This window comes from Carcharhinus amblyrhynchos, chromosome 25 (assembly GCF_965287045.1).
Source record: "Carcharhinus amblyrhynchos chromosome 25, sCarAmb.v2.hapA, whole genome shotgun sequence".
Classification (NCBI taxonomy): domain Eukaryota; kingdom Metazoa; phylum Chordata; class Chondrichthyes; order Carcharhiniformes; family Carcharhinidae; genus Carcharhinus; species Carcharhinus amblyrhynchos.
In genome coordinates, this window is record NC_137348.1 from 2,951,537 (window position 1) to 3,023,204 (window position 71,668).

General features: G+C 49.6%; 1 protein-coding gene across 4 annotated transcripts; it reads right to left on the bottom strand.

Annotated features, from left to right (window-relative positions):
• Nucleotides 1-2,020: 2,020 nt before the first annotated feature.
• asb6 (ankyrin repeat and SOCS box containing 6) lies at nt 2,021-21,903 on the bottom strand. 4 transcript variants are annotated; one of them, XM_080212235.1, is made up of 7 exons: nt 21,800-21,903; nt 16,694-16,861; nt 15,899-16,074; nt 14,266-14,372; nt 12,185-12,293; nt 11,998-12,084; nt 2,021-4,120 (listed from the first exon to the last, which is right to left on the bottom strand). In XM_080212235.1, exons 2-7 carry the CDS (start codon nt 16,813-16,815, stop codon nt 3,441-3,443), a joined length of 1,281 nt encoding a protein of 426 aa, XP_080068361.1. In that variant the 5' UTR covers nt 16,816-16,861; nt 21,800-21,903; the 3' UTR covers nt 2,021-3,440. The 4 variants fall into 4 exon arrangements, with proteins under 4 accessions (XP_080068361.1, XP_080068360.1, XP_080068363.1 ...); XM_080212234.1 differs by lacking the exon at nt 21,800-21,903 and adding an exon at nt 20,175-20,215; XM_080212237.1 differs by lacking the exon at nt 21,800-21,903 and adding an exon at nt 18,428-18,448.
• Nucleotides 21,904-71,668: the final 49,765 nt, after the last annotated feature.

Here is a 71,668-nt window from a genome sequence, read left to right on the forward strand (position 1 = left end):
CCCTGGGTCTCTGGATTACTAGTGTAGTGACAATACCACTACCCCAATGCCTGTCCTTTAGACAAAGATAATCAAATGAAATGGGAGGAATATAGAGTTGAGATTGATCATTTTATTTATTAGTGTCACAAGTAGGTTTACATTAACACTGTAATGAAGTTACTGTGAAAATCCGCTAGTCGTCACACTTCAGTGTCTGTTCGGGTACACTGAGGGAGAATTTAGCCTGGCCAGTGCACTTAGAGCAAGGCTTTCAGACTATGGGAGGAAACTGGAGCTTCTGGAGAAAACCCACACAGGGAGAACGTGCAGACTCCACACAGACAGTGACCAAAACAAGAATCAAATCCGGGTCCCTGGCGCAGTGAGGCAGCAGTGCTAACCATTGTGCTACAATCGGTTGAACGGTGGAACTGGATGAGGTGCCATCATACTATGTATGTCTAATCTCACATGACTGAGGTTTTTGGATTATTTTTGTTCACGTGTCTCTCCTCCCCAATCCTACCTGGGATGTCCCTGCTTCAACATAATCCTCAGCAGCATTCTCAGATCCACAATCTGAGGTTTCACCCATCACCCCAACCCTTGTTCAGGATGTGAATCTCCTCACCAATGCCTAGATGACTGAGTACTACAGCAGAAATGGAACGATTCAGCTTGCCATGGATGAGATGTTCCACAGCCTGAAGGTATTCCATTCAGCCTTCTCTCTGACACTATGAAGGATGGCAGGCTGACAGGAAGGGGATCTTTTCCCCAATATAGCTGTGGGATTTCTGGCAAGGCAGCTTGATGGCAGGTTCCTCAGCACCTGTCTCAGTCCCACAGCTGCTGAAACAGTCAGACTATTCCGAGAAGGGACTGTCTCTGTGACAGAGAGCAGTGAAGAGAATGGCATGCAGCTTAGGGGAACTGGGCGTGAGCTAAAAGAAACCTGAAAAACAACACAGAGACAGCACAACTAAATCAGACTTCATCCTGAAATGACCCAGAACTTTCTTTCCCCCAAGAGGATGAGAATCTGACTCCCAAGAGGACACTGCGCACAGAGACAGCATCTGACTGTAATGATTGGGAGAGGAGGGAATCAGAGGCATGATCAGTGTGTGCTAGTTGGATATTACTGCTGTGGCCAGCTCCCTCTCTGGGGTATGGTGTCTGAGGTTCTGCAGCCAGTGTCACTACTGAATAATTGGCTGTGGGGAAAGTTTCGCCACGATATCTGCTCCTTCCATGAATTAACATTTTAAAGCAAGATGGATCCAGAGTGGTGGAAACCGTGCAGCAGCTGCTGTGAGCTGGTCTCAGGAGCAGTGGGGTGGCTGGGGAGGGTTTCCGTTTCAGCACTTACTCTTTTCCCCTTCTCACAGAATCCCTACATTGCATAAGGAGGCCATTTGGCCCATCAACTCTGCACCGACCACAATTCTATCCAAGCCCTATTCCCAATATTTTACATTCCCCTAAAACCAGGGTTAATTTAGCATGGCCAATCCACCTAACCTGCACATCTTTGTACCGTGGCAGAAAACTGGAGCACCCGGAAGAAACCAACGCAGACACGAGGAGAATGTGCAAACTCCACAAAGACAGGCACCCAAGACCAGAATTAACTGGTCCTTGGAACTGTGAGGCATCAGTGCTCACCAGTGTGCTTGACCTATCATTAATGTGCTTTAACACTGGGTTTACAACCACTGGAAACTGTCCCCTTGGGAAAACCTACTTCTCTTCTCCCTCTTCTCACTCAGTGTGGGCGAGGTGGCCAAGCGGCAAACTCTCGTAAACCAAAAATCATGGGTTCAACTCCCGTCCATGCCTCTATGACTACAATAATCCTGAGTTTATGATCCTGGTTAACACTTCAGTCACTGGAAATGTTTTCTTTAATTTCCCCACCTTTTAGCTCCAGCCCCCAGTGAATGTACATTCCCCGTCCCCCCCCGCCTCTCTGCTGTCCCATCCAGAGCAGGCTGGTTCATCATGATCACCAACTGGGAAAGAATCAGGGCAGCACAAGGGCACAATAACGCTTTTATTTTTGAAAGGTAATTTCTCTCAGTTCCCTCCATCTTCCAGTAACCCAGGGGGAAAGTTGTGGGCTGTCAGAGCATTCTCACAGCAGCACCTTGCAAAGTACGACATTCATGCAGCACAATTTATAATCGCAAATACTTCATAGTTGTAAAAGTCAACTTTTACCCAAATGATTTCTGCTTTTCAGGTTTGAAACAAGTTATTATTTGGTTTCTATCCCTGAGGAGGTGAAGTTAATAATTATTCATCATTTGAGCTTCACCAATACTCCACAACTGGCTTTTCAGCTCTGGGAACCATCACAGGTTTGGCTCATCTAAATAATCAAGGCCCCCCTCCCCCCATTCTCTGCAGACAGATTACCAGCACGGGAACCACAGCACATTTTCCTCTTTTCAAATCCAGGGTGTAAAGGCCAATTGCCCCTCAGGCTGGATGGGGATTTAACACTGTATCCTGGGCCTGTAGGATCTGCAGCATCCAGTAAAACACTGAAAAACCTGTGTTGTTGACACTAAGCGGTGCTGACAAACATCTCCCGTCCTCTTGAACCCGGCAGAGTAAGGAAGATAGTCAATGGAAAGTCTCTGCATATGTGGGGGAGTGTAACAGCTTCTTGAAAATATAGTTAGAGTGGAGTAAAGCCTCTCTGTTGTCACACTGCATTATCTGAGGAGCCCTATCCCCATTCCCACTCAAATCACTGGCCTCATACCCAGGCATTCCTTCATCTGGCCTTGATGGTGGTTGGGTGCCTTAGTTTAATGTCGCAAACAAAAGATGCCCCCTGCAAGGAGGCGGTGCCCTCACACAAGGGAAGACAGAGCTCCCTGTGAGGGGACAGGGCACCTGCATGGTGTGGATGGGGCTGCCTCAGTGCTAAAGCCACTGTGAGGATGTGTGATCAGCCTTCTCGATGCTGCTCTGTTTACAATCACTAGAACTGGACACGAGAGAGACAATGGAATGGACAAACTGATAGGAATCATTCTTCATGGAATCTTCACAAAGAAGAACTTGCAGCCCTGGAATTGCAGCCTCTGGAGACCAGCACTGTATTTAGCCCATGTTCAGCAGGCCGCTGAGGTTCCAATAGTCATTCAAGGAAGACGACAGCGCCCAAACTGAGACCCCGGCTGAACAGCAACCTCCCAGTGATCATCCACTTCTAAACATTACTGGTAGATTCATAGATAAGACCAAAGTCAGTGAGGAACAAGCAGCAACTCTCATGCCACTTTGATCCATGAGGGCTGCTGATGGTCTGTGTTATCCCAATGCAGGGTTCAGTCAAATAGCATTGTGTATTTTGAAGATTATCCATTGCAGCCTCAATGCAAAAGGCAAACGAAAGAGTGCCCCTGACCTCAGGCACGGTCTCAAATTGGTGCCACCGGTGATTACTGCTGCATCTCTTCCTCGTCTTTGCTGTTTTCCATCAGCAGAAACCACTTTAACCGGTCTGGCAGTGGCAAAGACTTCACCTTGGCATCCAATGGAACAGGCCTGAGGAGTCGTCGAATGTCCACCCGGCAGAGGTGCTTCAATGAAGCCGGAGAAAGTTCCAGAAGCTTCAGGGGCCTGGAGAGCGCCAGCACTTGGTCCGTGTAGGTGGGGTAGGCTGTAGGTTTAAGTTCCCAGCCTGGAGAGAGCTGGGGACGAGACACACTGCCCATCATCAGTTCCAGGACCACTTCAGCACGCTGCAGGACCTCTCGGTGTGAAAGCACAGACTCTGGGCCATTCAACAACACACGCAGTCTCTCAAAGAGGAGGGTGAATCCCGACCAGCAGGTAGGGCCGTGCTCGGGACAGTGATCAGAAGCCCCAGAGTCCAGGAGAACCCTGATGATGGGAAGGTGAACTTCAAACTGGTTGATGCAGGTGTAGATGAGGGAGTCCTCGGGCTGACAGGAGTCAGGTTTAGCGGAGTGGGCTAGCAGTAGCTGAGTGGTCTGCAGACAAAAGCGCCTGAGAGTCTCGGCCTCTTCCTGATCTCTACCTTCCGTCTCGCCCAGGAGGAAGATAATAAACGTGAAGACATTATCACCGTCCATCATGCTTGCTTTCACATCAGCACCTAAAATACAAGTGAACTCTAGGTTAGAATTTCAGTTAGAAACAGGTTAAAAGGACTTGCATTTTTGTATCCTCTTTCAAACCCACTGTTTTACAGACAGGTACTTCCGTCACTGTTGTAATTTGGAAATGTGGCAACTATTTTATACACAGGAAGATCCCACAAACAGCAACATGATAATGGCCTGATAATCCAGTTTTGGGATGTTGATTTAGAGTGTGACTAATAGCTAGTTCATAGTTTGTGTTAATATTTTAGAGGTAATGTTCCGTTCTGGAAAGATTATTGTGAAGGCACTGTTAAAATGCAGGACTTTCCAGATTGCCCAAACACCTAATAAAATAACTTTTCAGAATGTTCCCAATGTTTGTTTAAGAGACATAACATAGATTAGATAGAACCAAACAGCAGGTGAGCTTGCTTAGCTGGAAAACTGGAGACATGATGTCAACACTGCTTGGAGAGAAGGGCAATTCAGAGAAGTTTCTCCTGTTCTAATTTATCTCAATTTTCTGCAGCAGGGGAAATGGTCAATATTGAAAAGGTGTTGCTGTTGGCAGGCTTCAGGTAATTAGGACTCAAAGAAGCCCTGGGAGTAATTTGGCACAGCTGAGGGTTGCAGTTTGGACCTTGTGTGGTTTGCAGCTCAAATGCCCTGAGAGCTGTTAATAGGGAGGGAGAAAGAAACATTATGGGACTGGTGGTTTCAGGCACTGAAAATTAGCCGAATTTTGAGAATGTAGGAGAGCTAATGATAATGGGAGAATTTTGATACAACATCTCAATAGCTATCAGGTCACACTTGGAAGGCAACAAAGGTTTTAATGCAAAGGAAGCTACAGTGCTGGCAGATGGGTATGATATATCCCTGACAGCTAGGGAGCAGCAAATCTCCACTTGTAAATCCACAGGGAAACTGGAGGGATAGAAAAGGGTTTGGGGAGGGACAGAAGTTGTTCCAGTCAAAAACAAATAATAAAAGTGATGTAAAGAAACCAGTGTGCTTTTAAAAGCAAATTGCTGGAAGTGGAATGGTAAACTGGTGGCAGTATTGGGATGCTTAAGGAGTCTTTAGGGAAGGTTATTGTTTAAGAAGGGTGCCAGGCAAAAGGCGGGGAATTATAGGCCGGTTAGTTTAACGTCTGTGGTAGGTAAAATGTTAGAATCCGTCATTAAGGAGGAAATTGCGAGGCATCTTGAAGGGAATTGCTTGATAGGGCGGACGCAACACGGTTTCATTAAAGGGAAGTCGTGTCTGACAAATTTACTGGAGTTCTATGAGGATGTGTCTAGGGCAGTGGATAGAGGAGAGCCGGTGGATGTGGTCTTTCTGGATTTTCAGAAGGCGTTTGACAAGGTACCTCACAAGAGGTTATTGCAGAAGGTCAGGGGACATGGAGTTGGGAGTAGGGTGTTAGCGTGGATAGAGGATTGGTTGTCAAATAGGAGGCAGAGAGTGGGGGTCAATGGGTGCTATTCGGATTGGCGGTTGGTGACTAGTGGGGTGCCCCAGGGGTCGGTGCTGGGGCCTCAGCTATTTACCATTTATATAGATGATCTGGAGGAGGGAACCGAGTGCAGGGTGTCGAAATTTGCTGATGACACCAAGATTGGGGGAAAGGCAAATTGTGCGGAGGGTGTGGAGAGTCTGCAGAAGGATCTAGATAGGCTGGGCGAATGGGCCAGGAAATGGCAAATGGAATTTAATGTTGGCAAGTGTGAGGTGGTCCACTTTGGTAGGAAGAATGGTAGGAAGGACTATTACTTACGTGGCGAAAAACTGCAGCAGGCGACGGTGCAGAGGGACCTCGGGGTCCTTGTGCATGAGTCGCAAAAACCCAGCTTGCAGGTGCAGCAGGTGGTCAGGAAGGCGAATGGGATGCTGGCCTTCATAGCGAGGGGGATTGAATATAAAAGTAGGGAGGTCTTGCTGCAGCTGTATAGGGCATTGGTGAGGCCGCAGCTGGAGTACTGTGTGCAGTTTTGGGCACCGCACCTGCGCAAGGATATTTTGGCCCTGGAGGGAGTGCAGAGGAGGTTTACTAGGCTGATACCGGAGTTGAGGGGATTGAGCTATGAGGAGAGGCTGAATAAACTAGGCTTGTACTCGTTAGAGTTTAGAAGAATGAGGGGAGATCTCATTGAGACGTATAAGATGATGAATGGGATGGATAGGATAGAGGTGGAGAGACTCTTCCCGCTCAAAAAAGACAGTAGGACTAGGGGGCACAGCCTCAAGATAAAGGGGAGGCGGTTTAGAACGGAGTTGAGGAGGAACTTCTTCACTCAAAGGGTGGTGAATCTCTGGAATTCTCTGCCCGTTGAAGTGGTGGAGGCTGCCTCGCTAAATATTTTTAAGAAGCGGGTTGATGGGTTCTTGATAAGAGAGGGGATTAAGGGTTATGGGGAGAGGGCGGGAAAGTGGAACTGAGCCACAACAGATCAGCCATGATCTTATTGAATGGCGGGGCAGGCTCGAAGGGCTAGATGGCCTACTCCTGCTCCTATTTCTTATGTTCTTATGTTCTTATGCCAGAAAAGGCAATGGATGTTAAATTAGTGGCACCAGTGCAAGCGACAGGAATCTCTGCAGACAAAGTTGCACAGGGAATAAGGACTGTGAGAACCCACAGAGTCTAATCTTTTCACCTTGACAACAGGTAGGGATGCAAAGGATTATATAGAGTTTACATTTAAAGGGGAAAGTCACTCAATTTTTGTCCAAAAAAGAGCCTAGAAAGATTGTTATCCTGAGAGATACTGGCTGAGTATTATTATTGTCAACAAAGGATATAGTCGCTGCTTTATTCAGAAAGTTCATGGAATCAGAATGTATTAACATGGGGTACTGATGAGAGCTGTACACCTTTCCCAACACACAAAGTTCAATGGTGCTGTGAAAAAGGGACTGTGTATGGCTAGAATTGCTCCTAATGGATTAAAAATGTAGATTATATATTGGGAAATGACACAGTGGACAGAATTTTTCCATAATCTGGGACTGTATGGAATAATTCAGGAATAGTTCCTGTGAGTAAAAATTCCTCATGTATTTGAGATCCTGTAAAAAATAGCAAACTGATGCGAGAAAAGATACTGATGGAGTAATCTGCTAAAGGACAGTGTAGAGACAGTAAAAGTGTCTAAAGACTATCCAAATCAAAACTCTTCACAGAAATCTGAGACCTGAGTGACTCTAATTCAAGCATGCCCCTGTCTACATCAACGAGGACGAAGTAGAAAGGGTCGATAACTTCAAGCTTCTAGGTGTCCAAATCACAACAACCTGTCCTGTACCCCTCCCACAATGCTGACACTATATTAAGAAAGCCCACCAATGCCTCTAGATTCTCAGAAAACTAAGGAAATTTGGCATGTCAGCTACGGCTCTCACCAACCTTTACAGATGCACAATAGAAAGCATTCTTTCTGGTTGTATCACAGCTCGGTCTGGGCTCCTGCTCTGCCCAAGACTGCAAGGAACTACAAAAGGTCATGAATGTAGCCCAATCTATCACTCAAACCAGCCTCCCATCCATTGACTCTGTCTACACTTCCCGCTGCCTCGGAAAAGCAGCCAGCATAATTAAGGACCCCACGCACCCCGGACATTCTCTCTTCCACCTTCTGTCAGGAAAAAGATACAAAAGTCTGAGGTCACGTACTAGCTGACTCAAGAACAGCTTCTTCCCTGCTGCTGTCAGACTTTTGAATGGACTTACCTCGCATTAAGTTGATCTTTCTCTACACCCTCGCTATGACTGTAACACTACATTCTGCACTCCCTCCTTTCCTTCTCTATGAACGGTATGCTTTGTCTGTATAGCGTGCAAGAAACAATACTTTTCACTGTATGTTAATACATGTGACAATAATAAATTAGATCAAATCAAGGGTTAATCAGAGTTAACACTGAATTAAACAGTCCTGTCAGTGCTGAGTCAGCACAAGAATCAGTGCTTGTCCATGATGAATATAGAATACAACCAGAAAAATTCAGGCAACCGGACTAAGTTCAAAAGACTGGTTACAACTTCAAGAGGATTGGAATAAAGTGATTTGTGAATTACGTGGAAGACCCAAAGTTTTAGAAAGAAAATGAAGAGCTGCTTATATTGCTACGAATGAATTTGGAAAGATCTGAATGGGTTTAGAATAAACTGAGAATGAGTCCCTCAGAGATCCTGGGAACAGACGGTGAAGCAATTTATTCTCTATGAACATAAGAAACAGGAGCATTCAGTGAGATCAGCCATGATCATACTAAATCATAGAGCAGGCTTGAGGGCAGAATGGCCTCCTTCTACACTGTAGGGGTTCTGTGATTCTATGATTTGAGGAAGAATTTTTTCACCCAGAGGGTGTTGGGAATCTGGAACTTGCTGCCTGAATGGGTGGTGGAGGCAGGAACTCTCACTATGATTAAAACACACGAGCAGCCAAAACACTATAGCGTACAGAGCTGCGGACCAAACACTGGGAAATGGGGTTAAAATGGGATAGGTGATTGATGGCTGGTGCAGACATGATGGGCTGAAGGGCCTTTTTGTGCTGTTAAACTCAATGACTCACTTTCCTCCCTATCCTTTATGGTCTTCAACTCAATTGTTAGTGAAAAATCTACCTCTGCCTCAGAAATAGTCAACAATCTTCCCTCCTCCACTGTGTGGGGAAGAGAATTTCAGACCAACTGGAAAACAAATTCTCATCTTTTTAAACTGGAGATTCCTTATATTTAAACTGCGTTGTGTACAAGAGGAAATATCCTCTCAGCATTAACACTGTCAAGTCTTCTTAGAATTTTATGTTTCAATAAAGGTCATCTCTCATTCTTCTAAACTCCAATGAATACAAGCCCAATCTTTCTGTAAGACCATAAGACATAGGAGCAGAATTAGGCCACTCAGCTTATCAATCATGGCTGTTTCTTTTCTCATCCCCATTCTCCTGCCTTTTCCCCATAATCCCTGATTCCCTTATTAACCAAGAACCTATCCATCTGTCTTAAAAACACTCAATGACCCAGCCTCCGCAGCCTTCTGCGGCAAAGAGTTCCACAGATTCACCACTCTCTGGTTGAAGAAATTCCTCCTCATCTCTGTTTTAAAGGATTGTCCCTTTGGCCTGAGGTTGTGCCCTCGGGTTTAGTTTTTCCTATTAGTGGAAACATCCTCTCCATGTCCACCCTATCCAGGCCTCATAGTACCTTGTAAGTTTCAATAAGAAACTTTCCGCAAAAGAAAACCCTCCTCATCCCAGGAATCAGTCGAGTGAATCTTCTTTGCAGCTGCTTTTAATACGGTTTTATTCTTCCTTAAATAAGCGGACAAAAAACTGTACACATTCGTGTAGGTGAGGTCTCACCAGTGCCTTATACAACTGCAGCAAAATTTCCCAACTTTTATGTTCCATTCCCCTTGTAATCCTTGATTTTGATTTGATTTGTCACATGTATTATGCAGTGAAAAATATTATTTTTGCATGCTATATAGACAAAGCATAATGTTCATAGAGAAGGAAAGGAGAGTGCAGAATGTAGTGTTACAGTTATAGCTAGGGTGTAGAGAAAGATCAACTTAATATGAGGTAGAGCCATTCAAAACTCTGATGGCAGCAGGGGAGAAGCTGTTCTTGAGTCAGTTGGTACGTGACCTCAAGCTTTTGTATCCTTTTTCCTGTTGGAAGGTGGTGGAAGAGAGAATGTCTGGGGTGTGTGGGGTCCTTAATTATGCTTAATTAATTAATTATATTGTAAGTAGTTGAGGTATTGGGACTAATCGCTGGATATATATTGCCAGCTGAAAATGATCCATTTATATAGATGATCTGGAGGAGGGGGCTGAGTGTAGGGTAACAAAATTTGCTGATGACACAAAGATGAGTGGAAAAGCAAATTGTGCGGAGGGTGTGGAAAGTCTGCAGAGGGATCTGGACAGGTTGAGCGAGTGGGCGAGGACCTAGCAGATGGAGTACATGTTAGCAAGTGTGAGGTTATCCACTTTGGCAGGAATAATAGTAGGAGGGATTACTATTTAAAGGGCGAAAAGCTGCAGCATGCTACAGTGCAGAGGGACCTGGGGGTCCTTGTGCATGAGTTGCAAAAACCCAGTCTGCAGGCGATCAAGAAGGTGAATGGAATGCTGGCCTTTATAGTGAGGGGGATAGAATATAAAAGCAGGGAGGTCTTGCTGCAATTGTGCAGGGTACTGGTGAGGCTGCAGCTGGAGTACTGTGTGCAGTTTTGGTCGCCGCACTTGTGCAAGGATATGTTCGTCTTGGAGGGAGTGCAGAGGAGGTTCACTAGGCTGATACCGGAGATGAGGGGGTTGGACTATGAAGAGAGACTAAATAGACTGGGTCTGTACTTGTTGGAGTTTAGAAGGATGAGGGGGGATCTTATAGAGACATATAAGATAATGAAAGGGATGGATAGGGTAGAGGTAGAGAGATTCTACCTCGCTGAATATATTTAAGTCACAGGTAGATAGGTTTCTGATAGACAAGGGAATTAAGGGTTATGGGGAGAAAGCGGGAAAGTGGAACTGATCCACTTCAGATCAGCCATGATCTTATTGAATGGCAGGGCAGGCTCGAAGGGCTAGATGGCCTACTCCTGCTCCTATTTCTTATGTTCATTTATTCCTACTCTGTGTTTCCTGTTAGTTAACCAATCCGCTTTCCATGCTAATACATTACTGCCACACCAAAAGCTTTTATTTTGTGTAGTGATCTTTGATGTGGCACTTTAATCAAATGCCTTTTGGAAATTCAAGCACATCACATCTAGGATTATTCTAGCTCCTACACCGTCCTCTGACATTCCCCTGTTTCTTTGAGGAAATGCCTCCTTTACTAGCTGTGCAGTGAATTGGCACCCCAGCACTTCGGTGTTTGTGGGTCACTGGAAGATCTTCACTTGGATTACGAGCCTCGGCTCTGTGTAAAACTGTGAGAAATTACCCTGTGCTGTTCTCTCATTGGCTCCACTGCCAAATAAAGCAAGAACTTGCATTTCAGTAGAGTTGGTACATTGACAGTCAATGAAATGTGAAGGAAATTGTCATCGGCTTCAGGAAGCGTAAAGGAGAACATGCCCCTGTCTACATCAACTGGGACGAAGTAGAAAGGATAGTGAACTTCAAGTTTTTAGGTATCCAGATCACCAATAACCTGTCCTGGTCTCCTAATGCTGATACTATAGTTAAGAAAGCCCATCAATGCCTCTATTTTCTCAGAAGGAAATTCAGCACATCAACTAAGACTCTCACCAACTTTTACAGATGCGCCATAGAAAGCATTCTTTCTAGTTGTATCTACAAATGGTCATGAATGTAGCCCAGTCCATCACGCAAATCGGCCTCCCATTCATTGACTCCGTCTACACTTCCCACTGCCTCGGCTAAACAGCCAGCATAATTAAGGACCCCACGCACTCCGGACATTCTTGCTTCCACCTTCTTCCGTCGGGAAAAACATACAAAATCTGAGGTCAGGTATTGACTCAAGAACAGCTTCTTCCCTGCTGCTGTCAGATTTTTCAATGGACTTACCTTCAACTAAGTTGATCTTTCTCTACACCCTAGCTATGACTGTAACACTACATCCTGCACATTCTCGCTTCCTTCTCTATGAATGGTATGCTTTGTCTGTATAGCACGCAAGAAACAATACTTTTCACTGTATGTTAATACATGGGACAATAATAAATCCAATAATAATAATAAAATGCTTCTGAAGTGTTCTCATTATTGGTGATAGCCTACAATGTTAGGCAGCATAAGCCTGTCTGCTGGACAGTGACCCAGAGGGAAGGTCAATGTGTTCAGGGGGTGGGCAGTTGGGGGAATGAAGGTTAAGACAATGTTCCATTAACGTACCCCTTTCAAGAAGCAGCTTGATGTTGTCGGTATTGTGCACCTGCACGCCATCACTGCTGGCCAGTGAGTGCAGCAAGGCTGATTTTCCTGAGAGAGAGAGAGAGAGAGAGAGAGAGAGGGGTTTAACTTGAAGGTGCCGACACAGACGAGATTTCAGAAATAAAGGAATAATGAAAAGGCAACAGACCGGTCTTGTCGATCCCGTTTACATCAGCGCCAAGATCAAGGAGTCGCCGCAGGCATGGCAACCGTTCCACCTCCTCACTCGCCAAATCTAGTGGACTGCTGCTGTGAACCTACACCGGAGGAAAACCAGGTATTGTTAGATCAAGGACTCGCATTTATATAGCGCCTTCCACACACCCAGACCACCCCAACTGTTTCACAGCCAAGAAATGTAGTGTCTGTTGTAATGTAGGAAATGGGACTGTGAATGGTGCACAGCTCAATCCCACAAGCAGCAGTGTGATAATGCCCAGATAATCTGCGTGTACACAAACACATATATTTGGAGCAGGATTAGGCCATTCAGCCCCTCAAGATTGCTCTGCCTTTTAGAAAGTCATGGCTGATCTTAATAAGATTTTGGTCTCAATTCCACATTTCTGTCAAGCCTGAATACCGTTTGGCTCCCTAATCAGTCAGGAATTTATCCAACTCAGCCTCAGAACTATTCACTAACCCATCCTCTACAGCTCTCTGAGGAAGAGAATTCCACAGGCTCACCACCCTCAGAGAAAAAACCTGTTCCTCATTTTAAACTGTGTTAAATTCGATGATCAGCCATGATCAAAACGAATGACGCAGCAGGCACGAAGGGCCAAACAGCCTACTTCTGCTTCTACTTTCTATGTGTGCCCTGGTTCCAGTCTCTCTCACAAGGGAAAACATTCTCTCAGCATCCACCTTGTCAAGTCCCTTCAAAATCTGGCACATTTCAATAAGGTCACCTCTTAAAATAACCCCATCACCCCAGAAATCAGGAAGTGAATCTTCTCAGAATTGCTTCTCATGCAATTTTGTCCTTTCTTTGATAAGGAGACCAAAACATTATCTAGACGAGGGCTCACCAAAATTTGTCTTCCTAAAATCACTTGCTGTAGCTGCATACTATATTTTGTGATTTAATCTTCTCGCCTGCCACTAATCTTCATGGAACTGTACTTTATTTGTTTCAATTTACTATTATCTTTAACTTCCTTAGTTAGCATCAGATGGTGCACCTTACCCTGAGAGTCTTTCTCACTGGAATGTAAATATCACTTTAAATGTCTGCCACCACATACCGTAATCACTTTAGCCAACACTGACTTTATGCCCTCATAAGTTTAAAACACTAGTCTTAGATCCACTCCTCTCTCCTTCAAATAGTCTGCAAAATTCAAGTATGTTATGATCACTGCTACCTAAGAACACCTTTGCTATGAGATCATTAATAGAACTTAGAACATTACAGCGCACTACAGGCCCTTTGCGCCGACTTGTGAAACCAATCTAAAGCCCATCTAACCTACACTATTCCAATATCATCCATGTTTATCCAATGACCATTTAAATGCCCTTAAAGTTGGCGAGTCCACTACTGCTGCAGGCAGGGCATTCCACGCCCTTACTACTCTCTCAGTAAAGAACCTAACTGACATCTGTCCTATATCTATCACCCCTCAATTTAAAGCTATGTCCCCTCCTGCTATCCATCGCCAGCCTAGGAAAAAAGCATGAATTAATGTTGTCGCATTGTGCATTACCAAATCTTTTCCCAGCTTCCTCATTGAATGATCTTAAGGCAAGGATAGATAAGTTTTTGAACAGTAAAGGAATTAAGGGTTATGGTGAGCAAGTGGGTAAGAGGAGCTGAGTCCATGAAAAGATCAGCCACGATCTTATTGAATGGCAGAGCAGGCTCGAGGGGCCGGATGGCCTCCTCCTGCTCCTAGTTCTTGTGTTCCTGTCCTTCCCCAACGTCAAGGTTGAGGTCCCAGCCTTTTTAGACATTGATTGAAGGATAAATATTGAACACCGGGGAGAACTCCCTCACTCTTCTTCAAACAGTGACCGTGAGATCTTTAACTTTCATCCCAGACAACAGTCAGAGACAAAGTTTAGCGTCTCAGCTGAAAGATGGCATTTGTACTCCCTCGGTACAGCACTGGGAGTGCCAGCTGGCTTCTGGGCTCAAGTCTGAAGTGGGAAAGTGAGCCCAGGCAGTGATGTGCTTGGATATTTTCAAAATGAATTCAGGTCAGTTCCAACCCGGACATTTCTTACCCGGTCCCTCTTGTTGATGTCCGCTCCATGCCGGACCAGCAGCTCCACCACATCGGGCTGGTTGCGTAAGACCGCCACATGCAAGGCTGTGTAATATGTGACAGGGTCTACAGAAAAGACAAGAGTCAGTCACGCCATTGCTGCAGGAGATTCATCGCACAAACCATTCTCCCATCCAATGATTCTGTCTATACTTGCTGCTGCCTTGGAAAAGCAGCATAATCAAGGACCCCATGCAACCCAGACATTCTCTCTTCCAGCTTCTTCTGTCTGAAAATACATACAAAAGGTCACGTACCAACTAACTCAAAAACAGTTTCTTTCCTGCTGCCATCAGTCTTTTGGATGGACCTACCTCATTAAGTTGATCTGTCTTTACACCCTAGCTAAGTTAAAGTTTTTTCTTCATGCCACATAGTTAATGTGAGCCTACACGATGCAATGAAGTTACTGTGAAATGGCCTCGTCGCCACACTCTGGTGCCTGTTTGGATACACTGAAGGAGAACGTAGCATGGTCAATGCATTTAACTCATGCAGACATGGGGAGAATATGCAAACTCCACACAGACAATGGCCCAAGCTGGGTATGAAACCCGGGTCCCTGGTGCTGTGAGGCCGCAGCGCTAACCATGGTGCCACCTAGGAGTGCAACTACATTCTGCACTCTCTCCTCTCCTTCTCTATGAATAGTTTTTATCTGTTTAATGCACAAGAAAAAGATATTTTTCACTGTATACTACGTGTGACAATAATAAATCAAATCAAAAAATGTCAGACAGAACTGATCAGCAGCACACAGTTCACCCAATGTGCCAGACAACCAGCACAAAGTTCAGGATGGGGTTAAGCTCCTCAGCCTTTCTGGGTGAGGGTGATGAGTGTTTTGGGAGGTGAAAGGAAAGAGGATAAGAAAGAGCTGAGAGCATCCCAGGAAAAACTGAATAGATTGGATCGCTTCTCTATCGAAAAGGCTGAGGGGTAACCTGATAAAACTCCTTTGTTATTTTAAAGATTTCGATTGGTATGCAAAGAGAAAATGTTTCCCCTTGTGGGCGAGACTGGAACTCAGGGCAATCAGTACACGATAATCACTAATAAATCCAATAGCAAATTCAAGAAAAACAACTTCACCCAGGGCGGGGAGAACGCGGGACCCGCCGCCGCACGGAGTGTTCGAGATGAACAGCGTAGATACGTTTTAGGGGAAGCCGGATAAACAGGAGAGAAGCAAACTGAAGGATATGTTATAGAAACTTCTAGAAAAACCCAGCAGATTTGGCAGCATTTGCAGAGAGAGAAACAGAGTTAATGTTTCAGGCTGATAATCTTCCATTAGAACTGTTCTGATGAAAGGTTGTTGAACCTGAAACGTTAACTCCGTTTCTCTCTCCACAGATGCTGTCAGATGTGTTGAGTATTTGCAACATTTTTTGTTTGTATTTCAGTTTTCCAGCAGTATTTTGCTTTTATACAGAAGGATATATGGACAGGGTGAATTGAAGGAGGAGGGGCAGGAGACTCATAGCAGCAGAAATACCAGCAGGGAGCAGTTGGGCTGAATGGCCTGTGTGCTCTACATTCTGTGTCGTTCGCCGTAGGGAGCTGCAGCATCCCTCGTGGGTGATACTGACCTTCGAAGTTGAGGTCAGCTCCATGTAGCAGCAGCTTCTCAGCAGCACTGACCCGCCCAGCTTCTGACACTTTCAACAACGCGTAACTGACAGCTTCCTCGTAGAAGGCCGATTGTGATTCCCGCTCCAGCAGTTCCAGCAGAGCTGTCGAGTCCGGTACGTTCACAGGGCCCTCACTGCAACCCAACCAGACAAACATTAACAGCAGCTGCCAGCCAGAGTAAATCTCAAACAACAAAACACCCAGGTACCTGGACAGGGACTGCACATCTCTGATATCGAATACTGTAGTTCACTCTCATGGAATTACGGGGATAGGGTATGGGTGGGATTGTGGTCCTTGATGGGCCAAATGGCATCCTGCACTGCAGGATTCTATAAATTCTATGAACTCCCTCATTGCTGGCCTGGGAACAGGAGGCGGCCACTCACGCATGTCCCAGCGTTCAATACAATCATAAATGATCCACATTTCAACTCCATAACCCTCTATATCCTCCCTCAGTACTGACCCCCCAACACTGCTGGCTTCTCAAAAACAACTGGCAGAATTTTTTTTGAAGGGATTGGAGTTGTGAAAGTTTTAATTACATTATTGACAGGTTGTTGCAAAGAGACCAGGGAGTTATGGGATTGTTTATTTTTTTAAACAATTCATGAATGGGATGTGAGAGGTCCCGGCCCATCAGCTGCCTCACTGTACTAGAATCTAGGTGCTCATAAAGCTCCTCGTCCGCTCCACCCCACCCCAAAGCACAATCGGCACAAAGTTACCGGTCAGTTCATCTACCTCACCTGCCTGGGTTTCCATCGCTGGCCTCTCTGCTTGCTTCCTCTACCCCCGCGACCCGCAGAATTTCATCGACCAACGGCTGATACTCGAAGATGATGCGTCGGAATCCATGCAGGTAAGGCATGATTTTCCCTTCTTCACTGAGTCGCAGCTAATATAAAGCACATTGTCTGTGGAACAGAAACAGGCAGCAACATGAGGAACTGAGCAGAAAAGATACATATTCACGGTGCTGTTTACATGCCCAGTAAGACTCCCCAGTGCATCTATACACAGACTGGGTGCCTCTTGTTTTACAATATCCGCTCTCCAACCCACCAGGGAAACCGTGTCACCCCCTGGGCAGGGCAGAAAAACAGATATGCAATACAAAGACAGCAGTATTATTAAATTAGCAGTAATAATCCCCCCAGCAGTTAAAATGAGTTGAAGAGAAGGGTCAACTTCTGAGGAACATTTTACAGGTAGGGTAATCTGCTGTCTCTGCCTCAGACAGTAACTATTTGAGACCAAAAGAGAAAATGCTGGAAAATCTCAGCAGGTCTGGCAGCATCTGTAAGGACAGAAAAGAGCTGATGTTTCGAGTCCAGATGACCCTTTGTCAAAGTTTTGTCAGAGCTTTGACAAAGGATCATCTGGACTCAAAACCTGCTGAGATTTTCCAGCATTTTCTCTTTTGGTTTCAGATTCCAGCATCCACAGTAATTTGCTTTTATCCAGTTGGTAACTGCTTCGGTTTTCACTAGAAAGAGTTCAGTGAATTTGTGTTCACTGTACACACTGGCAGCCGGTTCCTCAAAGTCACTATTTTCTGGGAAAAGAACTACCTCCTGAGATCTTTGATTTAGCAGTTCTGTAACCCAAGATTCTGTACCCTGGTCCTCCCTACTTGAGTAGTTACATCTTGGTTTTAAGGGGTTTTCCAAGCCACTGACATACTTTACAGAGCAGTGGGTGGACAGTCACCAGAAATAACTCGTCAAATTACTAGCTAGTCAAAATAGGTGAGTTCTGTCAACATTCCTCCCCAATTTCCACAGGTTCAAAGCAGTGAATGAGCGGAGGAAGAACTGCAGAGGAGTAAACAAAATAGCAAGAGTGAAACTTCCAGCTTCATAAAGTCATAGAAGTTTACAGAATGGAAACAGGTCCTTTAGCCAACTTGTCCATGCCACCTTTTTTTCAAGCCCCTAAGCTAGTCCAAATTTCCTGCATTTGGCCCACATTCCTCTATAACCATCTTACCCAAGTAACCGTCTAAATGCTTTTTAAAAGACAAAATTGTATCCGCCTCTGGCAGCTTGTTCCAGACACTCACCACTCTCTGTGTGAAAAATTGTCCCTCTGGACCCCTTTTTATCTTGCTGGGATAATTAACTAATGAGTAAGAATTGTGAGAGACCCCATAACATTTTGTTATCAACATCTATGCACAGCCCAAGAATCTAGACCACAATTTTGGTGCAGCGTGAGTGGAGGTTGGCTCTGTAGCAGCAACTGTGTGAATCCTGGGGGGGGAAAAAAGCAGAAAGAAGTCTCACAACACCAGCTTAAAGTCCAACAGGTTTATTTGTAGCGAACACCACAAACTTTCGGAACATACTGTCCCTTCGTCAGATGGGTGGGAGTTCTGATCACAACTCCCACCCATTTGGTATCAATGGGTGCTATTCTGATTGGTGGTTGGTGACTAGTGGAGTGCCGCAGGGATCGGTGCTGGGGCCTCAACTATTTACCATTTATATAGATGATCTGGAGGAGGGGGCTGAGTGTAGAGTGTCGAAATTTGCTGATGACACGAAGATAAGTGGAAAAGCAAATTGTGCGGAGGGTGTGGAAAGTCTGCAGAGGGATCTAGATAGGCTGAGCAAGTGGGCGAGCACCTGGCAGATGGAGTACAATGTTAGCAAGTGTGAGGTTATCCACTTTGGCAGGAATAATAGCAGGAGGGATTACTATTTAAAGGGCGAAAAGCTGCAGCATGCTACGGTGCAGAGGGACCTGAGGGTCCTTGTGCATGAGTCGCAAAAACCCAGTCTGCAGGTGCAGCAAGTGATCAAGAAGGCGAATGGGATGCTGGCCTTTATAGCGAGGGGGATAGAATATAAAAGCAGGGAGGTTTTGCTGCAACTGTACAGGGCACTGGTGAGGCCGCAGCTGGAGTAGTGTGTGCAGTTTTGGTCGCTGCACTTGTGCAAGGATATTTTGGCCTTGGAGGGAGTGCACAGGAGGTTCACTAGGCTGATACCGGAGATGAGGGGGTTGGACTATGAAAAGAGGCTGAATAGACTGGGTCTGTACTCGTTGGAGTTTAGAAGGATGAGGGGGGATCTTATAGAGATGTATAAGATAATGAAGGGGATGGATAGGATAGAGATAGAGAGATTCTTCCTGCTCAGAAAGGACAGCAGGACTAGAGGGCACAGCCTCAAGATAAGGGGGGAGCAGTTTAGAACGGAGTTGAGGAGGAATTTGTTCACTCAAAGGGTGGTGAATCTCTGGAATTCTCTGCCCGTTAAAGTGGTGGAGGCTGCCTCGCTAAATATTTTTAAGACGCGGGTTGATAGGTTTTTGATAAGCGAGGGGATTAAGGGTTATGGGGAGAGGGCGGGAATGTGGAACTGAGCCACGACAGATCAGCCATGATCTTATTGAATGGCGGGGCAGGCTCGAGGGGCTAGATGGCCTACTCCTGCTCCTATTTTTTATGTTCTTCACTCAAAGGGTGGTGAATCTCTGGAATTCTCTGCCCGTTGAAGTGGTGGAGGCTACCTCGCTAAATATATTTAAGTCATAGATAGATAGGTTTTTGGTAGGCAAGGGAATTAAGGGTTATGGGGAGAAAGTGGGAAAGTGGAACTGAGCCACTTCAGATCAGCCATGATCTTATTGAATGGCGGGGCAGGCTTGAAGGCCTACTCCTGCTCCTATTTCTTATGTTCTTACAAGCAGGGCACAAAGACACAAACTCAATTTACATGAATAATGATTGGAATGTGAGTCTTTACAGCTAACCAAGTCTTAAAGGTGCAGACAATGTGAGTGGAGAGAGCAGTAAGCACGGGTTAAAGAGATGTGTATTGTCTCCAGGCGAGACAGTTAGTGAGATTTTGCAAACCCAGGTAAGTTGTGGGGGTTACAGATAGTGTGACATGAACCAAGATCCGGGGGGGGGGGGGGGGGGGGTGAAGCAGGGTCTCTCCAGTCCAATTTAACACACCCCCCCCCCCCCGTTGCCCCTCTCCCTCCTGCTGCCCTCTGTGCAGTTGGTGCTGGGGGGAGGGGGAGCTGCTGCACACACAGGGCGAGAGCTCAGAGACACACAGCTTCCCGGGGTAAGGGGGGCGGCGCCCGGCCACCCAGCACCCTGAGGGTAGGGGGCGGGGGGGGGGTTACATTTCCCGCTGCCCGGGAGGGGGGGGGTTCGGGGTGTTTACATTCCGCTGGGGGGGAGGGCGCCATTCCCGCTGCTCTTTGACTCACCTCCACCACCGGAAACCAGCGCCTAATCCCGCCGGGTGGAGGCACTTCCGCCAACGCCGGGAGAAAGGTTCCGGCCAAGATCCTGGTGCAGCAACCTGACCCCCAGACTGAGAGCAAGGGTCAATGTGACCCCCCAGGCTGAGAGCAAGGGGTCAAGGGTCAATGTGACCCCCAGACTGAGAGCAAGGGGTCAAGGGTCAATGTGACCCCCCCAGGCTGAGAGCAAGGGCCAATGTGACCCCCCAGGCTGAGAGCAAGGGTCAATGTGACCCCCCAGGCTGAGAGCAAGGGGTCAAGGGTCAATGTGACCCCCAGACTGAGAGCAAGGGGTCAAGGGTCAATGTGACCCCCCCAGGCTGAGAGCAAGGGCCAATGTGACCCCCCAGGCTGAGAGCAAGGGTCAATGTGACCCCCCCAGGCTGAGAGCAAGGGGTCAAGGGTCAATGTGACCCCCAGACTGAGAGCAAGGGTCAATGTGACCCCCCCCCAGACTGAGAGCAAGGGTCAATGTGACCCCCCCCCCCAGACTGAGAGCAAGGGTCAATGTGACCCCCCCCCCCAGACTGAGAGCAAGGGTCAATGTGACCCCCCCAGACTGAGAGCAAGGGTCAATGTGACCCCCCCAGACTGAGAGCAAGGGTCAATGTGACCCCCCCAGACTGAGAGCAAGGGTCAATGTGACCCCCCCAGACTGAGAGCAAGGGTCAATGTGACCCCCCCAGACTGAGAGCAAGGGTCAATGTGACCCCCCCAGACTGAGAGCAAGGGTCAATGTGACCCCCCCAGACTGAGAGCAAGGGTCAATGTGACCCCCCCAGACTGAGAGCAAGGGTCAATGTGACCCCCCCAGACTGAGAGCAAGGGTCAATGTGACCCCCCCAGACTGAGAGCAAGGGTCAATGTGACCCCCCCAGACTGAGAGCAAGGGTCAATGTGACCCCCCCAGACTGAGAGCAAGGGTCAATGTGACCCCCCCAGACTGAGAGCAAGGGTCAATGTGACCCCCCCAGACTGAGAGCAAGGGTCAATGTGACTTCCTGCAGACTGAAAGCAAGGGGTCAAGGGTCAATGTGACCCCCAGACTGAGAACAAGGGGGTCAAAGAATGTGAACCCCCCAGACTGAGAGCAAGGGGTCAAGGGTCAATGTGACCCCAAATTCTGAGCCTCCAAAACTCTGAACCCAGTCTCTGAAATTCCAAACTTTGAGCCTTCTACAGTCTAACCCAGCCAAACTCTGACCCCCAAATTCTGACCCCCAAACTGTGACCCTGACTCCCCCTAAACTCTGAACCCCAGCCCCTGAACACCCAAACTCTGAGCCCCTGAACTCTAAACTTTGAACCCCAGCCCTTGAATCCCGCAAACTCTGAATTAAATTTCTGAATCCCCAAACTCTGACCACTCAAACCCCAATCTTTGAACCCCCAAACTCTGAATTCTCAAAATCTGAATCCCACATTGCAGAATCCTAGATCCCTGAATCTCCGACCTTGGTCCCAGACTGCAATGCCACCCTACCACACCCCCACACACCCAATCCCAAAGCCAGGCTTCTCAATCTCCTTGCATTTGAGCAATTTCACTGTATAAATACAAATCATTCTCCATCCTTCACTGGCCTTACCTCTCTCTATCACCGTTATGTCCCTGAACAGTTCCCCAGTCCTCTGGTTTATCCCCGTGTGCACCATACCATTGATCCTGGTTTATTTATCGGATCCCAGAATTCCCTCCTGTCCCTTCTCCGGGATCCTCATCAGAATATAAACAAAACACAGAGAAAGAGGCAGTGTGAAAGTCTTCATACAACAGTGACCACATTTCAAATGTACATTCTTAACAATACGAACTTTGTGGCTCTATAAATGCAGCTCATTGGGGTGAACTCTGTGAACCAAATTCAGATGTCACGGTCCGAGGATGCAACTCAGACCCCGGCATGGTCCTAACAAAGAAAATTGGGTGAATTTTGTAACACGTGATTTCTCAAAAGGAGACCCTGAGGTCGTGAATGTAGCCCCAATCCATCACTCCAACCAGCCTCCCATCCATTGGCTCTGTCTACACTTCCTGCTGCCTTGGCAAAGCAGCCAGAATAATTAAGGACCCCACACACCCCGGACATTCTCTCTTCCACCTTCTTCCATCGGGAAAAAGATACAAAAGTTTGAGACCATGTACTGACTGACTCAAGAACAGCTTCTTCCCTGCTGCTGTCAGACTTTTGAATGGACCTACCCCACATTAAGTTGATCTTTCTCTGCACCCTAGCTATGACTGTAACACGACATTCTGCACTCTCTCCTTTCCTTCTCTATGAATGGTATGTTTTGTCTGTATAGCGCACAAGAAACAATACTTTCTGCTGTTTGTTAATGCATGTAACAATAATAATTCAAATCAAATCAAATCAAAAACTTACTGAGGGGTTACCATTGGCCAGAAACGGAACTGGACTAGCCATATAAACACTGTCGCTACAAGAGCAGGTCAGAGGCTGGGAATCCTGCAGCAAGTAACTCATCTCCTGACTCCCCAAAGCTTGTCTACCATCTACAAGGACACAATTCAGGAGTGTGATGGAATATTCTCCCCTTGCCTGGATGAGTGCATTTCCAACAACATTCAAGAAGCTCGACACCTTTTCTTTTGGAGAGTCAGTGCAGACTCAATGGGCTGAATGGCCTCTTTCTACACCGTAGGGATTCTATGGTTCAGCCTTGTGATTGTGCCAAAGGCCATCACTTTCAGATCTGAAAAGTGCCTGGGTCAAGGTCAAATTACCCCGGAATGGGAAATTTTCTCTCAAATCTGAAGCAACAGGTTAAGCAAATCATTTCACACTAAAACACATGTTCAATGTTGCGGTAATTTGTTCAGTTACACACTTGGTCACGTGATTAGTTGTAGCATTCCTCAATGGAGAGATTCCTCACATGAGCCAAGTTTCAGTAGAGTATCTCTGGCCTCTAATGATGCAGTCTCTGAATCTATTCCTGGAACAAACACATTTGGAATATTGTGATAATGCTGTCTGAATCCATCAGGACAATTTTGTATTCAAGTGTGAGGGGGATAATGTTCACTGTTTTATATTCAGGTCTTGGGGGGGGGAGATAATGTTCATTGTTTTATATTTGGGTCTGGGGGATAATGCTCACTGTTTTATATTTGGGGCTGGGGGAGAATGTTCACTGTTTTATATTTGTGTCTGGGGGATAATGTTTACTGTCTCGGGTTTGTTATCTTGAGTTGATTCTGCCTATGGTACATTCTCAATTGTTAGAGCTCTCATTAAAAGCCCTAATTTCCAGTCAGTGACTGAGTTGTCTCTGATGGGATGGAGAATCAGAGTGGGGGTAAAGTGTTTCATGGACAGCGATGGGTGGGAATGAGTATAAAATAAACCCGGTAATTGTGAGAACATTAAAACAAACAAAAAAAAAATTCCTCCACCATTGATGAACAGCGGCAGCCGTGTGTATATCTACAAGGTGAACTGCAGAAACTCAGCAATGTTCCTTAGATAGCACCGTCCAAGCCACGAGCAACACCGTCTAGAAGACAAGAGCAGCAGATACCCGGGAACAGCACCACCCACACAGACATGGGGAGAATGTGCAAACTCCACACAGACAGTGACCCAAGCTGGGAATTGAACCCAGGTCCCTGGAGCTGTGAAGCAGTAATGCTAACCCACTGTGCCACCGTGTCACCTTTCTATCAGGGTCAGACAGGGTAGATGCAGGGAGGATGTTCCCGATGGTGGGGGGAGTCCAGAACCAGGGGTCACAGTCTGAGGATTCAGGGTAGACCATTTAGGACGGAGATGAGGAGACATTTCTTCACCCGGTGAGCCTGTGGAATTCATTCCCACAGGAAGTAGTTGATGCCAAAACATTGAATGTATTCAAGAGGTGGCTGGATATCGCACTTGGGGCGAATGGGATCAAAGGTTATGGGGAGAAAGCAGGATTAGGCTATTGAGTTGGACGATCAGCCATGATGGTGATGAATGGCGGAGCAGGCTCGAGGGGCCAAATGGCCTCCTGCTGCTTCTATCCTCTATGTTTCTTCACCCAGAGGGTGGGCAATGTGTGGAATTCACTCCAAAGAAAATAGTTGAGGCCAAAAACATTGCTGATTTGAAGAATAAATTCGATACAGCTCTTGGGGCTAAAGGGAGGAAGGGATATGGGAGGGAGGGGGAAACCAGGATATTGAATTTGATAATCAGCCATTATCAAAATGAGTAGCGGAGCAGGTTTGAAGGGCCGAATGGCCTACTCCTTCTTCTAGTCTCTGTGTGTCTCTGAGTCTGCATTAAATCTCCAAAAGAGAGCCCCTCCCAGGGCCCCCCTCCACCCTACTCACAAAATCTCCGTATGGAGTTTGCATGTTGTCCCTGTGTCTGCGTGGGTTTTCTCCAAGTGCTCAGGTTTCCTCCCACAACCTGAAAGACGTGCGGGTTAGGCTGACTGGCCGTGCTAAATCGATCCTTGGCGTCAGAGGGACCGGCGAGGGTAAATACGTGGCAGGATTACGATGATGAGGCCTGGGTGGGATTGTTGTCGGTGCAGGCTTGATGGGCCGAGTGGCCTCCTTCCACACAGTAGTGATTATATGATTCTACCGATCCTCTGACAGTGCGGCACTCCCTCAGCACTGACCCTCTGACAGTGCGGCGCTCCCTCAGCACTGACCCTCTGACAGTGCGGCGCTCCCTCAGCACTGACCCTCTGACAGTGCGGCGCTCCCTCAGCACTGACCCTCTGACAGTGCGGCACTCCCTCAGCACTGACCCTCTGACAGTGCGGCACTCCCTCAGCACTGACCCTCTGACAGTGCGGCACTCCCCCAGCACTGACCCTCTGACAGTGCGGCACTCCCTCAGCACTGACCCTCTGACGGTGCGGCACTCCCTCGGCACTGACCCTCTGACGGTGCGGCACTCCCCCGGCACTGACCCTCTGACAGTGCGGCACTCCCTCGGCACTGACCCTCTGACAGTGCGGCGCTCCCTCGGCACTGACCCTCTGACAGTGCGGCGCTCCCTCGGCACCGACCCTCTGACAGTGCGGCGCTCCCTCGGCACCGACCCTCTGACAGTGCGGCACTCCCTCGGCACTGACCCTCTGACAGTGCGGCGCTCCCTCAGCACTGACCCTCTGACAGTGCGGCGCTCCCTCGGCACTGACCCTCTGACAGTGCAGCACTCCCTCAGCACTGACCCTCTGACAGTGCGGCGCTCCCTCAGCACTGACCCTCTGACAGTGCGGCGCTCCCTCAGCACTGACCCTCTGACAGTGCGGCGCTCCCTCAGCACTGACCCTCTGACAGTGCGGCGCTCCCTCAGCACTGACCCTCTGACAGTGCGGCGCTCCCTCGGCACTGACCTTCTGACAGTGCGGCGCTCCCTCAGCACTGACCCTCTGACAGTGCGGCACTCCCTCAGCACTGACCCTCTGACAGTGCGGCACTCCCTCAGCACTGACCCTCTGACAGTGCGGCGCTCCCTCAGCACTGACCCTCTGACAGTGCGGCGCTCCCTCAGCACTGACCCTCTGACAGTGCGGCGCTCCCTCAGCACTGACCCTCTGACAGTGCGGCGCTCCCTCGGCACTGACCTTCTGACAGTGCGGCGCTCCCTCAGCACTGACCCTCTGACAGTGCGGCACTCCCTCAGCACTGACCCTCTGACAGTGCGGCACTCCCTCGGCACTGACCCTCTGACAGTGCGGCGCTCCCTCAGCACTGACCCTCTGTTTGGATTGGGAGGTGTGGACTCTGCTAGCAGTGTTGTGTCTGACCCTGCCACTCTGGGTGTGTGTCAGAGTATCCTGTCTCCCAGTGCAGCGATGTTCCGTTTCTGTTGCAGTCTCTATTTCTCTCACTGTCAGTTTCCTACAGTTGGTGTCACTGTTGTTCCACTCTTGCAGTGTTTTTGTTGGAAAGTCAGAATTACTTTTTGCAAACTTTTCAGTTTGGATGTGGTGAGTGTGATGTGATGATGTGGGAGTGAAGCTGGTAGGTTTCGATTGGATTCCTCCTGTGTGTGGAGTGTATGATCTCTCTCACAGAACCCTCTCTCCAAGGATCAGACAGGCAGAGTGCAGGGAATGACACTGACTGGGCATGTTAACTTTTTAAAAATACAAAGAATTATAAAAGTAATAGAAAGGTGAAGTACTGGCTGTTCTCCAGTGTGAGGCTGATATCTGTTCTTGCTGCACTTCTTCCTCTTTCCTCATGGACTTTTATATTTGATTTTCAAGTTTGCTGACGTCATCACCGTAGTGGGTCGGCTCTCAAACAATGATGAGACAGAGAACAGGAATGAGGTCGAGAATCTGGTGAACTGGTGCAGCAATAATAATCTCTCCCTCAATGTCAACAAAACAAATGAGATTGTCATCGACTTCAGCAAGCCCCTGTCTACATCAACGGGGACGAAATAGAAAGGATCGAGAGCTTCAAGTTTTTAGGTGTCCAGATCACCAACAACCTGTCCCGGTTCCCCCCCCCTCCATACCAACACTATCATTCAGAAAGCCCATCAATGCCTCTTTTCTCGGAAGACCAAGGAAATTTGGCATGTCAGCTGTGACTCACAGCAACTTTTACAGATGCCCCATAGAAAGCATTCTTTCTGCTTGTATCACAGCTCGGTCTGGGCTCCTGCTCTGCCCAAGACTGCAAGGAACTACAAAAGGTTGTGAATGTAGCCCAATCCATCACTCAAACCAGCCTCCCATCCATTGACTCTGTTTACATTTCCTGCTCCCCTGGAAAAGCAGCCAGCATAATCAAGCACACACCCCGAACATTCTCTCCTCCACCTTCTTCCTTCGGGAAAAAGATATAAAAGTCTGAGGTCCCGTACTGAACGACTCAAGAACAGCTTCTTCCCTGCTGCTGTCAGACTTTTGAATGGACCTACCTCGCATTAAGTTGATCTTTCTCTACACCCTCGCTATGACTGTAACACTACAATCTCACCCTCTTGTTTCCTTCTCTATGAATGGTATGCTTTGTCTGTGTAGCGCGCAAGAAGCAATACTTTTCACTGTATGTTAATACATGTGACAATAATAAATCAAATCAAAATTTTTTCATGTGTTTTCCTCACCTCATTGTTCCCTCTTTTCTTTCTCTTTAACCTTTCTGTCTGTTATTTTTCAGTTTCTCTCATTCTGTTTGCCTCTCTGTCTATTTCCCAATCTTTCCGTCTGCCTTCCTTTCTCCGTGTATTTCTCTTTCCCTTCATAACTTTGTCTTTTTCCCCCCAAGCGCTCTCCTTTTGTCTGTGTTTCTCACTCTCTCAGTGCCCCCAGTCTCTCGATTTAATTCAGCACTCTACGCTTCGTATTTCTATCTCTGGGTGAAAAAACTCGGTAAAGTCTGCTCGTTTGTGGGGTCACGATTAATCCACATCTGCCCCTCGTGATGCCAGCACCAAGCAGAGCAGTGCTGTAAGCTGACTGGAATGATGGTGCTGTACAGGCCAGTCTGAAATGCATTGCTGAGTGGTTGCAGAGACTCCAAGGTCACACAAGGCTAATGCACTGAAAGTACCTTTCATCAGGGAGGTGCCTCCTGTCTGACACAGGTACTGGAACTGTTTACGGATGAGTGCATGAATCATAGAGCCACACAGTGCCGAGAAGGTCTCTCGGCCTATCCAGTTTGCACCACTAAAGTTACGCTAATCCCATTTTTCTGCACTGGTCCCGTAAACTTGAATGTTCTGATGTTTCAAGTGCTCCTCTAAATATTTTTTTTAACAGTTGTAAGGCTTCCAGCCTCCACTACCTTCCCGGACAGCGCATTCCAGATTCCCACTACCCTCTGAGTGAAAAACATTTTACACAAATCCCCTCTGAATCTCCTGTCCCTCACTGTAAAGCTCTGCCCCCTCCTGACTGACCCCAGGGGAACAGCTGCTCCCTGCTCACCCTGTCCATACCCCTCATAATCTTATATACCTCAATCCTGTCCCCCCCTCAGCCTTCTCTGCTCCGGAGAAAACAATCCAAGCCTACCCAGTCTCTCCTTATCGCTCAAACGCTCCGTCCTGGTGAGTCTCCTCTGTACCCCCTCGAGAACAACCACCTCCTTCCTATAGTGAGGTGACCAGAACTGCACACAGTACCTCCCGGCCTCACCAACTCTCTGTACAGATCCAGCATTACCTCCTTGCTCTTATACTCTATACCGTGACTGGTGAGAGCAAGTCTCCCAGATGCCTTCCTAACTATCCTGAACATAGAACATAGAACATTCCAGCGCAGTACAGGCCCCTTCGGCCCTCGATGTTGTGCTGACCTGTGAAACCAATCTAAAGCCCATCCAACCTACACTATTCCAATATCATCCATATGTTTATCCAACCACCATTTCAAAGCCCTTAATGTTGGCAAATCCACTACTGCTGCAGGCAGGGCATTCCACACCCTTACTACTCTCTGAGTAAAGAACCTACCTCTGACATCTGTCCTATATCTATCACCCCGCAATTTAAAGCTATGTCCCCTCGTGCTAGCCATCTCCATCTGAGGAAAAAGGATCTCACTCTCCACCCTATCTAACCCTCTGATCATAAGAACATAAGAAATAGGAGCAGGAGTAGGCCATCTAGCCCTTCGAGCCTGCCCCGCCATTCAATAAGATCATGGCTGATCTGTCGTGTCTCAGTTCCACATTCCCGCCCTCTCCCCATAACCCTTAATCCCCTCTCTTATCAAAAACCCATCAACCCGCTTCTTAAAAATATTTAGCGAGGTAGCCTCCACCACTTCAACGGGCAGAGAATTCCAGAGATTCACCACCCTTTAAGTGAAGAACTTCCTCCTCAACTCCGTTCTAAACCGCGCCCCCCCCTTTATCTTGAGGCTGTGCCCCCTAGTCCTACTGTCCTTTCTGAGTGGGAAGAGTCTCTCCACCTCTATCCTATCCATCCCATTCATCATCTTATACGTCTCAATGAGATCTCCCCTCATTCTTCTAAACTCTAACGAGTACAAGCCTAGTTTATTCAGCCTCTCCTCATAGCTCAACCCCCTCAACTCCGGCATCAGCCTAGTAAACCTCCTCTGCACTCCCTCCAAGGCCAAAATATCCTTGCGTAAGTACGGCGCCCAAAACTGCACACAGTACTCCAGCTGCGGCCTCACCAATGCCCTATACAGCTGCAGCAAGACCTCCCTACTTTTATATTCAATCCCCCTCGCTATGAAGGCCAGCATCCCATTCGCCTTCCTGACCACCTGCTGTACCTGCAAGCTGGGTTTTTGCGACTCATGCACAAGGACCCCGAGGTCCCTCTGCACCGTCGCCTGCTGCAGTTTTTCGCCACGTAAGTAATAATCCTTCCTACCATTCTTCCTACCAAAGTGGACCACCTCGCACTTGCCAACATTAAATTCCATTTGCCATCTCCTGGCCCATTCGCCTAGCCTATCTAGATCATCTTATATGTCTCCATTAAATCACCTCTTAACCTTCTTCTCTCTAACAACAACAGCCTCAAGTCCCTCAGCCTTTCCTCATAAGACCTTTCCATCATACCAGCAACATCCTGGTAAATCTCCTCTGCACCCTTTCCAATGCTTCCACATCCTTCCTATAATGCGGCGACCAGAACTGTACGCAATACTCCAAGTGTGACCACACCAGAGTTTTGTACAGTTGCAACATGACCTCACGGCTCCGAAATTCAATCCCTCTACCAACAAAAACTAACACACCGTACACCTTCTTAACAACCTTATCAACCTGGGTGCCAGCTTTCAGGGAGCTATGCACCTGTACACCGAGATCTCTCTGCTCATCAACACTATTAAGAGTCCTTCCATTAGCCCTATATTCCGTACTCCTGTTACTCCTTCCAAAGTGAATCACCTCACACTTTTCCGCATTAAACTCCATTTGCCACCCCTTGGCCCAGCTCTGCAGCTTATCTATGTCCCTCTGCAAACTGTAACATCCATCCTCACTGTCTACAACTCCTCTGACTTTGGTGTCGTCTGCAAATTTACTAACCCATCCTTCTACACCCTCATCCATTTATAAAAATGACAAACAGCAGGGGGCCCAAAACAGATCCCTGAGGTACACCACTAGTAACTGAACTCCAGGATGATTATTTCCCATCAGCCAGCACCCTCTGTCTTCTATCAGCGAGTCAATTTCTGATCCAAACTGCTAAATCACCCTCAATCCCATGTCTCCGTATTTTCTGCAATAGCTTACCATGGGGAACCTTATCAAATGCTTTATTGAAATCCATATACACCACATCAACTGCTTTGCCCTCATCCATCTCTTTGATCACCTTCTCAAAGAACTCAATAAGGTTTGTGAGACATGACCTACCCTTCACAAAACCATGTTGACTATCCCTAATCAAATTATTCCTTTCTAGATGACTATAAATCCTATCTCTTATAATCCTTTCCAAAACTTTGCCCACAATAGAAGTAAGGCTCTGGATCAGAGCCTCGGGACGTTCCTGGAAATCAACTGTTACATGTGTTGATGTTTTTCTCTTTTACTCCACAGGTGAGTCGGTCCACCTTGTTTAATGAGGGGCATACACAGGGTGGGTCGTGCGAGGGCTGCCCTTGGATGTTTCGAGAGTGGCCTAGTACTTCGCGTCGTTTGTGTACACTTAAACTTGACCAGCAGATGGGCACCACGACAGCTCAGTGACTATCACTGTTTGCTGTGCAAATACATGGATTTGGGCTTGTGTCTGTGGGAGTTTGCGCATTCTCCCTGTGGTTGTGTGGGTTTTCTCCGGGTGCTCCAGTTTCCTCTTGCACCCCAAAGATGTGCTCCTTGGCTGATTGGTGTAACAAATTGTCCCTAAATTATTCTCCCCTTAATCTGGTTTCCAATGGGGGAACCATAAGCATAGACATGGGTCAGGGGTAGAGGAGGAAAAGCACATTGTTAAAATAGCAGCGTGGGCTCGTTGGGCCGAAGGGCCTGTTTCCTGTGCTGTGTTGTTCTTTGTTCTTTGTCTATAATTCCTAGGGTTGTCTCTACTCCCTTTCTTGACCAAGGGGGACAACATTTGCCATCCTCCAGTCTTCTGGCACTATTCCTGTAGACAATGATGACCTAAAGATCAAAGCTAAAGGCTCTGCAATCTCTTCCCTGGCCTCCCAGAGAATCCTAGGATAAATCCCATCCGACCCAGGGGACTTATCTATTTTCACACTTTCCAGAATTGTCAACACCTCCTCCTTATGAACCTCAATCACATCTAGTCTAATAGTCTGTATCTCAGTATTGTCCTCGACTACATTGTCATTTGCCTGTGTGAATACTGACGAAAAATATTCATTTAGCGCCTCTCCTATCCCTTTGGACTCCATGCACCACTCCCCACGAATGTCCTGGACTGGCCCTAATCTTACCCTAGTCATTCTTTCATTCCTAACACACCTATAGAAAGCTTTAGGGTTTTCCTTGATCCTACCTGCCAAAGACTTCTCATGTCCCCTCCTGGTTCTTCTTAGCTCTCTCTTTAGGTCTTTCCTGGCTAACTTGTAAACATAGCGTACAGAACAGAACCCCTGGTTCCAGCTTCTCTAACACGGCACTGGACACCTGGACTGGAGAGGATGTCTTCCCTCAAGGGGCCAGAGAACCCCCCTGCTCCTGACAGACACCGAGGAGGCAGTAGGAGCAATCTCCAGCCCTGAGGAGCTGGGACGCAGCACAGGAAGAAATTTAATGACCTCACAAGAGTGGTGAAAGTCAGTGACTGTGCTGTACATTTTATGCGGCTCACAGCAATGCAGCGATGACACCCTGGTTTCCGAGTGTGTTACGGGTTTCACGCACACTGCTCTAAAATGTCTGTTTCCTCAGCCTATCAACTTCCTTTAATGAGTTCACCCCAATCAAACACAGTGAGCGGTGATAGTAAACAGACTCACACAATCAAACACACAACAAGTGAACCCCACGTACTGCATCTTAACTTTGCCTTATCTTTATAGATAAAGCACTAGCCTCACACACACTGTTTCATTCACAGCCGGTTCACTGAGCAAGCACACCTTGTAACAAACATTCAAAGCTTCACCTCAGCCTCACGTACCTGGCACTGCGACAAGTGTCATAGAATCTACCGTGCAGAAGGAGGCCACTCGGCCCATCGACTCTGCACCGACCACAATCCCACCCATAACCCCACACACTTACCCTGCTAATCCCCCTGACATTAAGGGGCAATCAGGTGGCACAGTGGCACAGTGGTCAGCACTGCTGCCTCACAGCGCCAGGGACTCGGTGCTCGATTCCCGGCTCGGGTCACTGCCTGTGTGGACTCTGCACATTCTCCCCATGTCTGTGCGGGTTTCCTCCGGGTGCTCCAGATTCCTCCCACACATGCTGGTTAGGGTGCATTGGCCGTGCTAAATTCTCCCGCAGTGTAACCCGAACAGGCGCCAGAGTGTGGCAACTAGGGGATTTTCACAGTAACTTCATTGCAGTGTTAATGTAAGCCTTACTTGTGACTAATAAATAAACTTTATCTAACCTGCACATCTTTTGGGCTGTGGGAGGAAACCGGAGCAGCAGTTATGGGGAAAAGGCAGGAGAATGGGGGATAAGAAAAATATCAGCCATGATTGAATGGCAGAGCAGAGTTAATGGGCCGAATGGTCTAATTCTGCCCCTATGTCTTATGGTCGCCTGGAGGAAACCCATGCAGACATGGGGAAAATGTGCAAACTTGCACAGACAGTGACCCAAGGCCGGAATTGAACCTGGGTCCCTGGTGCTGTGAGGCAGCAGTGCTAAACATTGTGCCACCATGCCACCCCCGTGTCACACCCATATCTCACAGCTTGTATACACTGTCAGCTATTCAACAATGGCAGGCACATCACCCAAGCACAGTGTACCACACTCAGTGCCACACATCCTTCTCTCTCTTTTCCAGGACAGGGATCCACAGGACTGGAAACAGCAGGGTCTGGCTCTGCACAGACAGATCCAGCCTCGTGTCTGAGAGAGGAGACGGTGCTGGTGGTGACGGTGCCAGCGAGGGAGCTGAAACTCAGGGCTGTGGCTGGGTTCCTGCCAACCCCACCTTCCCACCTCCCTCCAAACCCTCTACAGGTTGGAGATACTGGCAGCGAGCAGCCCTCTCACGCCCGCCTCCCTCACCACGGCACTTACCCTGGTACCTTCCTCCTTTCAGGTTCCCCCAGTGTTTCCTGCAGCTAGGGCAGTGCGCGGGGTAAGGGGACTGACTGTTCGATGGTGAACAGAGTCTAATCACTCAGCCCCCTACTATACTCCTTATACACCCATAACCGTGCGGTCAAATTCCCCTCCAACTCGATTCTCCAGTTTGCTGACGACATCACTGTAGTGGGTCGGATCTCAAACAATGACAGAGAACAGGAATGAGATCGAGAATCTGGTGAACTGGTGCGGCGACAATAATCTCTCCCTCAATGTCAACAAAATGAGAGACAGTCATCAACTTCAGGAAGTGTAAAGGAGAACATGCCCCTGTCTACATCAACGGGGATGAAGTAGAAAGGGTCGAGAGCTTGAAGATTTTAGGTGTCCAGATCACCAACACCCTGTCCTGGTCCCCCCCCATGCCGACATATAGTTCAGAAAGTCCCACCAACACCTCTACTTTCTCAGAAGACTAAGGAAATTTGGCATGTCCGCTACAACTCTCACCAACTTTTACAGATGCCCCATAGAAAGCATTCTTTCTGGTTGTATCACAGCTCGGTCTGGGCTCCTGCTCTAACCAAGACCGCAAGGAACTACAAAAGGTCATGAATGTAGCCCCAATCCATCACACAAACCAGCCTCCCATCCTTAATTATACTGGTTGCTTTGCTGAGGCAGCGGGAGCTGATGCTGTCTACAGCTCCAGCTGCCTTGGAAAAGCAGCCAGTATAATTAAGGGCCCCACACACCCCGGACATTCTCTCTTCCACCTTCTTCCATCGGGAAAAAGATACAAAAGTCTGAGGTCACGTCTCAACTGACTCAAGAACAGCTTCTTCCCTGCTGCTGTCAGACTTCTGAATGGACCTACCTCGCATTAAGTTGATCTTTCTCTACACCCTCGCTGTGACTGTAACACTACATTCTGCACTCTCTCCTTTCCTTCTCTATGAACGGTATGCTTTGTCTGTATAACACACAAGAAACAATACTTTTCACTGTATGTTAATACATGTGACAATAATAAATCAAATCAAATCAAAATCTCACACACACAGTCACTACTCACACTCTGACAGTGGGTGTACCTTACCGGGTGGCAGTGAGGGTTGATCGAGGATCTGAAAGCAGATGGCCATACGTGCCAGAGTGTTCAGGCTGACCAGGGTGGGGTGGTGGGATGGTGGGGTGGTGGGTGGTGGGTGGTGGGGGGTGGTGGGATGGTGGGGTGGTGGGGGGTGGTGGGATGGTGGGATGGTGGGGGGTGGGGGGTGGGGGGTTGGCGGCTGTCACTGTTTTCCATACCAAGCTCAAACCGGGCTTGTAACCTGGCACGGCTGCCGATCCCAGGCTCTCCGGGCGGCTCCAGCCCAGCACCGCGATGGCTGAGTCACCGGGAATAACGGATCCATGTCACCCTCCCTGAGAATGACAACCTCCCGCTGCCACTCTGCCAGCGCCCTCGCTGCTGTCCCTCAGCCAGCTCAGACTGCTGCTGCTGTGTGAATCTGAGCTTCGGGTCGAGGAGGTCCTATATGTTCATCTACAGTCTCTCCCACTGAGGGTCAGCAGCCATGTTTGGGGTAGTAACGTGTAGGAGCATTCGGCCTTTTGGCTAAGATTAAGATCCATCCCAGGATGGGGCAGAATGCGTCATCCAGCCAGCTTGGATCGTGTTTGTCTCTCTCGTGGGGACCATGAATTGGATTCAATTGAAATTTGGTTTTTCATAGAATCCCTACAGTACAGAAGGAGGCCATTCGGCCCATCAAGTCTGCACTGACACAATCCCACCCAGGCCCTATCCCCATAACCCCACATATTCCCTCTGCTAATCCCTGACACTGGGGTTAATTTAGCATGGCCAATCAACCTAACCCGCACACTCTTGGACTGTGGGAGGAAACTGGAGCACCCGGAGGAAACCCACGCAGACACAGGGAGAATGTGCAGACTCCACACAGACAGTGACCCAAGCTGGGAATCGAACCCCGCTCCCTGGAGCTGTGAGGCAGCAGTGCTAACCACTGTACTACTTGTAGGAGCACAAGGCAAGGTTCATTGGTTGTTTTTTGATTGGATTATTGAATGGGTTTGATGATCTAACTGGTTTGAAATGGCCGTTTTGATCTGGCTTTTAATTCAGCATTGGCCAACAGGACACTGTCCGGTGAGGCAACATTGTACACACACTGGCCCTGTGTGATTGGACAGTGCAGCAGAACTATTTATTCTTCATTGGGGTGTGGGCATCGCTGATTGGTCAGCATTCATTGCCCATCCCTAATTACCCTTGCGAGGTGATGGTGAGCTGCCTTTGGGGAGTCAGGAGGTGAGTTACTCACTGCAGGATTCCCAGTCTCTGACCCGCTCTGGGAGTCGCTGTGTGTATACAGCTGGGCCCTGTTGAGTTTCTGGTCAATGGTAACCCCCAGGATGTTCATGGGGGGGTGGTTTCAGTGACAGTGATGCCAATGAATGTCAAGAGGAGAAGCTTCACTAAACTGGTCCCCAGGATGGTGCGGGGGGAGGGGATGGGGTGGTTGTTCTATGATGAGAGGCTGAGTAAATTGAGTCTATAATCTCTGGAGTTTGGAATGAGGGGTGATCTCATTGAAACTACAGGATTCTGATGGGGTTTGAGAGATTATTTCCGCTAGTTGTAGAATCTAAATCATCGGGGCACAATCTCCGGATGAGGGGTCGATTATTTAGGACTAAAGATGAGGAAAAATTTCTTCACTCAAAGGGTTGTGAATCTTTGAAATTCTCTCCCCGAGAGGGTTGTGATGTTCCCTTGTTGAATATATTTACAATGTGGAGATGCTGGTGTTGGACTTGGGGTAAACACAGTGAGAAGTCTCACAACACCGGGTTAAAGTCCAACAGGTTTATTTGGTAGCAAAAGCCACAAGCTTTCGGCGCGCTGTCCCTTCATCAGGTGAGTGGGATTTCTGTTCACAGACAGGGTATATAAAGACACAGTCTCAATTTACAAGATAATGGTTGGAATGTGAGTCTTAACAAGTAATCAATCTTTACAGGTACAGACAATGTGAGTGGAGAGAGGGTTAAGCACAGGTTACAGAGATGTGTATTGTCTCCAGACAGGACAGTCAGTGAGATTTTGCAAACCCAGGCAAGTCATGGGGGTTACAGATAGTGTGACATGAACCCAAGATCCCGGTTGAGGCTGTTCTCGTGTGCGGAACTTGGCTATCAGTCCCTGCTCAGCTCATACAGGAGAGATTGGTTGCAAGCCACAGGAGGCCGAGGGTTTCCCAGGGAGCCATGAAGGGAGGTGTGATCACCATTAGGGGAGCTTCCATTGGCAACACAGTGGTTAGTGTTGCCTAAGCACCAGGGCCCCGGGTTCAATTCTGCACTCGGGTCACTGTCTGTGCAGAGTTTGCACATTCTCCCCGTGTCTGCGTGGGTTTCCTGCAGTCCAAAGATATGCAGGTTATGTTGATTGGACGTGCTAAATTGCCCCTAAGACTCAAGGGGATTAGGAAGGAAATATGTGGGGTTTACAGGAATTAGGCCTGGGTTGGATCATGATTGGTGCATCCTCGATGGGCCGAATGGCCTCCTTCTGCTCTGTAGAGATTCCATGATCCTTTTACAGAATCCCGACATCGCAGTTTTGAAAGCCCCAGTTGTATTTCTCTCCACCACAATCCTGATCCTGTGTTTCAGAAATGATTTTCCTCAAGTCACCATTGTTCCTTTTGCCGTTCACCTTGAGTCTGCTGGGTTTTTGGTTCCTCTGCCAATGGTGACCATTTTCCCCCTCTCCGTTCTCTCCAAACCCTCCATGAACATCTCTATCGAATCCCCTCTCACCCTCCTCTCCTCCCCTTAACCCCCCCTTCCCCCCCATCCCCCTCTCCCCCCTCCCCCTCTAAGGAGGCTTGGAGGGTTGAGGGGCCTGTTCCTGCGCTGTAATTTTCTTTGTTTTTTTTTTGTTCTTTATTCTAGATCTCATCCCCATTTTCCTGCCTTCTCCCCATAACCCTTCAACCCATTCCCAATTAAAAATCTGTCTAACTCCTCCTCAAATTTACTCACTGTCCCAGCACCCAACGCACTTTGGGGGGAGTGAATCCCACAGGTTCACAACCCTTTGGGAGAAGTAGTTTCTCCTCAACTCTGTTTTAAATTTGCTGCCCCTTATCCTCAGACTGTGACCTCTCGTCCTAGAATGTCCCACAAGAGGAAGCATCCGCTCCCCGTCTACTTTATCCGTACCTTTTATCATCTTGTAAACCTCAATTTGATCTCCCCTTATTCTTCTCAATTCCAGAGAGTATCGGCCTAAACTGTTCAATCTCTCTTCATACGACAAACCCCTCATCTCTGGGATCAATCCAGTGAACCTCCTCTGAACCGCCTCAATGCCACCCCATCTTTCCTCAAACAAGGACACCAAAACTTCACAATACTCCGGGTGCGGCCTCACCAACGCCTTGTATAGTTCCAACAATACTTCCTTACATTTATATTCTATCCCTTTAGCTATAACATGTCAATATTCCAGTCACTTTCTTTATTATCTGCTGTTCCTGCTGCTAGCTGCTGTGACTGATGAACAAGGACACCCAGATCCCTCTGCACCGGAGTGTCCCGAACCCTCTCCCCATTTAGATAATAAGCTGTCTTTCCATTTTTCTGGCCAAAATACATGACCTCACACTTATCCACGTTAAACTCCATCGGCCACATTTTGGCCCAGTCTCCCAACCGATCTATATCCATTTGTAAGGTTCTTATTTCCTGATTGCCACTCACTGTCCCGTCTATTTTTGTGTCATCTGTAAATGTGGCTAGAGTTTTCTATCCCTGTATCCAAATCATTAATATAGATGGTAAATAACTGAGGCCCAAGGACCGTACCCTGTGGCACCCCCACTACTTATTTCTGACCATTCAGAAATAAACCCATTTACCCAGATAAAGCCCAGTGATGGGATTTTCCAGCCTAGCCTGTTGCCGGGATTTTCCAGTCCTGCTGAAAGCCAATGAGCTGACCCCGCAACATTCCCCGTGGCAAATCCCAGTCCAGGATCCCAGCTGTGTTGTTAACTTGTCCCACTGTCAAATACTGCCCCCCCCCCCCCCACCCCCCAACTCTCCACCACCCCCTCCGCCAGGGGTGGGGTTTTATGGATCATTGTGGTGAGGGCAGCGAGCCATTCAAAAGCCCATTGGATTCCGCTGGCAGGAGGGGCTGTAAAACCTGGGCCCACCCAGTGTCCGAAGATGGATAGGTTGGGGGATGAGTGGTGAATATGTGGGGTTATGGGGATAGAACCTGGGTAAAATGTCCTGTTAAAGAGTTGGTACAGGCTCAATGGGCCAAATGGCCTCCTTCTGCCTTGTGGGGATGCTATGATCCCACAATTCTTTGTTCCTTTACCCCCCCAACCCTGACCCTAATTTTCTCTCCCTCCCTCCCAAAATGTGTCACCTCACACTTATCCACATTAAATTCCGCTCTCCTAACCGATCTATATCCATTTGTAAGGTTCTTATTTCCTGATTGCAACTCACTGACCCGCCTGTCAATGTCACAGAAATGTAGAAGAAAGGAGCAGGAGGCCATTTGGCCCATCGAGGCTACTCCACCATTCATCACCATCATGGCGGATTGTCCAGCTCAATAGCCTGATCCTGCTTTCTCCCCATAACCTTTGATCCCATTCGCCCCCAAGTGCTCTATCCAGCCGCCTCTTGAATACATTCAACCTTTGGGCATCCCCGTTGTCCTCTCTATTCTGGCAGCTTCTCTCTCGGTCAACTCTCAGGTTCCGAGTTTCGTGCCATCTGGAAATTTAGTGATGAAATGTCCCTGAGTAGACGAAGGCAGAGCTGCCGATCCTGCAGGTGGAGTCAGGCCTGACAATAGCGAGCGGGCCTTGGTAACCATGGCAACTACTAGTACTACTTATTAAGCAGCTTAAGAACTTCAAAGTACAGGTGTAATGCAGGTATTATGTGGGAGAACGGTGGTCTCCAATCTCACTGCGAGCCCTGGGGTGGGAGACCCACTAGAAGTGAATCCTGTTGGTAATTACTACGTTGCACAGACAAACCTGACCATTTCTGCTCTGCCTCTCTCCCCCTCTCCATCTTTTACCTGTCAATTTGTATCTGCGTCTCCTCCTCGTGCTTCCATTCTCTTTTCCAAAGCACCTGTAAATCACAGTAATCAAGCCTACTGGTGTTCGGACTGGCCGCGAACTGGGGGGACCTGAACCAGGGGGAGGGGGGAGGTGAGGGGCCGTAGGAAGCATTTCCTCGCACCAAGAGGAGGGGGAATGCGGTTAAGCCTGGGGTCAATGAGAAATGTCAAAAGCGAGACGAATCAGTTAAAGTCAGCAGAAGCAAGGAGCTTAATCGCCTCCTCCATTTCAATCTCCTCGAATTTTATAACCCAGAGGAGGCCATTGGCCCCATCGTACCCATGCTGGCCCTTTTTAAAGAACCGTGCAGATCACCCCACACCCCCTCTCCTTTCACCATTACCCCTGAGCAATTTTTATAAAAAATTATCATTCGTGGTACTTGGATGACACAGTGGGTTAGCACTGCTGCCTCACAGCGCCAGGGACCCAGGTTCGATTCCCGGCCTGGGTCACTGTCTGCGTGGAGTTTGCACGTTCTCCCCATGTCTGCGTGGGTTTCCCCCGGGTGCTCCGGTTTCCTCCCACAGTCCAAAGACGTACAGGTCAGGTGGATTGGCCGTGCTAAATTGCACCTTAGCTGGGGTAAACGCAGGGGGTTATAGGGATAGGGCCTAGATGGGACTGTGGTCAGTGCAGACTTGATGGGCCGAACAGCCTCCCCCTGCACTGTAGAATTCTATATTGTTTCTAGTTGCCCTTGGAGGGCAGTTGAGAGTCAACTGCATTGCTGTGGCTCCAGAGTCACATGTAGGCCAGACCGGGTAAGGATGGCAGATTTCCTTCTCTAAAGGACATTAGAGAACCAGATGGGTTTTTCTGACTGGTTTCACGGTCATCAGTAGATTCTTAATTCAAATATCTTTTATTGAATTCAATTTCCACCAATTGCTGTGGTGGGATTCGAACCTGGGTCCCCAGAACATTAGCTGAGTTTCTGGATTGTTAGTCTAGTGATAATCCCACTAGGCCATCGCCTCCCCATAGATTAATTATCCAATATTTATCCACTGTCCCTTTTGAGAGTTCCTGTTGGGGAGGAGGATATTGGGGGGATTTTGGGGAACATTGGGGGGATATTGGGGTGGGGGGGGATATTGGGGGACCCTCCCTGGTTAAAGAAGTCAGTTTTAAGGAGCATCTTAACGTACAGACTCAGTCCTGGAGCCAGACTCTCTCTGTTAATGAGGCCACTCCCCTTATTGCCAAATCCACATCCACATTCCTCTGGGTCTGAGTTGTCCCTCCCACTCCCTTCACTCCATCAGGTTCCTGACCCTCGGCCTCTGCCTGGATCCTTCTCTCCAATATCTTCCTCCCTCCCTAACCCTCTTTACCAACACACTGTCGTTCGGAAAGTTCCCACAAACCCCAGCATTCCGACCCTACGTTCAGCCCCTACCCCACTGGCTTTTTTGGTGATGTCAGTTTTCTGTGTGCCTCACTGTGTTGCTGTGTGTCTCTTTCTCTGTATCTCTCTCTCTCTCTGTCTGTGCTCATATTCATGTGTCCCTATGTCTGTCTCTCTCCCTGTGTGTCTGTCTCTGTATCTCTCTTTCTGTCTGTTCATATTCATATGACCCTGTGTGTCTCTCTAGTCTCTTTCTCTGTCTCACTGTGTGCATGTGTGTGTGTGTGTGTGTCTCTCTCTCTCTCTCTCTCTCTCTATCTCTCTCTGTCCATTTTGTCTCTGTGTCACTCCCTGTCTCACTGTGTGCATGATTCTGTGTGTCTCTATGTATGCCCATATGTCTCTCTGTCTGTGTGGGTGCGCCTGTGTGTGTGCGGGTCTGTTGTGTGTTGGTGAGTGTGTCAGTGTGTTTGAGGGTCTGTGTGTGTGGGTTGGTGTTTGTGTATTTGGGTTTGTGTGTTGGGTGTGTTTGTGTGTGGGTTTGGGAGTATGTGTGTGAGAGAGAGAGTGTCAGTGTGTTTGAGGGTGTGTGTGTGTGTGTGTGTGTGTGTGTGTGTGTGTGTGTGTGTGTGTGTGTGTGTGTGTGTGTGTGTGTGTGTGTGTGTGTGTGTGTGTGTGTGTTGGGGGGGGGTGCTGAGAGTTGGAGTTACAGAGCGTTGCTGGGCAGCGGGGTGGGGGTAGCAGGAAGCAGACAGAGTTTACATTCTGCAGTGTGTGTGTAATGGAAAATCCCCTCTGGGGTGGGTTGTTAACGGCAGCAGCGTATCCAGTTACACAGTCTGCTCACAGACTCCAAATCTCCCAGTGCTTTGCCCAACCTCTGCAAACAGCTCGCTTTTGATCAAGAAAGCGAACATTAAAGATCCTTTCTCCTAACCCACACTTGAAAGATTACGATGAAAAAAAGTAAGATTTAATATTGTAGAGAGGCTGGAAACAGTTGCTGTGTCATCTCGGTCTGTGTTTCTGATTGGAAGCTGCAACCCCCCCCTTCACAAAACATTTTCTCAACAATCGGAATTAACTGATTGATGTTAGTTTGCAGGATTGAACAAACTGCTCATTAGACTAGATTCTTTTTCCATCTAGCATTCTGCCCATCTCTCCTAATGCTCACTCTCACTGGGGTACAGGGTCTCCCTCCTCTCCTGAAGGTGCTGACTCTCACTGGGGTACAGGGTCTCCCTCCTCTCCTGAAGGTGCTGACTCTCACTAGGGTACAGGGTCTCCCTCCTCTCCTGAAGGTGCTGACTCTCACTGGGGTACAGGGTCCCCCTCCTCTCCTGAAGGTGCTGACTCTCACTGGGGTACAGGGTCCCCCCTCCTCTCCTGAAGGTGCTGACTCTCACTGGGGTACAGGGTCCCCCCTCCTCTCCTGAAGGTGCTGACTCTCTCTGGGGTACAGGGTCTCCCTCCTCTCCTGAAGGTGCTGACTCTCACTGGGGTACAGGGTCCCCCCTCCTCTCCTGAAGGTGCTGACTCTCACTGGGGTACAGGGTCCCCCTCCTCTCCTGAAGGTGCTGACTCTCACTGGGGTACAGGGTCCCCCCTCCTCTCCTGAAGGTGCTGACTCTCACTGGGGTACAGCGTCCCCCTCCTCTCCTGAAGGTGCTGACTCTCACTGGGGTACAGGGTCCCCCTCCTCTCCTGAAGGTGCTGACTCTCACTGGGGTACAGGGTCCCCCTCCTCTCCTGAAGGTGCTGACTCTCACTGGGGTACAGGGTCCCCCTCCTCTCCTGAAGGTGCTGACTCTCACTGGGGTACAGCGTCCCCCTCCTCTCCTGAAGGTGCTGACTCTCACTGGGGTACAGGGTCCCCCTCCTCTCCTGAAGGTGCTGACTCTCACTGGGGTACAGGGTCCCCCTCCTCTCCTGAAGGTGCTGACTCTCACTGGGGTACAGGGTCCCCCTCCTCTCCTGAAGGTGCTGACTCTCACTGGGGTACAGGGTCCCCCCTCCTCTCCTGAAGGTGCTGACTCTCACTGGGGTACAGGGTCCCCCTCCTCTCCTGAAGGTGCTGACTCTCACTGGGGTACAGGGTCCCCCCTCCTCTCCTGAAGGTGCTGACTCTCACTGGGGTACAGGGTCCCCCTCCTCTCCTGAAGGTGCTGACTCTCACTGGGGTACAGGGTCCCCCTCCTCTCCTGAAGGTGCTGACTCTCACTGGGGTACAGGGTCTCCCTCCTCTCCTGAAGGTGCTGACTCTCACTGGGGTACAGGGTCCCCCTCCTCTCCTGAAGGTGCTGACTCTCACTGGGGTACAGGGTACCCCCTCCTCTCCTGAAGGTGCTGACTCTCACTGGGGTATTTTTTTAAATCATGTGTTGGACACGTGCCTCACTAGCTGGCTGGCATTTACTGATGTGGAGATGCCGGTGTTGGACTGGGGTGGGCACAGTAAGAGGTCTCTCAACACCAGGTTAAAGTCTATCAGGTTTATTTGGTAGCATGAGATTTTGGAGCGCTGCTCCTTCATCAGGTGAGTGGAAGTCCTATTCCCAAACAGGGCATATAAGAACATAACATAAGAACATAAGAAATAGGAGCAGGAGTAGGCCATCTAGCCCTTCGAGCCTGCCCCGCCATTCAATAAGATCATGGCTGATCTGTCGTGGCTCAGTTCCACATTCCCGCCCTCTCCCTATAAACCTTAATCCCCTCTCTTATCAAAAACCCATCAACCCGCTTCTTAAAAATATTTAGCGAGGCAGCCTCCACCACTTCAACGGGCAGAGAATTCCAGAGATTCACCACCCTTTGAGTGAAGAAGTTCCTCCTCAACTCTGTTCTAAACCGCCCCCCCTTCATCTTGAGGCTGTGCCCCCTAGTCCTACTGTCCTTTCTGAGCGGGAAGAGTCTCTCCACCTCTATCCTATCCATCCCATTCATCATCTTATACGTCTCAATGAGATCTCCCCTCATTCTTCTAAACTCTAACGAGTACAAGCCTAGTTTATTCAGCCTCTCCTCATAGCTCAACCCCCTCAACTCCGGTATCAGCCTAGTAAACCTCCTCTGCACTCCCTCCAAGGCCAAAATATCCTTGCGTAAGTACGGCGCCCAAAACTGCACACAGTACTCCAGCTGCGGCCTCACCAATGCCCTATACAGCCGCAGCAAGACCTCCCTACTTTTATATTCAATCCCCCTCGCTATGAAGGCCAGCATCCCATTCGCCTTCCTGACCACCTGCTGCACCTGCAGGCTGGGTTTTTGCGACTCATGCACAAGGACCCCAAGGTCCCTCTGCACCGTCGCCTGCTGCAGTTTTTCTCCACGTAAGTAATAGTCCTTCCTACCATTATTCCTACCAAAGTGGACCACCTCGCACTTGCCAACATTAAATTCCATTTGCCATTTCCTGGCCCATTCGCCCAACCTATCTAGATCCTTCTGCAGACTCTCCACACCCTCCGCACAATTTGCCGTTCCACCAATCTTGGTGTCATCAGCAAATTTTGACACCATACACTCGGTTCCCTCCTCCAGATCATCTATAAAAATGGTAAATAGCTGAGGCCCCAGCACTGACCCCTGGGGCACTCCACTAGTCACCATATAAAGACACAAACTCAATTTACAAAATAATGGTTGGAATGTGAGTCTTTACAGCTAATCAAGTCTTAAAGGGACAGACAGTGTGAGTGGAGAGAGGGTTAAGCACAGGGTAAAGGGATGTGTATTGTCTCCAGACAGGACAGTAAGTGAGATTTTGCAAACCCAGGCAAATTTTGAGGGTTACAGATAGTGTGACATGTGTGATAGTGTGGCCTTGATTGCCCATCCCTAGTTGCCCTTGAGAAGGTGGTGGTGGGCTGCCTTCTTGGACCCTACAATCCCTGTGCTGATGGGGATGTTTGTGGAACCTGGGCCTCCATTGAGTTGTTGCTTATGCTGTTTGGCACAGGGGGAGTCCAGTGTTGCAGCTTCTTCAGCCTGGTGCCTGATCTGGATGGAAGGGTAAAGTACTGTCCCTGATGCAATAACTGTGCTCTGCAGGTGAATGAATGGACTATGATCAGGACTGGGAGTTCTGGCCAATTTTCTCTTTCCTCTTTCGTCACACAGTGGGTCAGATCTCAAACAATGATGAGACAGAGGACAGGAATGAGATAGAGAATCTGGTGAACTGACCATAATCTCTCTCCCAATGTCAACAAAACAAAGGAGATTGTCATCAACTTCAGGAAGTGTAAAGGAGAACATGCCCCTGTCTACATCAATGGAGATGAAGTGGAAAGGGTCGAGACCTTCAAGTTTCTTGGTGTCCAGATCACCAACACCCTGTCCTGGTCCCCCCAATACTGACACTATCGTTAAGAAAGTCCATCAACGCCTCTACTTTCTCAGAAGACTAAGGAAATTTGGCAAGTCAGAATGACATTATTGTTACTAGAGAGGCGGTGCTCGACAAACTGGAGGGACTGATTGTGGACAAGTCCCCAGGACCGGATGGAATGCATCCAAGGGTTCTGAAAGAAATGGCGGAGGTGATAGTGGATGCCTTGGTGGTTATTTTCCAGACGTCGCTGGATTCCGGGGAAGTGCCGGAAGATTGGAAAACGGCTAATGTTACACCGTTGTTTAAGAAGGGTGGCAGGCAAAAGGCAGGGAATTATAGGCCGGTTAGTTTAACGTCTGTTGTAGGAAAAATGTTAGAATCCGTGGTCAAGGAGAAAATAGCAAGGCATCTTGAGGAGAATTGTTTGGTAGAGCAGACGCAGCACGGTTTCATTAAGGGGAAGTCGTGTCTGACGAATTTATTGGAGTTCTATGAGGATGTGTCTAGGGCGGTGGATAGAGGAGAGCTGGTGGATGTGGTCTTTCTGGATTTTCAGAAGGCGTTTGACAAGGTACCTCACAAGCGGTTATTGCAGAAGGTAAGGGGGCATGGAGTTGGGGGTAGGGTGTTAGCGTGGATAGAGGATTGGTTGTCAAATAGGAGGCAGAGAGTGGGGGTCAATGGGTGCTATTCGGATTGGCAGTTGGTGACTAGTGGAGTGCCCCAGGGGTCACTGCTGGGGCCTCAGCTATTTACCATTTATATAGATGATCTGGAGGAGGGAAACGAGTGTAAGGTATCGAAATTTGCTGATGACACCAACATTGGTGGAACGGCAAATTGTGCGGAGGGTGTGGAGAGTCTGCAGAAGGATCTAGATAGGCTGGGCGAATGGGCCAGGAAATGGCAAATGGAATTTAATGTTGGCAAGTGTGAGGTGGTCCACTTTGGTAGGAAGAATGGTAGGAAGGATTATTACTTACGTGGCGAAAAACTGCAGCAGGCGACGGTGCAGAGGGGCCTCGGGGTCCTTGTGCATGAGTCGCAAAAACCCAGCCTGCAGGTGCAGCAGGTGGTCAGGAAGGCGAATGGGATGCTGGCCTTCATAGCGAGGGGGATTGAATATAAAAGTAGGGAGGTCTTGCTGCAGCTGTATAGGGCATTGGTGAGGCCGCAACTGGAGTACTGTGTGCAGTTTTGGGCGCCGCACTTACGCAAGGATATTTTGGCTTTGGAGGGAGTGCAGAGGAGGTTTACTAGGCTGATACCGGAGTTGAGGGGGTTGAGCTATGAGGAGAGGCTGAATAAACTAGGCTTGTACTCGTTAGAGTTTAGAAGAATGAGGGGAGATCTCATTGAGACGTATAAGATGATGAATGGGATGGATAGGATAGAGGTGGAGAGACCCTTCCCGCTCAGAAAGGACAGTAGGACTAGGGGGCACAGCCTCAAGATAAAGGGGGGTGCGGTTTAGAACGGAGTTGAGGAGGAACTTCTTCACTCAAAGGGTGGTGAATCTCTGGAATTCTCTGCCCATTGAGGTGGTGGAGGCTGCCTCGCTAAATATTTTTAAGACGCGGGTTGATAGGTTTTTGATAAGCGAGGGGATTAAGGGTTATGGGGAGAGGGCGGGAATGTGGAACTGAGCCACGACAGATCAGCCATGATCTTATTGAATGGCGGGGCAGGCTCGAAGGGCTAGATGGCCTACTCCTGCTCCTATTTCTTATGTTCTCATCAGCAGAATTTAAACCTCAACTTTGAGCTTTTCCTCCTCCCTATCTGAATTTACTTATCTTCAATTCTAATCTCTCCTGCTCTCTGCTCTCGTAGCCGGATTGCAAAGTTAAAAGCAGCACAATTCTTTCTCAGTTGTCCCCAGGATGTGGGGAGCAGGCGTGTACGACCTCACCCTGATTGCCCTGAAGACATGTCAGTGTTGCTGCTTCCCTGATCGTGGGTTTGATACAAATGCAGTGACTGTGACAGGGAGCAGCTAAGAGTCACTGCCTTCGGAGTGGGACTGGAGTCACGTGTGGGCCCAGGCAACATTTAAAACATTTTACAACAATCCCGTCATTTCACAATCGCTTTTACTTCAAGCTGCCCCATGTTGGAATGATGCCTCTGAGTTATTGTTCCAGTTTGCCAGGCCATCGTAACCTGGCATTAACCATTCAATGATTGTTGAATTGTTTGACTGTGTGATGTCCAGACACGGACCCCCCCCCCCCCCCCCCCCGCCTCTTCCTCCGAGAGAGAAGCCCCTAGTGAGGGATAAATGCAGATCATACAGGATGAAGCACACTCAGCCCCACTGGGTCACCGTGACCCGTACACAATCAGATCTGCGATCACGTTCATTCACACAAGCCTCTAACTTCCAAAAATAACACCAGTAAATCAAACCTCCTCTTTCTTGCGGTAAATGAGAATTTCCATCGAGCTTTCTCCCCCAAAGGTGCTGACTCAACTCTGCCTTAGGGTCCAGATTCACCCACCTCTTTTCCACTCCGCCCCCCCTCCCCGAGATCCTGTACACCAGTCCTTCACCTGTGCAATGAGCAACTCTTGGAATATTTGGCCAGGGGAGGCATCACATTTTCGGTTGGTGTCCTCCCAGCGGCAGCGTCCAGCAACGGCCGCTGGATCAAACTGGAAGCAGCCAGTCCTCTGTCCAGGGGAACCCAGCAGAGAGCAGGGGGTCAGTCCTGGGATCTTGCTGAACTTTATAGTCCACTATCTATCACACCAGTGGGTGTATGTTCTCACTGGGAATGATTGACCGCCCTCTTTGAACCATGTTGGCTGATTTGAAGAAGAAATTAGACTATAGCTCTCGGGGTTAAAGGGATTGAGGGATATTGGGGGGGGGGCGGAGGGAGAAATCAGGAGATTGAATTTGATGATCAGAATAATCAAAACGAATGGTAGAACAGACTCGAAGGGCCAAATGGCCTACTCCTGCTTCTAGTTTCTATGTTCCATAGTTGGGTAGAAGCCCCCAGCACTGAGGAAGCCATTTGGCCCATTGTGCTTGTCCTGGCCCCAAATATTTACCCTGCTAATCCCCCTGATGTTAGGGGCAATTTAGCCTGGCCAATCCACCGAACCTTTGGACTGTGGGAGGAAACTGACACAGACATGGGGAGAACGTACAAACTCCACACAGACAGCGACCCAAGCCCCGAGGTAAAGCCCTGAGTGTTTGTGGTGCTGTCTGAGTCCCCTACACTGTGACTGTGAGTGTCCCCCCCCACCTCCTCTCCTCCATCAGGGGTTAATGCCATTTGCACTGTGCGGAGCACTGGGTCACACTGACCCAAGCCCAGTCCAATCTTTGCTGTGTTTTATCTTCCACTCACATTTATCCGTGTCCAAAAATAACATCGGCAGATTCCAATTTTAAAAAGTGCTTCCTCCCTAGGAGGCAGCAATGTTCCAAATCAAAGCAAAGAACTTCCTTTCCTTCAGCTCCTGAAGATGCCCATCTGTTGTGGGGTTTCTCACCTCAGAATCATCATTCGCCCTCACTCACCTTGGCCAAGCTGCCACTCTTTACCCACAATCCTACAGCAGGTGCATGGGCTATTCCACCAAAGCAGCATCTCACTCTGGTCTATCTCGAACTGAATCTCACTTTTCTTTCGAAATCCCTTCTCAGCCTCGCTCGTCCTGTTTTAATGATCTCTGTCTGTACATCCTGTCCACACGCCTGACCCTCCCAGCCCAATGCCACGTTGCCTGTCCACTCCCAGGCGATATTGTCCAATATTTCCTTTCCAGTTATGTCAACCTCTCTGACAAGACGTAGATTTGGCCAGATATTTTTTATGTATCCGAGGGGTGTGAACGTCACCGGCGAGGCCAGCCCCAAAAGGTGGTGGTGAGCCGCCGTCTTGAACCCGCTGCAGTCCCTGAGGTGTAGGTACACCCACAGTGCTGTTAGGGAGGCAGTTCCAAGATTTTGACCCAGCAACAGCGAAGGAACGGCCGATTATATTTCCAAATCAGGATAGTGAGAGGCTGGGAAGGAAACTTGCAGGTGGTGGTGTTCCCAAGTGTCTGCTGCCCTTGTCTTTCCAGACTGTAGTGGTTGTGTGTTTGAAAAGTGCTGCCTAACGAGCCTTGGTGAGTTCCTTGTGGATGGTTCATACGGCTGCTGCTGTTTATTGGTGACGGAGGGAGTGAACGTTTGTAGATGGGGGGCCAACCAAGTGGGGCTGCTTTATCCTGGATGGTGTCGAGCTTCTCGAGTGTTGTTGGAGCTGCCCCCATCCAGGCAAGTGGGGAGTATTCCATCACACTCCTGACTTGTGCCTTGTAGATGGTGGACAGGGTTTGGGGAGTCAGGAGGTGAGTTCCTCACTGCAGGATTCCCAGTCTCTGACCCGCTCTGGGAGATAGATCTGGGAGCCACAGTATTTATATGGCTGGGTACAATCCAGGTTCTGGTCAATGGTAACCCCCAGGATGTTGATAGTGGTGTTTCAATGATGGTGATGTCAAGGGCAGTGGTTAGATTGTCTTGTTGGAGATGGTCATTGCCTGGCAATTTGCATGGTGTGAATGTTACTTGTTATTTGTCATCTGAAACCTGGATATTGTCCAGGTCTTGCTGCATTTGGACACCGAGTGTTTCAGTCTCTGAGGAGTGGTGAATGGTGCTGAACATTGTGTAATCATCAGCGAACATCCCCACGTCTGACCTTATGACGGAGGGAAGGTCATTGATGAAGCAGCTGAAGATGGTTGGGTCTGGGACACGATCCTGAGGAACTCCTGCAGTGATGTCCTGGAGCTGAGATGATTGACCTCCAACCACCTTCCTGTGTACCGGGAATGAGTCCAACCAGCGGAGAGTTTCCCCTGATTCCCATTGATTCCAGTTTCACTCGGGCTGCTCGATGTCACACTCGGTCGAACGCGGCCTTGATGTCGAGGGGCTGTCACTCTCACCCTCACCCTCTGGAATTCAGCTCTTTTCTCCGTGTTTGAACCAAGGCTGTAATGAGGTCAGGAGCTGAGTGACCCCCTGGAGAAACCCAAACTGGGCGTCACTGAGCAGGTTATTGCTGAGCAGGTGCTGCTGGATCGCGCTGTCGATAACCCCTTCCATCACTTTACTGATGATCGAGAGTAGACTGATTGGGCAGTAATTGTCCGGGTTGGATTTGTCCTGCTTTTTGTGTCCAGGACATACCTGGGCAATTTCCCACATCGCTGGGTAGATGTTCAGTGTTGTAATTGTACTGGAAGAGTTTGGCTAGGGGAGTGGAGATACCCAGTGACAGTAACGGTGATGTCTGGGACATTATCTGGAAGGTGTGATTCTGTGAGTATGACTCAGTCAGGCAGTTCTTGACTAGTTTGTGAGATAGCTTTCCCAAATCTGGCATAAGCTCCAGATATTAGTAGGGAGGAGTCTGCAGACTCGTTGTGTTGGGATGATATTTTGGGTGTCTGGGTTGACGCTATGTCTGGTTTCATTCCTTTTTGTAGGTTTTATAGCAGTTGGATATTCCTGAGTGGCTCGCTCAGCTTGCGTGGAGAGCAGTTAAGAGGCAGTCACATTGCCGTGGGCTTTGAGTCCGATGTAGGCCAGACCAAGTAAGGACAGCAGATTCCTCTCACTAAAGGACATTCGTGAACCAGATGGGTTTTTCCGACAATTGACAATGGTTTCATGTCGTCGTTAGACTTTTAATTCCAGTTGTTTTATTGAATTAACATTTCACTCTCTGCTGTGGTGTGATTCGAACCCGGGCCTCCAGCGCGTTACACTGGAGCTCTGGATTACTAATCCAGCAACAACCACAAGGCCACCATCTCCCAATCTCCTCAATTCCTAAAAATAGGCAGAAACCCTTTGTGAAACCTTTCTGCCTTTACAAAGGGAGATACCAGCCAGGCCGAGGTGAGAGAGTGGGTAACGGGTACACTCTAGAAATTTACATTTGAGAAGGGGGAGGTGGTAGAAAGATTATTGATACGTAAAATTGCTAAGGCACCAGGTTTGGATAAGATGTATCTAAGATCACTGAGGGAGATGAGAGTGAAGAGGCATTGTTGATAATCTTCCTGTCTCCCTCACACACCGATGGTGCCAGAGGACTGGAGAATTGGGAATGTTACACTCTTGTCCCAAAAGGGGTACGAGGATAATGCTGAAATCTACAGACCAATCCGTGGTATGGAAACTTCTGGAAACTATGGCCGGAATTCTCCCAGCCCGCCACTGGGATTTCAGCGGGTGGGTTTCGGACAATGTGAAATCCCATTGACAGTCGAACGGGAATTTCCGGCTTTTAGACCAGCTCAGCGGGAGAATTCCGATTTATAATTCTGGACAAAATCAATAGTCAGTTAGACAGGTTCAGGATAATCAGGAAAACAGCATGGATTCATTAAGGGAAAATCATGTTGAACAATAATTTGCTGGAGTTTGTTGAGGAGGTAACAGGGAAGGTTGATAAGGGCAGTGCTGTTGATGTGGTGTATCTGGATTTTCAAAAGGCTTTTGATACAGTTCCACACAACAGACTCATCAGCAAAACTCCGGCTCATTGAATAAAAGGGGAGGTCGGCACTGGGATAAGGAACTGGCTGAGTGACAGGATATGGGGTGACAGGGAATAGGGTGTAGTGATAAATGGTTGTTTTTCAGATTGGGGGGTGGTTTGTAGTGGTTTTCCCCGGGGGTCAGTATTGGGACCCTTGTCCTGCCTGATGTGTATTAATGACCGGGGTGTAGGGGGACAAGATTTCAAGATTTGTAAATGATACAAAGATTGGAAATATTGTTAACTGTGACGAGGAGAATATTGAATTTCAGAGGGACACAGAGAGTTAGTGATTGGGCAGACAGGTGGCAGATGAAGTTTAGAGCAGTGCGGTATGAGGTGATTCGAGTTGGTGTGAAGAATGTGGGGAGACAGCAGTAAAAAAGGAAGGAACTCTAACCGAGGGGCAGGAACACAGGGACCTCAGGGTATATCTCATTGAAGGGTGCAGGGTCTGTTGAGAGAACAGTTAATGAAGTACACAGTATCTTAGCCTTTATTAACAAAGCATTGAGTACAAGAGGAAAAAGATCATGTTGAACTTGTATAGACTTTATTGGGCCTGATCCGGGGTCCTGCATTCAGCTCTGGGTGCCAGAAGGATGTGAATCATAGAATTCTACAGTGCAGAGGAGGCCATTCGGCCCATCGAGTCTGTACTGACAACAATCCCACCCAAGCCCTAACCCCATGCATTTATCCTAACTAGACCCCCTGAAACTAAGGGGCAATTTACCCTGGCCAATCCACCCTAACCCGCACATCTTTCAGACTGTGGGAGGAAACCGGAGCACCCGGAGGAAACCCACACAGACACGGGCAGAATGTGCAAACTCCAGATAGGCAGTGACCCAAGCCGGGAATTGAACCTGGGTCCCTGGCACTGAGGCAGCAATGCTAACCACCGTGCCACCCGTGAAGGAATTGTACAGAGGAGGTTCACAAGAATGATTCCAGGGAGAAACAACTGTAGCTACAAGGATGAATTGGAGAAGCTGGGACCGTTCTCCTTGGAGAAAAGAAGGCAGAGCAGAGACTAGATGGAGGGATTCCAGATCCTGAGGGGCATGGACAGGATAAACAGTGAGAAACACCCCTCTCAGGAGACCAAGAACCAGAGGGCACAGATTCAAAATAATCAACTAAAGGAGTAGAAGTGATGTGAGGCTCAGAGGGTGCTTGGAACAAACTTCCTGAGAGGGTGCTGGAGGCAGGTTCAAATCGAGTTTTCCAAAAGGGAATTGGATTGTTATTTGAAAAGAGGGAATGTGTAAGGTCACAGCGATAAGGCAGGGAACGGGGTAGAATGCTCTTTCAGAGAGTCAGTGCAGACTTGATGGGCTGAATGGCTGCTTTCTGCACTGTAAAGATTCTGTCATTTTGAACATCTCAATCAGTCTCTAATTAACCCTTTCCAGCTCATAACAGAATAATCCCAATCCCAATCCCAATCCCAATCAACTTCCCCAGTCTCTCCACGTTAACTGAAGTTCCTCATTCCAATGGATCAACCCATTCACAATCCCAATGGATCAAACCCCTTCCCATTCACTCCCACTGTACACAATCCCAATGGATCAAACCCCTTCCCATTCACTCCCACTGTACACAATCCCAATGGATCAAACCCCTTCCCATTCACTCCCACTGTACACAATCCCAATGGATTAAACCCCTTCCCATTCACTCCCACTGTACACAATCCCAATGGATCAAACCCCTTCCCATTCACTCCCATTGTACACAATCCCAATGGATCAAACCCCTTCCCATTCACTCCCACTGTACACAATCCCAATGGATCAAACCCCTTCCCATTCACTCCCACTGTACACAATCCCAATGGATTAAACCCCTTCCCATTCACTCCCACTGTACACAATCCCAATGGATCAAACCCCTTCCCATTCACTCCCACTGCACACAATCCCAATGGATCAAACCCCTTCCCATTCACTCCCACTGTACACAATCCCAATGGATCAAACCCCTTCCCATTCACTCCCACTGTACACAATCCCAATGGATCAAACCCCTTCCCATTCACTCCCATTGTACACAATCCCAATGGATCAAACCCCTTCCCATTCACTCCCACTGTACACAATCCCAATGGATCAAACCCCTTCCCATTCACTCCCACTGTACACAATCCCAATGGATTAAACCCCTTCCCATTCACTCCCACTGTACACAATCCCAATGGATCAAACCCCTTCCCATTCACTCCCACTGTACACAATCCCAATGGATCAAACCCCTTCCCATTCACTCCCATTGTACACAATCCCAATGGATCGAGTTGGAGGAGGACAGAGGTCTCGGGGGTTTGGAGGTGGAGGTTATGAAGAGAGGGCAATGAGGCTATGGGACCTCCCTGTGGGCAGTGAGGTTGTGGTTTTGCTGAGTTTGGAAGCTGGGGGGTGCTGGCCGGAGGGGGTTGGTGAGTTTCACTGTTAGGCTGCAGTAGGGGAAGGAGCCGGGAATGACAGGCGTTTCGGGAATCGTAGTGAGTCGGGTTGGGGGGGGGGCAGTGGCAGGGCTGGTGAGAGTGTGAAGTGTGGGACAGGGTTAATGGGAGGGGGTGGAATTTGTAGCAGGGTTGGTGGGTGGGGGTGGGGGTGGTGAGTGAGGGAGTAGGGGGATGTTCGGTAGGGTTGATGGGGGGGGTTGGCAGGGCTGGTGGGGCTGTGGGGGATGTGTGGCAGGGTTGGTAGGAGGGTGAAGGGATGTGTGGTTGGGGGAGTGAGGTGGGAGTGGGGGGAGTGTGGTAGGGCGGTGAGGGGGTTGGGGGGTGTGTGGCAGGGTTGGTGGGGTGGGGATTGGGGAGGATGTGTGGTAGGGTTAGCAGGAGGGGGTTAGCAGGAGGGGGTGGGGGGGGGTGTATGGTAGGGTTAGCAGGAGGGGGTTGGGGGGGTGTGTGGTAGGGTTAGTGGTGGTGGGGGTGGGGGGGTGTGTGGTAGGGTTAGTGGTGGTGGGGGTGGGGGGGTGTGTGGTAGGGTTAGCAGGAGGGGGTGGGGGGGTGTGTGGTAGGGTTAGCAGGAGGGGGTGGGGGGGTGTGTGGTAGGGTTAGTGGTGGTGGGGGTGGGGGGGTGTGTGGTAGGGTTAGTGGTGGTGGGGGTGGGGGGGTGTGTGGTAGGGTTAGCAGGAGGGGGTGGGGGGGTGTGTGGTAGGGTTAGTGGTGGTGGGGGTGGGGGGGGTGTGGTAGGGTTAGTGGTGGTGGGGGTGGGGGGGTGTGTGGTAGGGTTAGCAGGAGGGTGTTGGGGGGGGTTGTATTGAGCTATGAAGGATCAGCAGCAGTGATGAGGAGCAGAGATGGGAACAATGCTGCCATGGATTTGCAGTGATAATCACACGGATACTAATTGCAAGCTGGCAATTTGCTTTGTTTTAAATCTCAGTCAAACGCAGAGTAACTCAGCCCCTGACTGGCTGCTGAGAGGTTTCTGTGGTACAGCATTGAGTCTCTCCCCACCCCAGTGTCACTCAGACTGATTACTCTCCGGGGAGAATTCTGGCAAACTCCCAGCGTCTTTCAGCTCCAAGCTGAATGTGAGTGTTGAAGCTGTGTGGGTTTTACACTCGGCTGCTGCACTGTCTCGCTGCCTTTGTCCTCTCCCAACACTCTGTGCTTAACCAGCACCACCTTGTATTGCAATGGGGGAACTGCAGTGTGTGTGAGGGCTCCCTGAGCTGATGGACAGGAGGCTTGTTGTTAGGGATCGGGGGGGATTGGTGTTTGGAACTGTTGGTCACAACGAGAGAACAGCCATTTGTATTTATATCCCAGGGTGCTTCACTGAGCCGCGTCAGGACAGGGGACACAGGTTCGAGGTGAGGGGTGGGAGGTTTGGGGGGGGATTTGAGGAAAGACCTTTCATGTGTCAGTGCAGACTCGATGGGCCGAATGGCCTTCTCTGCACTGTGATTGTGTGAGATAGAGCAGGAGACAAAAAGCTTGTGCCCTGAGACCGCCTTGTAAATGAGGAGAGAGAGAGCCGGAGACCTTCAGGGAGGGAACTGCGGAGTTTACAGTGTGGAACTCCGCACGGCCATCAGTAACACTGCAGGTTAAAAGCAGAGATACAAGAGGCCAGAACTGGAGATGGGCAGAGATCTCAGAGGGTGGTACGGGCGAGGAAGATCGCAGAGATAGGGAGGAACGAGGCTACGGAGGGATTGGAAAACCAGGATGAGATTGTTGAGACTGAGATGTTGTTGCACTGGGAGTCAGTGACCGTCACGAAGCATCGGGGATGGGGAGGGAGGTGGAGGATTCTCCTTCCATGGCCTTTTCTCAGCATTCCCAGTGCTGGTCTATTCCCATTGCACGTTCCCACAGGTGGATTTCATTTCCTCTCTGGTCTCCAGCGTTGATCTGGAGATGCCTTCGCTCCGGACCCAGTGGGAAGTGTCAGTCCTGGACACTCCCAACACACCCCTGCTCAACCCCCAACTCACACCCAGGGAGCCAGGACCCCTCCCTCAGTCCGGTGCTGGCACTGAGGCCAAGTCCTCAGTCAGAGTGTTGGCTCATGGGGTGTAGGAGGAGGAGGACAATCGGCCCATCACCAACCACAAGCCCACCCCAGGCCCTATCCCCATAACCCCACACACTCACCCCACTGACCCCTCTAACCTACACTAGTAATAAGCCAGTGGGGATAGTGAGACCAAGGGAAGGAAGGGGGGTGGTGAGGCCGTGGGTGGGGATGTCGTTTGGGGGGGAAGGGGGCAGAGGCATCAGTGGGGGTCGGGGGGGAGGGGGAGAGGCTGGGGGGTGGGCTGGGAATGTTGATGGGGGATGGGGGGAGAGGCCGAGGCAGAGTAGGTGAGAGGCCGGGGGAGGGGGTGGGGACGCCGGTGGAGGGGGGGGGAGAGGGGGTGAGGCTGGAGGGAGGGGGGGGGGTGGGGTTGTAAATTCAGCCGTTGGTCACCCAGGGTAATCGTCACGGAAACAGCCAAACATCAAGCGGATCTCCCAGCCACACGGAATGTCCGGTCAAATCCCGGAATGGGATGAGTTCATGGAGCAAACCTCTGCTTTGCGGAAACCTTCGGCCGCCGGGGGAATTCCACACTGTGGGAATCGGGGAACAGAAACCCAACATCACTTCCAGCGACGCAAACCGGAACATTCCGCCCCTTCCCGGAATCAGTGGCAGAGGAAGTTTAACGTGGATAGGTGTGAATCATGCATTTGGATTGGAAAAATGGGAAGGTGATTTATTATCTAAATGGGGAGAGGGTTCGGGACACTCCGGTGCAGAGGGATCTGGGTGTCCTTGTTCATCAGTCACAGCAAGCTAGCAGCAGGAACAGCAGATAATAAAGAAAGTGACTGGAATATTGACATTTATAGCTAAAGGGATAGAATATAAATGTAAGGAAGTATTGTTGGAACTATACAAGGCGTTGGTGAGGCCGCACCCGGAGTATTGTGCAGTTTTGGTCTCCTTATTTGAGGAAAGATGGGGTGGCATTGAGGCGGTTCAGAGGAGGTTCACTGGATTGATCCCAGAGATGAGGGGTTTGTCGTATGAAGAGAGATTGAACAGTTTAGGCCGATACTCTCTGGAATTGAGAAGAATAAGGGGAGATCAAATTGAGGTTTACAAGATGATAAAAGGTACGGATAAAGTAGACGGGGAGCGGATGCTTCCTCTTGTGGGACATTCTAGGACGAGAGGTCACAGTCTGAGGATAAGGGGCAGCAAATTTAAAACAGAGTTGAGGAGAAACTACTTCTCCCAAAGGGTTGTGAACCTGTGGGATTCACTCCCCCCAAAGTGCGTTGGGTGCTGGGACAGTGAGTAAATTTAAGGAGGAGTTAGATTTTTAATTGGGAATGGGTTGAAGGGTTATGGGGAGAAGGCAGGAAAATGGGGATGAGGAGCATATCAGCCATGATCAAATGACAGAACAGACTCAATGGGCCGAATGGCCTAATTCTGCTCCTATATCTTATGAATTTATGAACTTATGAGACAGTGCAGTTCCTGGAGAGTGCCGCACTGTCAGAGGGTCAGTGCTGAGGGAGTGCGGCACTGTCAGAGGGTCAGTGCCGAGGGAGTGCCGCACTGTCAGAGGGTCAGTGCTGAGGGAGTGCCGCACTGTCAGAGGGTCAGTGCTGAGGGAGTGCCGCACTGTCAGAGGGTCAGTGCTGAGGGAGTGCCGCACTGTCAGAGGGTCAGTGCTGAGGGAGCTCCGCACTGTCAGAGGGTCAGTGCCGAGGGAGTGCTGCACTGTCAGAGGGTCAGTGCTGAGGGAGTGCCGCACTGTCAGAGGGTCAGTGCTGAGGGAGTGCCGCACTGTCAGAGGGTCAGTGCTGAGGGAGTGCCGCACTGTCAGAGGGTCAGTGCTGAGGGAGCTCCGCACTGTCAGAGGGTCAGTGCTGAGGGAGCTCCGCACTGTCAGAGGGTCAGTGCTGAGGGAGTGCCGCACTGTCAGAGGGTCAGTGCTGAGGGAGTGCCGCAGAGGGGATGTGGGTTTAAATCCCACAATGGCCGCTGGTGGAATTTAAATTCAGTTGATAAATCTGGAGTATCTCAGTAACAGTGACGGTGAAACTATCGATTGTAATAATAACCCATCTGGTTTATTAATGTTCCTTCATGGATGGAAGTCATACTGTTATAGAGGTTTACAGCATGGAAACAGGCCCTTCGGCCCAACTTCTCCATGCTGCCCCTTTTTTTTTAAACCCCTAAGCCTGTCACAATTGCCTGCATTTGGTCCATATCGCTCTATACCCATCTTACCCATGTAACTATCTAAATGCTTTTAAAAAACAGAATTGTACCCACCTCTACTACTACCTCTGGCAGTTTGTTCCAGACACTCACCACCCTCTGTGTGAAAAAATTGCCCCTCTGGACCCTTTTGTATCTCTTCCCTCTCACCTTAAACCTATGCCCTCTAGTTTTAGACTCCCCTACTTTTGGAAAAAGATATTGACTATCTAGCTGATCTATGCCCCTCATTATTTTATAGACCTCTATAAGATCACCCCTCAGCCTCCTGCACTCCAGAGAAAATGTCCCAGTCTATCCAGCCTCTCCTTATAACTCAATCCATTAAGACCCGGTAGCATCCTAGTAAATCTTTTCTGCACTCTTTCTAGTTTAATAATATCCTTTCTATAATAGGGTGACCAGAACTGTACACAGTATTCCAAGTGTGGCCTTACCAATGTCTTGTACAACTTCAACAAGACATCCCAACTCCTGTATTCAATGTTCTGACCAATGAAACCAAGCATGCTGAATGCCTTCTTCACCACTCTGTCCACCTGTGACTCCACTTTCAAGGAACTATGAACATGTACCCTTAGATCTATTTGTTCTGTAACTCTCCCCAACACCCTACCATTAACTGAGTAAGTCCTGCCCTGGTTCGATCGACCAAAATGTATCACCTCACATTTGTCTAAATTAAACTCCATCTGCCATTCGTCAGCCCACTGGCCCAATTGATCAAGATCCCATTGCAATTGGAGATAACTTTCTTCACTGTCCACTATGCCACCAATCTTAGTGTCATCTGCAAACTTACTAACCATGCCCCCTATATTCTCATCCAAATCATTAATATAAATGACAAATTACAGTGGGCCCAGCACTGATCCCTGAGGCACACCGCTGGTCACAGGCCTCCAGTTTGAAAAACAATTCTCTATAACCACCCTCTGGCTTCTGTCAAGAAGCCAATTTTGTATCCGTTTCAATCCCTCACCCTGGATCCCGTGAGATTTAACCTTATGCAACAACCTACCATGCGGTACCTTGTCAAAGGAAGTCCGCTGTCCTTGCTCGGTCTGGCCTACACATGACTCCAGACCCACTGCGGTGTGGTAGACTCTCAACTGCCCCCTGGTACATGCAGGTCAGGGCAATTCGGAATGGTAACAAACCCTGGGAATAAAGAAAGGACGAGTAGACATGGGACATTACTGGGTTGCCATAGCAACACGGTTTCATTTGCACACATGAGGCAATCAAGATGGCCCCCATTTCTGATCAGAGATCATCCACCTGGAACGTTGACTGTGTTTCTCCCTCTCCAGACACTGCCTGACCTGCTGATTAATCCCAAAATTCCTGTTTTTATTTCTGGTTTTCAGAATCTGCAGTATTTTGCTTCTGGATATTAATCTCAGGGTCTCCACATCATCAATGTTCTGCTCTGGAATTTCCTCCTTAAACCCCTCCGTTATCTCTCTCTGTCTCTTTCTCTCCCTCCTTTAATATTCCTCTTTCACCACATACCCCATGTCCTGTAAGGATTCCATCCCATTCTCTCAGTCCCTGCATATCCGTCACATTTGTTCCTTTTCAGAATGGCGCTTTCCTTCTTCGCTGTCTCCCACTCACTGCAGTTGACAGAACTCTCAACTGTGTCCGACCCATCCCTCAGGTCCCTGCTCTCACCCCCTCCCCTCCCTCCCAGAACCACAGGACCCCTGGTCCTCATTTTCACCCCACCAGCCTCTGCACTCAGAGGACCATCCTCCACCATTCTGCCAACTCCAACAGAACACCGTCACTCAACACACCGTCCCCTCCCTCCCCCTGTCAGCGTTCCGCAGGGACTGTTCTCTCCGGGACACCATGGTCCACTCCTCCATCGCACCCAACACCTCACCCCCTGTGTACTGCACCTTCCCGTGCAATCGTAGAAGGTGCAACTCACTGCCCCTTTCCCTCCTCCCTGCTCACTGTCCCAGATCCTAGACACCCCTTCCAGGTGAAGCGATGCTTCCCATTCCCCTGGGGAGGGTGCGTTGGAGAGGGTGCAGAGGAGGTTTACCAGGATGTTGCCTGGTATGGTGGGGAGGTCCTATGAGGAGAGACTGAGGGATCTAGGGTTGTTTTCGTTGGGAAGAAGGCGGCTAAGAGGGGATCTTATTGAAACATATAAGATGATTAGAGGTTTAGATAGGGTGGATAGTGATAGCCTTTTTCCTCGGATGGAGAAAGCTAGCACGAGGGGGCATGGCTTTAAATTAAGGGGGGGTAGCTACAGGACGGATGTCAGGGGTAGGTTCTTTACCCAGCGGGTGGTGAGGGATTGGAATGCCCTGCCTGCTGCTGTTGTAAATGCGTCTAGTTTGGGGGCGTTTAAGAGATCTCTGGATAGGTTTATGGACGAAAAGGGATTGGTATAGGCTAGTGGGTCATTGTTTTTGTAACTGGTCGGCGCAACATCGTGGGCCGAAGGGCCTGTTCTGCGCTGTAATGTTCTATGTTCTATGTTCCTTCAGTCTGGTCTCCTGCATTCGCTGCTCCCAGTGTGATCTACTCTACATCGGAGAGACCAATCACAGACTGGGTGACCGCTTTGCTGAACATCTTCACTCCAAGTAGGACCCAGACCTTCCTGTCGTTTGCCATTTCACCACCACCCTGCTCTCCTGTCCGTCCTGGGCCTTCTGCAATGTTCCAGTGAATCCCAATGCAAACTGGAGGAACAGCACCTCATATTCCGATTGGGAACTTTACAGCCTTCCCAGACTGAACACTGGGTTCAACAACTTCACAGCGTGAACCCTCCCCTCCACCTTCACCCCATTTCCAACATTTCCTTTCTCATTTGTTCCATTGAATCATTTTTCCATTCTCCCTTTTCTTCGTATCCTGTTTTCCATCTTTTTTTTCCCCCCTTACCACTGTCTCTTCACCCCACCCCCCCCCCCCACCTCTCCCCCCACCCCCCTCCCACCCTGGGCCGCCTGTTCCATGTCCCAGGCTGTCCTTTGACCCTCTGCCTCCCTCTGCCATTCACACACTCCGGTCTCTCTGTGGCCGCTATTAGCACCCTTCCCAACCGGGATCACTGCCATTTACATTCACTTTGTCATGTTGTCAATGATATCTCTCTCCAGGCTCCCCGTACCCCCCACAACAACAGTATAAATCTCATCCTACTGCAGTTATCTTCAGTTCTGACAAGGGGTCACACGGACTGGAAACGTTAGCTCGATTCCCTCTCTGCAGACACTACCAGGGCTGCTGAGATCTCTCAGCATTTCCTGTTTTTGTTTCAGATTCCAGCATCCGCAATTTTGTTTTTAATTTTCACCACTGACTCTGTCTACACTTCCTGCTGCCTCGGGATAAGCAGCAGCGTAATTAAGGACCCCATGCACCCCAGGCATTCTCTCCTTCCTTTGGGAAAAAGATACAAAAGTCTGAGGTCCCGTACCGACCGACTCAAGAACAGCTTCCTCCCTGCTGCTGTCAGACTTTTGAATGGACCTACCTCACATTAAGCTGATCTTTCTCTACACCCTCGCTTTGACTGTAACACTACATTCTGCACCCTCTCATTTCCTTCTCTATGAACGGTATGCTTTGGCGGTATAGCGCGCAAGGAGCAATACTTTTCACTGTATGTTTATGCATGTGACAATAATAAATCAAATCAAACGGCCCAGATATTGGTCATCTGTGTGAGATGACATGAAGAGTGCTATATGAATGTAGGGGTTGTTGTTGTAGCCTGGCGGGGAGGGGGTGTGTGTGGGGGAGAAGTTGGTGACTGTCGAATCACAATTCTACAAGCACACTCGCCCTCGGCAGGATTGGAGAATACAGATTAAGTCCAAATTCCAGCAACGCAGGGGTTAACGTTCTCTGTGATGTGGAGAAGCTGAGAGTGGGTTTTTGAAAAAGCTGGTTCCCACAGCTTGAAACAGACTCTGTCACCTTTGCTCCTTGGATCCCGGGAACTGGTAGAAATTACCAGAGGCTGGGAACAAGGGAAAGAGGTCTGAACGCTCCTTCCAGACACTGTCTAGACAAACTGCAATTACTGCCAGCACACTATACTCAAACACAACTATTTCAACTGAAGGAAAACTCAGCAAGAATTAAGAAGCAGGACCGTCACACTCTGGAACTTTCCAACCAGTTCATTTTTCTTTCTCTCTCCTCCCCGCCCCCTCTCTCTCTCTCACCACCGAGGCAAAATATTAAATCAGCAGTTCTACATTCAATTATTGCAGGAACATTGTATCACTGAATCCCCGTACACTTACAGACGGGGACTGTTCAGCATTGCTTCCTCCTTTGGAGAACCTCAATACAATTCACTCCTATTGGATACCATCCCAAAGGATTAACCCCTTCCCATTCTCTCCCACTGTACACAATCCCAATGGGATCAAACCCCCTCCCATTCACTCCCATTCTACACAATCCCAATGGATCAAACCCCCTCCCATTCACTCCCAAGCTACACAAACCCAGTGGACCAAACCCCTCCCCATTCACTCCCACTGTACACAATCCCAATGGATTAAACCCTTTCCCATTCACTCCCATTGTACACAATCCCAATGGATTAAACCCCCTCCCATTCACTCCCACTGTACACAATCCCAATGGATTAAACCCCCTCCCATTCACTCCCACTGTACACAATCCCAAAGGATTAAACCCCTTCCCATTCACTCCCTGTACACAATCCCAAAGGATCAAACCCCTTCCCATTCACCCCCATTGTACACAATCCAAAGGATCAAACCCCTTCCCATTCACTCCCATTGTACACAATCCCAAAGGATCAAACCCCCTCCCATTCACTCCCATTGTACACAATCCAAAGGATCAAACCCCTCCCATTCACTCCCATTGTACACAATCCCAAAGGATCAAACCCCCTCCCATTCACTCCCATTGTACACAATCCAAAGGATCAAACCCCCTCCCATTCACTCCCATTGTACACAATCCCAACGGATCAAACCCCTTCCCATTCACTCCCACTGTACACAATCCCAATGGATCAAACCCCCTCCCATTCTTGCCCATTCTACACAATCCCAATGGATCAAACTCCTTCCCATTCACTCCCATTGTATGCAATCCCAATGGATCAAACCCCTTCCCATTCACTCCCATTGGACGCAATCCCAATGGATCAAACCCCTTCCCATTCACTCCATTGTATACAATCCCAATGGATCAAACCCCTTCCCATTCACTCCCATTGTATACAATCCTAATGGATCAAACCCCTTCCCATTCACTCCCACTGCACACAATCCCAATGGATTAAGCCATTCCCCTGTTGTATGCAGTAATTCCCACTGCATGGACAGAGATTTCGGAATGATTAGCTTGGATTCACAGCCATCGGAGCAAGTCTGTGCAGGGCTGTACCTCAGCTGTGAGTGGGTGAGTGAGTGAGTGAGTGAATGAGTGAGTGAGTGAGTGAGTGAGTAGGTGAATGAGTGGATGAATGAGTGAGTAAATGAGTGAGTGAGCGAGCGAATGAGTGAGAGAGTGAGTGAGTGGGTGAGTGAATGAGTGAGTGAGTAGGTGAGTGAATGAGTTAATGAGCAGGTGAGTGAGTGACTGGTGAGTGAGTGATTAAATAGGTGTGTGAGTAAGTAGGCGACAGAGTGAACGAATGAGTCAGTGAGTGAATGGGTGTGTGGGTGAGTGAGTGAGTGGGTGAGTGAGTTAGTGAGTGAGTGAGCAAATGAGTGGGTAGGTGAGTGAGTGGGTGATTGAGTGATTGTGTGAGTGAGTGAGTGAGTGAGTGAATGAGTATGTGAGTGAATAGGTGAGTGAGCGGGTAGATGAGTGAGTGGGTAGGTGAGTGAGTGAGTGATTAAATAGGTGTGTGAGTGAATGAGTAGATGAGTGAGTCAGTGAATAGGTGAGTCAGGAGTAAGTAGGTGAGTGAGTGAGCAAATGAATGGGTGAGTGAGTGAGTGAGCGAGTACATGAGTGAGCGAATGAGTTGTTGAGTGAGTGAATGACTGAGTGGGTGAGTGAGTAAGTGGGTGTGTGGATGAGTGAGTGAGTGGGTAGGTGAGTGAGTGGGTAGGTGAGTGAGTGAGTGAATGACTGAGTGAGTGAGTGAGTAAGTGGGTGTGTGGATGAGTGAGTGATTGGATAGATGAGTGAGTGGGTGAATGAGTGAGTGAGTAAGTGGGTGTGTGGATGAGTGAGTGATTGGATAGATGAGTGAGTGGGTGAATGAGTGAGTGAGTAAGTGGGTGTGTGGATGAGTGAGTGATTGGATAGATGAGTGAGTGGGTGAATGAGTGAGTGAGTAAGTGGGTGTGTGGATGAGTGAGTGAGTGGGTAGGTGAGTGAGTGGTAGGTGAGTGAGTGAGTGAATGACTGAGTGAGTGAGTGAGTAAGTGGGTGTGTGGATGAGTGAGTGAGTGAGTAGGCGAGTGAGGGATTGGTGGGTGAGAGGGTCGAGTGTGATTGGGTTGGGGGGGTTGAGTTGTGAGAGGAATAGGTATATTTGGGTAGGTTCCGGGGGGGGTAAGGTTCAGGCTGGGAGGGGTATTAAGGTTTGGGGATGAGTTGGGGTCGGGGTGTGATCGGGGGCTGGGGCCGAGGGAATCAGCAAACCGGGGCTGTGATTGGACGGTTAGTAACAGCGTTACCCTGGAGATAACCTCGGTTTGAATGTTGGTAAATTCGGGGAATCCGAGGCTGGTTTTGGGTAAATCCCAACCCATTCCCTCGAGGCCTCCATTCCCTTCCTACAGTGTGGAGCCTGAACATCCCTAACTCCAGGGTGTGTCCAACCAGGGCCTTGCACAGCTAAACCTGGACTTAGGATTAGAGAATCCTCATCAGTTTAACATTTCTTCATTAAGTGTCATGAGCAGGCTTACATTAACAATGCAATGAAGTTACTGTCACGGCTACAGGGAAAGGAGAAGGGAATGGGGTCTATTAGATGACTCTTAAAGAGCTAGCACATATATTGATGGGCCGAATGGCTTCAGTGTATTGGTGATTCCACAACTGTTCCTGTCCTGATTATTGAGTGGGGACATTCCCTCCCCTTCCCTCTGCTCCCTGACCTGTTCACTCTTTCATGGTGTGTCTGAGTGCTGAATGATGATTTGTTCTGTACCGTACGTTCATTCTAGTTGTCTACCCGGCTAGTTAACGTCACTGGAGAAAAGGCAGGATGTGATTCCTGGTCCCTGAGTGTAAAGATAGTCATTGTTCCAGTTTGTGCCTCCTGGGTACTCACACCTCTCAGTGAGGACCTCAGCGGAGAGCAGAGAACAGAGCTCCGTGACAGAGTTAATCATTCCTGCTCCATCCCCACAGCCCTGAAACTTCCCAAATATTTATCCAATTATTATGGAATCTGTGTCGGAGATTCAGGACAAGGACAGGAAGGATATTATCCACAAAAAGGATTAACCAATATGATGGGATCGCATACACGCTGTGTGTTTCATAGAATCTCTACAGTGCAGAAGGAGGCCATTCAGCCCATCGAGTCTGTACTGACCACAATCCCACTTAGGGTCTATTCCCGTAACCCCACATATTTACCCTCGCTTGACCCCAGACACTAAGGGGCAATTTAACACGGCCAATACACCTAACCCGCACATCTTTGGACTGTGGAGGAAACAAGAGTACCTGGAGGAAACCCACGCAGACACGGGGAGAATGTGCAAACCCCACACAGAACGGTTAGGGTTCAGATTTTTACGTGGCGCCCCTCCCGGATGTAACACTTTCAATAACCGAGGACAGTTCTCCTTTGCTGGATTCACTGCAGGGAATCGCAGACTCTCTCTCTCTCAGCTCTGTGCCTCACACTCATTCTCTCCTCCTCTCGATCTCTATCTCCTATTCACCGCTTGTCATTCCCTCTCACTCCCCAGCCTCAATGCGGAGGGGGGGAAGGTCTGGAATGAGAGTACAGAATATTGAGAAGAACGTCAGGAAGGGAGAGCCACATTTTGTCTGCTGTGTTCTCCCTCAATCCCTCCTTAACCTGTTCTCTTTTCTTTCTCTAATCTCTCTGCCTCTCACTTTGTCCCCCTCCCCTCTCACTCCCTCGTCCTCTCTTCCCTCCCCAGTTTTTAATCCCTCTTTTGCACGTCTGCCTCCTCCTCTCTCTATTCTTCTCTCCCCTGTCTTCTTGCCTTCCAGTTTATTTTTCCTTCCCTCTCTCTCTCTCTCTCTCTCACATGTTCTCTCCCTCCCCCTATGACTTCAGCCCACTACCTCGCCTTTCATCCACCTCCCCCCCCCCACCACCCCCCACCCCCTCTCCTCCCTCCACCCCCGCCTCCCTGCTCCATTATTCAAACGCTGTCAGGCTGTTCCAGACGAGAGGCGCCAGCGTCTCACAGCAACTCGACAGGAACAGTGAGAGGGACGAGAGCTCGCAAAATCGCAAAGATCTGAGGGGGGGGAGAGAGAGAGGAACCAAACAAACAAAACAACCGCCAGATCTGAGCAAAGCAGAAACAGCGTGAAAGGGAATGAGCCCCCAGTCCTGGCACACATGCAAACGGTGCCTTTTACCCCCAGACACAATCCGTGTGTTACTGAGCCGGCAGATCAGGAATTATCATTTAATTTCTCAGGAGAGCTTTCGTCTCTCTCTCTCTCTCTCTCTCACAGGGCCAGGCCAGGAGCAAATACACCACACAAGAGCTGCATTCCTATAGCGCCCCTCACATCCTCACCACATCCCCGAGGCGGTGGGGTGGGGGGGGGGGGGGGCGGGGAGGGGGGATTGACAGCCCCCAGAGAAATAGATCCGAGGGGCAGTCACTGCTTTCAATGTAGGAGAGGTGACACCGACGGCAGGCACAGCAGGATCCCGCAAGCCGCAGCACGTGAGAGGCGATGGCCTCCTGGCATTTGTCGGCAAGCCGCTCGTCCAGAAACTCAGCTAATGTTCTGGGGACCCCCGGGTTCGAATCCCGCCCGGCAATTTGAAAAAAGGGTTCGAATCCCGCCACGGCAATTTGAAAAAAGATCTGGAATTACGAACCACTGTCGGTTGTTCGGAAAAATCCATCTGGGTCACTAATGTCCCTGAGGGAAGGAAATCTGCCGTCCTTACCCCAGTCTGGCCTACCTGTGACTCCAGAGCCACAGCAATGTGGGTGACTCTGAATTGCCCTGTGAAATGGCCCAGAAAATCACTCAGGTTAAGGGCAGTGAGGGATGGACTATGAATGCTGCCCAGTGTGCCCCACTGAATAAACAAAATGACCAGAGAATCTGTTTGAGTAAACAGATTCTGGCAAACTCGGGGACATATCTTGGGGAGATTTCTCCCATCCCGCCTGCTACGGGAATCGTAACGAGCAGGGGGGGGGGGGACAACACAAAGGTCCATTGGCCTCAGGGGGAAATGCCAGTTTTGGGGCAAGAACACCAGGTGAATCCCACCCCTAACACTCCTCAACATCACACAGCTGTTTACAGCAGCCTCAGAGCTTGGAGAGAGTTTTGTTCAATCTATCATCTGAAAGATAACAGCTCCAACAGTGCGGCGCTCCCTCAGCACTGACCCCTGACAGTGCGGCACTCCCTCAGCACTGACCCTTTGACAGTGCGGCACTCCCTCAGCACTGACCCTCTGACAGTGCGGCACTCCCTCAGCACTGACCCTCTGACAGTGCGGCACTCCCTCAGCACTGACCCTCTGACAGTGCGGCACTCCCTCAGCACTGACCCTCTGACAGTGCGGCACTCCCTCAGCACTGACCCTCTGACAGTGCGGCACTCCCTCAGCACTGACCCTCTGACAGTGCGGCACTCCCTCGGCACTGACCCTCTGACAGTGCGGCACTCCCTCGGCACTGACCCTCTGACAGTGCGGCACTCCCTCGGCACTGACCCTCTGACAGTGCGGCACTCCCTCGGCACTGACCCTCTGACAGTGCGGCACTCCCTCGGCACTGACCCTCTGACAGTGCGGCACTCCCTCGGCACTGACCCTCTGACAGTGCGGCACTCCCTCGGCACTGACCCTCTGACAGTGCGGCACTCCCTCGGCACTGACCCTCTGACAGTGCGGCACTCCCTCGGCACTGACCCTCTGACAGTGCGGCACTCCCTCGGCACTGACCCTCTGACAGTGCGGCACTCCCTCAGCACTGACCCTCTGACAGTGCGGCACTCCCTCAGTACTGACCCTCTGACAGTGCGGGCACTCCCTCAGCACTGACCCTCTGACAGTGCGGGCACTCCCTCAGCACTGACCCTCTGACAGTGCGGCGCTCCCTCAGCACTGACCCTCTGACAGTGCGGCACTCCCTCAGCACTGACCCTCTGACAGTGCGGCACTCCCTCAGCACTGACCCTCTGACAGTGCGGCACTCCCTCAGCACTGACCCTCTGACAGTGCGGCACTCCCTCAGCACTGACCCTCTGACAGTGCGGCACTCCCTCAGCACTGACCCTCTGACAGTGCGGCACTCCCTCAGCACTGACCCTCTGACGGTGCGGCACTCCCTCAGCACTGACCCTCTGACAGTGCGGCGCTCCCTCAGCACTGACCCTCTGACAGTGCGGCTCCCTCAGCACTGACCCTCTGACAGTGCGGCACTCCCTCAGCACTGACCCTCTGACAGTGTGGCGCTCCCTCAGCACTGACCCTCTGACAGTGCGGCACTCCCTCAGCACTGACCCTCTGACAGTGCGGCACTCCCTCAGCACTGACCCTCTGACAGTGCGGCACCCCCTCAGCACTGACCCTCTGACAGTGCGGCACTCCCTCAGCACTGACCCTCTGACAGTGCGGCACCCCCTCAGCACTGACCCTCTGACAGTGCGGCACCCCCTCAGCACTGACCCTCTGACAGTGCAGTATGTTACAATCTTTAACCTTGTAAAATGTGCTTCACGGCAATTAGACAAGTTTGACTTTGAGTGACATGAGGAGATGTTGGGGTGAAGAGGGTAGTTTTTGTTATGGAGGGCAGGGAGGGGGATGAGGGGACTGGGAAAGGGATTACAGCACTTCGGCCTCAGCTGGGTGTAGGTTTGTTAATGTTCAGGTGAGAGTGAGTGGAGAGCTGGATTGACACAGCGTTAGGCAGGAGCTGTGTCTCTGAGCACCGTCTGCAGGCTCTGTGTGGGACGTGTGGTTTTATTAGTTGTGTATTGCCTGAGCTGCAGAGTTCGCTCCGTGAAAATGAGAGGGGGAGTCAGAGGAACATTCCTCACAGCAGCCTGGGTAGGATGCTGGCAGCTCGGAGCTGGTCGATGCAGGATCTGTTCCAGTCCCCGACAAAGCCCAAACACAACCACCTTCCTGTTACAAAACCTGCAAAAGATTATCCCTGAGACTCACCGCCACATCTTTCACTTTGACCCCCCACTGGCGACTCACTGAACCATCAGCCTCGATATCCCAGTGAGACGCTGCTGTTTCTTGTGTTTAACTCAAAGCGAAAACTACAAAAACAAAACCAAAATCCAGAGGCACAAAATCCCCCCCCTCGATAACACCCCCCCTCGATAACACCCCCCCTCGATAACACCTCCCTCGATAACACCCCCCTCGATAAAACCCCCCTCGATAACACCCCCCTCGATAACATCCCCCTCGATAACACCCCCCCTCGATAACACCCCCTCGATAACACCCCCCCTCGATAATACCCCCACCTCGATAACACCCCCCTCGATAATACCCCCACCTCGATAACACCCCCCTCGATAACACCCCCCTCGATAACACCCCCCCTCGATAACACCCCCCCTCGATAACACCCCCCCTCGATAACTCCCTCCCCCTCGGTAACTCCCTCCCCTCGGTAACTCCCTCCCCCTCCGTAACACCCTCCCCCTCAGTAACACCCTCCCCCTCAGTAACACCCTCCCCCTCAATAACATCCCTCCCCCTCGGTAACTCCCTCCCCCTCAGTAACACCCTCCCCCTCAATAACATCCCTCCCCTCGGTAACTCCCTCCCCCTCGGTAACACCCTCCCCTCAAATAACACCCTCCCCCTCGGTAACACCCTCCCCCTCGGTAACACCCTCCCCCTCGGTAACATCCCTCCCCCTCGGTAACACCCTCCCCCTCGGTAACACCCTCCCCCTCAGTAACACCCTCCCCCTCAGTAACACCCTCCCCTCAGTAACACCCCTCCCCCTCAGTAACACCCTCCCCCCAGTAACTCCCTCTCCCTCGGTAACACCCCTCCCCCTCAGTAACACCCTCCCCCTCAATAACACCCTCCCCCTCAATAACATCCCTCCCCCTCAGTAACTCCCTCCCCCTCAGTAACTCCCTCCCCCTCAGTAACACCCTCCCCCTCAGTAACTCCCTCCCCCTCAGTAACATCCTCCCCCTCGGTAACTCCCTCCCCCTCGGTAACTCCCTCCCCCTCGGTAACACCCTCCCCCTCGGTAACACCCCTCCCCCTCAGTAACACCCTCCCCCTCAGTAACACCCCTCCTCCTTGTTTATATCTATCGCCCCCTGAGATGATGTCTCTCCAGGGGTTTTGAGTGATATCCGACCCTCTGGCAGTGCCTCTGTGCACAGAGGGAATCTGATCCCAACATAGAGACAGGAACACAAAACCCTGGCTGATAGTGAAATACTGAGAGAGTGCCGCACTGTCAGAGGGTCAGTGCTGAGGGAGTGCCGCACTGTCAGAGGGTCAGTGCTGAGGGAGTGCCGCACTGTCAGAGGGTCAGTGCTGAGGGAGTGCCGCACTGTCAGAGGGTCAGTGCTGAGGGAGTGCCGCACTGTCAGAGGGTCAGTGCTGAGGGAGCGCCACACTGTCAGAGGGTCAGTGCTGAGGGAGTGCCGCATTGTCAGAGGGTCAGTGCTGAGGGAATGCCACACTGTTGTAGTGGGTATTTGTGGGTGATGTTCCTGTGTCTCTATTCCTTCTCTCCTTCTGGTTGTCAGTTTGGAAGGTGTTGTTAAAGGAACCTTGTTGAGTTGTTTTATCTTGTCCATGGGATATGTGGCTGCCAGAGTTCATTGGTGGTGTAGGCAGTGAATGTTTGTTGGAGTAGCAATCACATGGCAGCTTTGAGGTGGTACATTCCGTTCCCTCTTCCCCATCATTAATA

Excerpts from the sequence above, each read along its gene's own strand:
- asb6 (XM_080212235.1), bottom strand. The coding sequence starts at position 16,815 with ATGCCTTACCTGCATGGATTCCGACGCATCATCTTCGAGTATCAGCCG. Across the intron at positions 12,085-12,184 it reads AAACGGGATCGACAAGACCG|GAAAATCAGCCTTGCTGCAC; the intron begins GTCTGTTGCCTT and ends TCTCTCTCTCAG. Across the intron at positions 4,121-11,997 it reads CAAGCTGCTTCTTGAAAGGG|GTGCTGATGTGAAAGCAAGC; the intron begins GTACGTTAATGG and ends CTTGTATTTTAG.